Raw genomic sequence first — 72089 nt, 5'->3', positions numbered from 1 at the left:
CAGGACAGAAAGTGCTCCCCGACACCAAAAGCCTGCAGTGTGGCAAACAGGAATGAGCGATCAACACGATCAAACGCTTTTTCTTGGTCAATGGAAATAATGCCAATATTAATCTTATATGTTTTACATAAATCAAAAATGTCTCTCATTAAAAACAAATTGTCCTGCATTGACCTACCTGGTACACAATAAGATTGGTCAGCACCAATAAGCACTTCCATAAAATCCTTGAATCTATTTGCTAAAACCTTAGATAAAACCTTATAGTCACTACATAACAGAGAGACGGGTCTCCAGTTTTTCAGCAGGGTCAGATCCCCTTTCTTCGGCAGTAGTGATATTACCGCTCGTCTGCAGGAGGCTGGAAGAAGCCCCTTCCAAAACGACTCCTTCAAGACATCCAGCAGATCCTGTCCCATAATGTTCCAGAAATGTTTTAAAAAATCTGCCGGTAATCCATCCAAACCTGGTGACTTACCTGCAGCCATCTGCGAAACTGCAGTGGTCAGCTCCTCCAGCGTGATGTCCGAGCTCAGGATGTCTCTCTCACCTGGACTCAGCTGTGGGAGGTCCTGCAGCAGCTCGGCCACAGCTTCACCGTCACACTCCTCTGCCCCAAACAGGTCGGTATAGAACTCCACCGCGTGTCTCCTCATCTCGGCTGGTTCTGCTGTTATATTCCCATCCGGCAGCCGGAGACCCACCATCTGCTTCCCCTGGGCCACGGATCTCTCCAGATTAAAAAAGAAAGTGGTGGGTGCATCTATGTCTTTTAATTTCTGGAACTGTGCTCGAACCAGAGCTCCTTTGGCCTTCTCCTGGAGAAAGGAGTTCAGTTGTTGTTTTTTAGCTTTTAATGTCTCCGTGTTGGTAGGTACACTTTCCAGCTCCTTTATGTCGGCCTCTAGCTTCTCCATTGCTCTTTTAATGTTTCCTGAAGAGTAGGCAGTGTATTGCTGGCAGAACACCTTAATTTGGCCCTTGCCAACCTCCCACCACTGACTCAGAGAGGGAAACAATTCTTTCTTTGATTCCCAGTTGGCCCAGAACAGTTTAAAATTCCCACAGAAATTTAAGTCCTTTAAAAGTTTAACATTAAAATGCCAGAAAGATCCAGACTTTTTAGCAGGAGATAAAAGTAGATCTACTAGAACTAACTGATGGTCTGTGAAACCAACTGGGTGAATCTGACAGTTTGTCACACGTGTGATAAAAGGAGCGGATATGTAAAATCTGTCCAGCCGGGCACCATGGATCCTGCCGTCTGTTATCTTTATCCAGGTATACTGCCTGGCTGAAGGATGCTGCCTCCTCCAGGCGTCCACTAGATCTGCCTCCTTGACCGTCTGGCCCAGGAAAGAGGAGGACTGAGGATGGAGCACCTGTCCTGTTCGGTCCAGATTGACATCTGTGCAGCAGTTCCAATCCCCCCCCATTATTATACACTCCCCTTGACCAACACTACCCAACATGTTCTTTAATAATTTAAAAAGAGTAACCCGTTCAGTGCCTTGGTTGTGTGCATACACGTTGATTAAATTAAAAATAATACTGTGTATTTCCACTCTTATAGTCAGAAGCCTGCCTGCCACGCTCTCTGTGCTGGATAGAATTGTCATGTTTAATGAGGGAGAAAATAAAACAGCAACTCCTGCGCTCAGGTTAGAGCCATGGCTGAGTACGTGCTGCCCCCCCCACCATACTCCCCAGTCTGTCTCATTCAGGCGATCACTGTGAGTCTCCTGTAAAAAAAGGACATCCAGCTTTTTTTCTTTAAAAAGTTCTGATACTAAAAACCTTTTCTGAGCACTTCTACCCCCGTTTATGTTTAATGAGGCTACCCTTAATGCCATGATAGGATAAAAAATACAGTGTAAAAAGACAAACAGGTATATACAGCAGAAAGAAAACACCCAGTGATGAATGGTCATAGTTAATTTATTCTACAACTTTTTCCTTCTCTTGGATCGTGTATTACATGGTAGACCTTTTTTAGCTGCAGTGACATGCTCCTGGAAGCGTAGGAGATGTTCTCATGACCCACCTGCTCCCCCACGGCCAACAGCACCTGCTCCACCGTGGAGCTGAGCTGAGGCACCAGCCTGACGCCATGTCTCAGGGACATCGGCGGCGTCCCTGCGGACGCCATCCGCGCCACGAGACCCGGCAAACACACAGAAAAACTACACTAAACGTACAAAAACACTATACAACAGTACAACAATGAACACACAACAAACATACAGAAAACTGAATAAATTTTTTAACGCGCTTTCCTTCACCTCCTCTGTCTTCACAACTACACCTCCACCAACGAAGAAGAAGAAGAAGAAGAAGAAGAGGCAGGAGCAGAGAGACAAACTAGACAGAGAGAAGGAGGAGAAGCGGCAAAGGAAATGAAGAAAATATTTACATTTAGGGCATTTAGCAGATGCTTTTGTCCAAAGCAACTTACAATAAGTACATTTGTCACAAGAGAGAAACCATTCTTAAAAAAATAAAGACATTTGAAATTGAATCAATCATCTCTTGTTTCTTCCTCAATACACCCTGGTGTTCATTTTGTAAGTCATGGTTCCATATAGAGTCAAATATATGATGTGTATATGATGTGATTGAAAGCTAGTAATGTCCAATGGGTGCAGGTCGAGGAGGGCATGCAGTGTCCTCGAGCTCTCAGTCAGGCTCCACCCCTCGCTCCTACTAATGTGGTCACTTCTGATTTTAAAAAACGAGATGTATTTTCAGACTTTCATTCTTCACATTTTAGATTCACATCTAAAAAGAAATGATTGTAGGGCTCATATCATGGAAAACTGTTTGTTTAATATCACATTTAACTGACAGTGTCTGTGATGTCCCATGTGACAGCTTCTGTGATGTCACATGTGACAGTGTCTATGATGTCAAATGTGACAGTGTCTATGATGTCATATTTGACTTTGATCTTATGAGCACAACAGCTCCAAAACTAGACCACAGATCCACAAATCTTCGATACACGAGACCGTCAGAAGACAGTATATACTTCAGTACACATATATAATACCCCTATATTTGGCCAACATGCCAAAGAACAAGTTAGGAAGGGTAAGGTTTCTAAGCAGGACACATCGACGATTTTATTTTATTTTTCCAATGTTTGTCTCAAACTCAAAAATATTTTTTCTGTGAGGGGATGGACTTTAAATGAACCCATCACATTGGTGCTAATGCTAGAATGCTAGCAGTAGCATACTAGTGATTTTTTTTAATTTGTGTGTGCACTGCGTGGTGAAATCTCTCGCAAGTCACGTAATTAAACGTAAACGTAATTGTTGACAATAATAATAAATATTGTAGTTAATTAGTTATATCATTAGCTATATATTGTTTGTTTTTCATTTAATCAATAATCGTGTAAATCCTGAAAACGTGATATTTCCTCTGGCTCTGCGCCAAAATTTCATATCGTGACATCCATAGTATGTAGAGACTGTATTTAACAGAATTGAAGAAACTGTATTTAAATGTACTGGTGGTTAAATCAATGATTTGTTTGTCTGGTTCATCAACATTTAATTCAAAGTGAGTGTGGGACTGTGTTTTTAACTGTTATATGTTTGTTCCTGTCTTTCAGGTGCCAGACCACGAGAAATTGTTTGAGGACCTCCTTGAGGAAAAGCAGAATTTGGATTCTAAGAATATGCATCTGGCTCATGAAAATGCCAGTCTGAAGATCGCCATGTCCTGCAAAGAAGCTTCATGGAAAAAGGAACAGGAGAGCATGCAGAATGCAGATTATGAAAAACTCAAGGAAGAACTACAGCTCGACCTTAAGGATGCCAAGAAAGAGTTGAGGCTCCAAGACAAGGACTACAGGTCCTTGAGTACTCGTTGTCAAAGCCAGCAGGCAGAGATCCACAAGATCAGACGTGACCTCAAGCAAAGGTGCAACCACGTCAATGAGCTGGAGTACTCCATTAAACAGAGGGAACAGGTGATCGACAGGACAGTGCATGAGAAAATGGCACTGGAAGAGGAAATCAATGAGCTCACAACCAAGCTCAAAGCTATGGGGACAAAAGTTCTCCAGAACGAGCCTGACTGGCAGTCAGAAATCAAGGCTCTGAAGCACGAGCTCAGCCGTGAGCAGGCAGAGAAGGAGGCTGGCTCCAGTAGAATCAAGGAGCTGGAGAGACAGCTCAAGGTCACAGAAGAGAAGTGGGTGACCAAACATGAGGCCAGAATTGTCCAAACGGATCAGCTTCATCAACAGTCTCACCAGTCAAAATAAGGCACTGGAAGCCAGCAACAAGAAACTCCTGTCCATGCAGCAAGCCATGGAGGCAAGGATCCTCCAGAACAAGACTGAGTGGGAGACTAAAGTTAACACTCTGGAGGACCATCTCAGTAGTGAGCGGGTGGAGAAGGAGGCTGGCTACAATCGAATCAAGGAGCTGGAGAGACAGCTCAAGGTCACAGAAGAGAAGTGGGTGACCAAACATGAGGCCAGAATTGTCTATACGGATCAGGTGATCAACAGTCTCAGCAGTCAGAATATGGCACTGGAAGCCAGCAACCAGAGGCTCATCTCCGTGCAGCAAGCCATCGAGGCAAGGATCCTCCAGAACAAGACTGAGTGGGAGATGAAAGTTAACACTCTGGAGGACCATCTCAGTAGTGAGCAGGCTGAGAAGGAGGCTGGCTTCACAAAAATCAAGGAGCTGGAGAAACTGGTCAGCAATACTGAGCAGATGTGGGCGGCCAAGCATGAGGCAGACATACTAAAGCTGCTCATTCTGAAACAGATCAAGCTTCAGGTAAGTCACATCAGCTCTGTTTGATCTGAATAAGAACTTGTTGCACTTTAAGTTTGTTTCTTATTCAGACTTTTGAAAGAGAAAATATCTAAACACTTGTCGTCTCTGTCTTTTCAGGAACTGGCCTTGATGACCGATAAGGACAAGGCAAGGATTCAAAAGGAGCAAAAGAAAGCAGAGAAGAGGCAAAAGAAGGAGCTGCAAGAGAAGAAGAGGCAGGAGCAGAGAGACAAACTAGACAGAGAGAAGGAGGAGAAGCGGCAAAGGAAATGAAGAAAATATTTACATTTAGGGCATTTAGCAGATGCTTTTGTCCAAAGCAACTTACAATAAGTACATTTGTCACAAGAGAGAAACCATTCTTAAAAAAATAAAGACATTTGAAATTGAATCAATCATCTCTTGTTTCTTCCTCAATACACCCTGGTGTTCATTTTGTAAGTCATGGTTCCATATAGAGTCAAATATATGATGTGTATATGATGCGATTGAAAGCTAGTAATGTCCAATGGGTGCAGGTCGAGGAGGGCATGCAGTGTCCTCGAGCTCTCAGTCAGGCTCCACCCCTCGCTCCTACTAATGTGGTCACTTCTGATTTTAAAAAAACGAAATGTATTTTCAGACTTTCATTCTTCACATTTTAGATTCACATCTAAAAAGAAATGATTGTAGGGCTCATATCATGGAAAACTGTTTGTTTAATATCACATTTAACTGACAGTGTCTGTGATGTCCCATGTGACAGCTTCTGTGATGTCACATGTGACAGTGTCTATGATGTCAAATGTGACAGTGTCTATGATGTCATATTTGACTTTGATTGTTTAATGTAATTTATCTTTACTTCAAAGCCATCACTACCAGGTTCAGTGCCTATAAGAGTTATGGAGGAGACCTTATGAGCACAACAGCTCCAAAACTAGACCACAGATCCACAAATCTTCGATACACGAGACCGTCAGAAGACAGTATATACTTCAGTACACATATATAATACCCCTATATTTGGCCAACATGCCAAAGAACAAGTTAGGAAGGGTAAGGTTTCTAAGCAGGACACATCGACGATTTTATTTTATTTTTCCAATGTTTGTCTCAAACTCAAAAATATTTTTTCTGTGAGGGGATGGACTTTAAATGAACCCATCACATTGGTGCTAATGCTAGAATGCTAGCAGTAGCATACTAGTGATTTTTTTTAATTTGTGTGTGCACTGCGTGGTGAAATCTCTCGCAAGTCACGTAATTAAACGTAAACGTAATTGTTGACAATAATAATAAATATTGTAGTTAATTAGTTATATCATTAGCTATATATTGTTTGTTTTTCATTTAATCAATAATCGTGTAAATCCTGAAACCGTGATATTTCCTCTGGCTCTGCGCCAAAATTTCATATCGTGACATCCATAGTATGTAGAGACTGTATTTAACAGAATTGAAGAAACTGTATTTAAATGTACTGGTGGTTAAATCAATGATTTGTTGGTCTGGTTCATCAACATTTAATTCAAAGTGAGTGTGGGACTGTGTTTTTAACTGTTATATGTTTGTTCCTGTCTTTCAGGTGCCAGACCACGAGAAATTGTTTGAGGACCTCCTTGAGGAAAAGCAGAATTTGGATTCTAAGAATATGCATCTGGCTCATGAAAATGCCAGTCTGAAGATCGCCATGTCCTGCAAAGAAGCTTCATGGAAAAAGGAAAAGGAGAGCATGCAGAATGCAGATTATGAAAAACTCAAGGAAGAACTACAGCTCGACCTTAAGGATGCCAAGAAAGAGTTGAGGCTCCAAGAGAAGGACTACAGGTCCTTGAGTACTCGTTGTCAAAGCCAGCAGGCAGAGATCCACAAGATCAGACGTGACCTCAAGCAAAGGTGCAACCACGTCAATGAGCTGGAGTACTCCATTAAACAGAGGGAACAGGTGATCGACAGGACAGTGCATGAGAAAATGGCACTGGAAGAGGAAATCAATGAGCTCACAACCAAGCTCAAAGCTATGGGGACAAAAGTTCTCCAGAACGAGCCTGACTGGCAGTCAGAAATCAAGGCTCTGAAGCACGAGCTCAGCCGTGAGCAGGCAGAGAAGGAGGCTGGCTCCAGTAGAATCAAGGAGCTGGAGAGACAGCTCAAGGTCACAGAAGAGAAGTGGGTGACCAAACATGAGGCCAGAATTGTCCAAACGGATCAGCTTCATCAACAGTCTCACCAGTCAAAATAAGGCACTGGAAGCCAGCAACAAGAAACTCCTGTCCATGCAGCAAGCCATGGAGGCAAGGATCCTCCAGAACAAGACTGAGTGGGAGACTAAAGTTAACACTCTGGAGGACCATCTCAGTAGTGAGCGGGTGGAGAAGGAGGCTGGCTCCAATCGAATCAAGGAGCTGGAGAGACAGCTCAAGGTCACAGAAGAGAAGTGGGTGACCAAACATGAGGCCAGAATTGTCCAAACGGATCAGCTGATCAACAGTCTCACCAGTCAAAATAAGGCACTGGAAGCTAGCAACAAGAAACTCCTGTCCATGCAGCAAGCCATGGAGGCAAGGATCCTCCAGAACAAGACTGAGTGGGAGACTAAAGTTAACACTCTGGAGGACCATCTCAGTAGTGAGCGGGTGGAGAAGGAGGCTGGCTCCAATCGAATCAAGGAGCTGGAGAGACAGCTCAAGGTCACAGAAGAGAAGTGGGTGACCAAACATGAGGCCAGAATTGTCTATACGGATCAGGTGATCAACAGTCTCAGCAGTCAGAATATGGCACTGGAAGCCAGCAACCAGAGGCTCATCTCCGTGCAGCAAGCCATCGAGGCAAGGATCCTCCAGAACAAGACTGAGTGGGAGATGAAAGTTAACACTCTGGAGGACCATCTCAGTAGTGAGCAGGCTGAGAAGGAGGCTGGCTTCACAAAAATCAAGGAGCTGGAGAAACTGGTCAGCAATACTGAGCAGATGTGGGCGGCCAAGCATGAGGCAGACATACTAAAGCTGCTCATTCTGAAACAGATCAAGCTTCAGGTAAGTCACATCAGCTCTGTTTGATCTGAATAAGAACTTGTTGCACTTTAAGTTTGTTTCTTATTCAGACTTTTGAAAGAGAAAATATCTAAACACTTGTCGTCTCTGTCTTTTCAGGAACTGGCCTTGATGACCGATAAGGACAAGGCAAGGATTCAAAAGGAGCAAAAGCAAGCAAAGAAAGAGGCAGAGAAGAGGCAAAAGAAGGAGCTGCAAGAGAAGAAGAGGCAGGAGCAGAGAGACAAACTAGACAGAGAGAAGGAGGAGAAGCGGCAAAGGAAATGAAGAAAATATTTACATTTAGGGCATTTAGCAGATGCTTTTGTCCAAAGCAACTTACAATAAGTACATTTGTCACAAGAGAGAAACCATTCTTAAAAAAATAAAGACATTTGAAATTGAATCAATCATCTCTTGTTTCTTCCTCAATACACCCTGGTGTTCATTTTGTAAGTCATGGTTCCATATAGAGTCAAATATATGATGTGTATATGATGTGATTGAAAGCTAGTAATGTCCAATGGGTGCAGGTCGAGGAGGGCATGCAGTGTCCTCGAGCTCTCAGTCAGGCTCCACCCCTCGCTCCTACTAATGTGGTCACTTCTGATTTTAAAAAACGAGATGTATTTTCAGACTTTCATTCTTCACATTTTAGATTCACATCTAAAAAGAAATGATTGTAGGGCTCATATCATGGAAAACTGTTTGTTTAATATCACATTTAACTGACAGTGTCTGTGATGTCCCATGTGACAGCTTCTGTGATGTCACATGTGACAGTGTCTATGATGTCAAATGTGACAGTGTCTATGATGTCATATTTGACTTTGATTGTTTAATGTAATTTATCTTTACTTCAAAGCCATCACTACCAGGTTCAGTGCCTATAAGAGTTATGGAGGAGAACTTATGAGCACAACAGCTCCAAAACTAGACCACAGATCCACAAATCTTCGATACACGAGACCGTCAGAAGACAGTATATACTTCAGTACACATATATAATACCCCTATATTTAGCCAATATGCCAAAGAACAAGTCAGGAAGGGTAAGGTTTCTAAGCAGGACACATCGACGATTTTATTTTATTTTTCCAATGTTTGTCTCAAACTCAAAAATATTTTTTCTGTGAGGGGATGGACTTTAAATGAACCCATCACATTGGTGCTAATGCTAGAATGCTAGCAGTAGCATACTAGTGATTTTTTTAAATTTGTGTGTGCACTGCGTGGGGAAATCTCTCGCAAGTCACGTAATTAAACGTAAACATAATTGTTGACAATAATAATAAATATTGTAGTTAATTAGTTATATCATTAGCTATATATTGTTTGTTTTTCATTTAATCAATAATCGTGTAAATCCTGAAACCGTGATATTTCCTCTGGCTCTGCGCCAAAATTTCATATCGTGACATCCATAGTATGTAGAGACTGTATTTAACAGAATTGAAGAAACTGTATTTAAATGTACTGGTGGTTAAATCAATGATTTGTTGGTCTGGTTCATCAACATTTAATTCAAAGTGAGTGTGGGACTGTGTTTTTAACTGTTATATGTTTGTTCGTGTCTTTCAGGTGCCAGACCACGAGAAATTGTTTGAGGACCTCCTTGAGGAAAAGCAGAATTTGGATTCTAAGAATATGCATCTGGCTCATGAAAATGCCAGTCTGAAGATCGCCATGTCCTGCAAAGAAGCTTCATGGAAAAAGGAAAAGGAGAGCATGCAGAATGCAGATTATGAAAAACTCAAGGAAGAACTACAGCTCGACCTTAAGGATGCCAAGAAAGAGTTGAGGCTCCAAGAGAAGGACTACAGGTCCTTGAGTACTCGTTGTCAAAGCCAGCAGGCAGAGATCCACAAGATCAGACGTGACCTCAAGCAAAGGTGCAACCACGTCAATGAGCTGGAGTACTCCATTAAACAGAGGGAACAGGTGATCGACAGGACAGTGCATGAGAAAATGGCACTGGAAGAGGAAATCAATGAGCTCACAACCAAGCTCAAAGCTATGGGGACAAAAGTTCTCCAGAACGAGCCTGACTGGCAGTCAGAAATCAAGGCTCTGAAGCACGAGCTCAGCCGTGAGCAGGCAGAGAAGGAGGCTGGCTCCAGTAGAATCAAGGAGCTGGAGAGACAGCTCAAGGTCACAGAAGAGAAGTGGGTGACCAAACATGAGGCCAGAATTGTCCAAACGGATCAGCTGATCAACAGTCTCACCAGTCAAAATAAGGCACTGGAAGCCAGCAACAAGAAACTCCTGTCCATGCAGCAAGCCATGGAGGCAAGGATCCTCCAGAACAAGACTGAGTGGGAGACTAAAGTTAACACTCTGGAGGACCATCTCAGTAGTGAGCAGGCTGAGAAGGAGGCTGGCTTCACAAAAATCAAGGAGCTGGAGAAACTGGTCAGCAATACTGAGCAGATGTGGGCGGCCAAGCATGAGGCAGACAAACTAAAGCTGCTCATTCTGAAACAGATCAAGCTTCAGGTAAGTCACATCAGCTCTGTTTGATCTGAATAAGAACTTGTTGCACTTTAAGTTTGTTTCTTATTCAGACTTTTGAAAGAGAAAATATCTAAACACTTGTCGTCTCTGTCTTTTCAGGAACTGGCCTTGATGACCGATAAGGACAAGGCAAGGATTCAAAAGGAGCAAAAGCAAGCAAAGAAAGAGGCAGAGAAGAGGCAAAAGAAGGAGCTGCAAGAGAAGAAGAGGCAGGAGCAGAGAGACAAACTAGACAGAGAGAAGGAGGAGAAGCGGCAAAGGAAATGAAGAAAATATTTACATTTAGGGCATTTAGCAGATGCTTTTGTCCAAAGCAACTTACAATAAGTACATTTGTCACAAGAGAGAAACCATTCTTAAAAAAATAAAGACATTTGAAATTGAATCAATCATCTCTTGTTTCTTCCTCAATACACCCTGGTGTTCATTTTGTAAGTCATGGTTCCATATAGAGTCAAATATATGATGTGTATATGATGTGATTGAAAGCTAGTAATGTCCAATGGGTGCAGGTCGAGGAGGGCATGCAGTGTCCTCGAGCTCTCAGTCAGGCTCCACCCCTCGCTCCTACTAATGTGGTCACTTCTGATTTTAAAAAACGAGATGTATTTTCAGACTTTCATTCTTCACATTTTAGATTCACATCTAAAAAGAAATGATTGTAGGGCTCATATCATGGAAAACTGTTTGTTTAATATCACATTTAACTGACAGTGTCTGTGATGTCCCATGTGACAGCTTCTGTGATGTCACATGTGACAGTGTCTATGATGTCAAATGTGACAGTGTCTATGATGTCATATTTGACTTTGATTGTTTAATGTAATTTATCTTTACTTCAAAGCCATCACTACCAGGTTCAGTGCCTATAAGAGTTATGGAGGAGACCTTATGAGCACAACAGCTCCAAAACTAGACCACAGATCCACAAATCTTCGATACACGAGACCGTCAGAAGACAGTATATACTTCAGTACACATATATAATACCCCTATATTTAGCCAACATGCCAAAGAACAAGTCAGGAAGGGTAAGGTTTCTAAGCAGGACACATCGACGATTTTATTTTATCTTTCCAATGTTTGTCTCAAACTCAAAAATATTTTTTCTGTGAGGGGATGGACTTTAAATGAACCCATCACATTGGTGCTAATGCTAGAATGCTAGCAGTAGCATACTAGTGATTTTTTTAAATTTGTGTGTGCACTGCGTGGGGAAATCTCTCGCAAGTCACGTAATTAAACGTAAACATAATTGTTGACAATAATAATAAATATTGTAGTTAATTAGTTATATCATTAGCTATATATTGTTTGTTTTTCATTTAATCAATAATCGTGTAAATCCTGAAACCGTGATATTTCCTCTGGCTCTGCGCCAAAATTTCATATCGTGACATCCATAGTATGTAGAGACTGTATTTAACAGAATTGAAGAAACTGTATTTAAATGTACTGGTGGTTAAATCAATGATTTGTTGGTCTGGTTCATCAACATTTAATTCAAAGTGAGTGTGGGACTGTGTTTTTAACTGTTATATGTTTGTTCGTGTCTTTCAGGTGCCAGACCACGAGAAATTGTTTGAGGACCTCCTTGAGGAAAAGCAGAATTTGGATTCTAAGAATATGCATCTGGCTCATGAAAATGCCAGTCTGAAGATCGCCATGTCCTGCAAAGAAGCTTCATGGAAAAAGGAAAAGGAGAGCATGCAGAATGCAGATTATGAAAAACTCAAGGAAGAACTACAGCTCGACCTTAAGGATGCCAAGAAAGAGTTGAGGCTCCAAGAGAAGGACTACAGGTCCTTGAGTACTCGTTGTCAAAGCCAGCAGGCAGAGATCCACAAGATCAGACGTGACCTCAAGCAAAGGTGCAACCACGTCAATGAGCTGGAGTACTCCATTAAACAGAGGGAACAGGTGATCGACAGGACAGTGCATGAGAAAATGGCACTGGAAGAGGAAATCAATGAGCTCACAACCAAGCTCAAAGCTATGGGGACAAAAGTTCTCCAGAACGAGCCTGACTGGCAGTCAGAAATCAAGGCTCTGAAGCACGAGCTCAGCCGTGAGCAGGCAGAGAAGGGGGCTGGCTCCAGTAGAATCAAGGAGCTGGAGAGACAGCTCAAGGTCACAGAAGAGAAGTGGGTGACCAAACATGAGGCCAGAATTGTCCAAACGGATCAGCTGATCAACAGTCTCACCAGTCAAAATAAGGCACTGGAAGCCAGCAACAAGAAACTCCTGTCCATGCAGCAAGCCATGGAGGCAAGGATCCTCCAGAACAAGACTGAGTGGGAGACTAAAGTTAACACTCTGGAGGACCATCTCAGTAGTGAGCGGGTGGAGAAGGAGGCTGGCTCCAATCGAATCAAGGAGCTGGAGAGACAGCTCAAGGTCACAGAAGAGAAGTGGGTGACCAAACATGAGGCCAGAATTGTCTATACGGAGCAGGTGATCAACAGTCTCAGCAGTCAGAATATGGCACTGGAAGCCAGCAACCAGAGGCTCATCTCCGTGCAGCAAGCCATCGAGGCAAGGATCCTCCAGAACAAGACTGAGTGGGAGATGAAAGTTAACACTCTGGAGGACCATCTCAGTAGTGAGCAGGCTGAGAAGGAGGCTGGCTTCACAAAAATCAAGGAGCTGGAGAAACTGGTCAGCAATACTGAGCAGATGTGGGCGGCCAAGCATGAGGCAGACATACTAAAGCTGCTCATTCTGAAACAGATCAAGCTTCAGGTAAGTCACATCAGCTCTGTTTGATCTGAATAAGAACTTGCTGCACTTTAAGTTTGTTTCTTATTCAGACTTTTGAAAGAGAAAATATCTAAACACTTGTCGTCTCTGTCTTTTCAGGAACTGGCCTTGATGACCGATAAGGACAAGGCAAGGATTCAAAAGGAGCAAAAGAAAGCAGAGAAGAGGCAAAAGAAGGAGCTGCAAGAGAAGAAGAGGCAGGAGCAGAGAGACAAACTAGACAGAGAGAAGGAGGAGAAGCGGCAAAGGAAATGAAGAAAATATTTACATTTAGGGCATTTAGCAGATGCTTTTGTCCAAAGCAACTTACAATAAGTACATTTGTCACAAGAGAGAAACCATTCTTAAAAAAATAAAGACATTTGAAATTGAATCAATCATCTCTTGTTTCTTCCTCAATACACCCTGGTGTTCATTTTGTAAGTCATGGTTCCATATAGAGTCAAATATATGATGTGTATATGATGTGATTGAAAGCTAGTAATGTCCAATGGGTGCAGGTCGAGGAGGGCATGCAGTGTCCTCGAGCTCTCAGTCAGGCTCCACCCCTCGCTCCTACTAATGTGGTCACTTCTGATTTTAAAAAACGAGATGTATTTTCAGACTTTCATTCTTCACATTTTAGATTCACATCTAAAAAGAAATGATTGTAGGGCTCATATCATGGAAAACTGTTTGTTTAATATCACATTTAACTGACAGTGTCTGTGATGTCCCATGTGACAGCTTCTGTGATGTCACATGTGACAGTGTCTATGATGTCAAATGTGACAGTGTCTATGATGTCATATTTGACTTTGATTGTTTAATGTAATTTATCTTTACTTCAAAGCCATCACTACCAGGTTCAGTGCCTATAAGAGTTATGGAGGAGACCTTATGAGCACAACAGCTCCAAAACTAGACCACAGATCCACAAATCTTCGATACACGAGACCGTCAGAAGACAGTATATACTTCAGTACACATATATAATACCCCTATATTTAGCCAACATGCCAAAGAACAAGTCAGGAAGGGTAAGGTTTCTAAGCAGGACACATCGACGATTTTATTTTATCTTTCCAATGTTTGTCTCAAACTCAAAAATATTTTTTCTGTGAGGGGATGGACTTTAAATGAACCCATCACATTGGTGCTAATGCTAGAATGCTAGCAGTAGCATACTAGTGATTTTTTTAAATTTGTGTGTGCACTGCGTGGGGAAATCTCTCGCAAGTCACGTAATTAAACGTAAACATAATTGTTGACAATAATAATAAATATTGTAGTTAATTAGTTATATCATTAGCTATATATTGTTTGTTTTTCATTTAATCAATAATCGTGTAAATCCTGAAACCGTGATATTTCCTCTGGCTCTGCGCCAAAATTTCATATCGTGACATCCATAGTATGTAGAGACTGTATTTAACAGAATTGAAGAAACTGTATTTAAATGTACTGGTGGTTAAATCAATGATTTGTTGGTCTGGTTCATCAACATTTAATTCAAAGTGAGTGTGGGACTGTGTTTTTAACTGTTATATGTTTGTTCGTGTCTTTCAGGTGCCAGACCACGAGAAATTGTTTGAGGACCTCCTTGAGGAAAAGCAGAATTTGGATTCTAAGAATATGCATCTGGCTCATGAAAATGCCAGTCTGAAGATCGCCATGTCCTGCAAAGAAGCTTCATGGAAAAAGGAAAAGGCGAGCATGCAGAATGCAGATTATGAAAAACTCAAGGAAGAACTACAGCTCGACCTTAAGGATGCCAAGAAAGAGTTGAGGCTCCAAGAGAAGGACTACAGGTCCTTGAGTACTCGTTGTCAAAGCCAGCAGGCAGAGATCCACAAGATCAGACGTGACCTCAAGCAAAGGTGCAACCACGTCAATGAGCTGGAGTACTCCATTAAACAGAGGGAACAGGTGATCGACAGGACAGTGCATGAGAAAATGGCACTGGAAGAGGAAATCAATGAGCTCACAACCAAGCTCAAAGCTATGGGGACAAAAGTTCTCCAGAACGAGCCTGACTGGCAGTCAGAAATCAAGGCTCTGAAGCACGAGCTCAGCCGTGAGCAGGCAGAGAAGGGGGCTGGCTCCAGTAGAATCAAGGAGCTGGAGAGACAGCTCAAGGTCACAGAAGAGAAGTGGGTGACCAAACATGAGGCCAGAATTGTCCAAACGGATCAGCTGATCAACAGTCTCACCAGTCAAAATAAGGCACTGGAAGCCAGCAACAAGAAACTCCTGTCCATGCAGCAAGCCATGGAGGCAAGGATCCTCCAGAACAAGACTGAGTGGGAGACTAAAGTTAACACTCTGGAGGACCATCTCAGTAGTGAGCGGGTGGAGAAGGAGGCTGGCTCCAATCGAATCAAGGAGCTGGAGAGACAGCTCAAGGTCACAGAAGAGAAGTGGGTGACCAAACATGAGGCCAGAATTGTCTATACGGAGCAGGTGATCAACAGTCTCAGCAGTCAGAATATGGCACTGGAAGCCAGCAACCAGAGGCTCATCTCCGTGCAGCAAGCCATCGAGGCAAGGATCCTCCAGAACAAGACTGAGTGGGAGATGAAAGTTAACACTCTGGAGGACCATCTCAGTAGTGAGCAGGCTGAGAAGGAGGCTGGCTTCACAAAAATCAAGGAGCTGGAGAAACTGGTCAGCAATACTGAGCAGATGTGGGCGGCCAAGCATGAGGCAGACATACTAAAGCTGCTCATTCTGAAACAGATCAAGCTTCAGGTAAGTCACATCAGCTCTGTTTGATCTGAATAAGAACTTGCTGCACTTTAAGTTTGTTTCTTATTCAGACTTTTGAAAGAGAAAATATCTAAACACTTGTCGTCTCTGTCTTTTCAGGAACTGGCCTTGATGACCGATAAGGACAAGGCAAGGATTCAAAAGGAGCAAAAGAAAGCAGAGAAGAGGCAAAAGAAGGAGCTGCAAGAGAAGAAGAGGCAGGAGCAGAGAGACAAACTAGACAGAGAGAAGGAGGAGAAGCGGCAAAGGAAATGAAGAAAATATTTACATTTAGGGCATTTAGCAGATGCTTTTGTCCAAAGCAACTTACAATAAGTACATTTGTCACAAGAGAGAAACCATTCTTAAAAAAATAAAGACATTTGAAATTGAATCAATCATCTCTTGTTTCTTCCTCAATACACCCTGGTGTTCATTTTGTAAGTCATGGTTCCATATAGAGTCAAATATATGATGTGTATATGATGTGATTGAAAGCTAGTAATGTCCAATGGGTGCAGGTCGAGGAGGGCATGCAGTGTCCTCGAGCTCTCAGTCAGGCTCCACCCCTCGCTCCTACTAATGTGGTCACTTCTGATTTTAAAAAACGAGATGTATTTTCAGACTTTCATTCTTCACATTTTAGATTCACATCTAAAAAGAAATGATTGTAGGGCTCATATCATGGAAAACTGTTTGTTTAATATCACATTTAACTGACAGTGTCTGTGATGTCCCATGTGACAGCTTCTGTGATGTCACATGTGACAGTGTCTATGATGTCAAATGTGACAGTGTCTATGATGTCATATTTGACTTTGATTGTTTAATGTAATTTATCTTTACTTCAAAGCCATCACTACCAGGTTCAGTGCCTATAAGAGTTATGGAGGAGACCTTATGAGCACAACAGCTCCAAAACTAGACCACAGATCCACAAATCTTCGATACACGAGACCGTCAGAAGACAGTATATACTTCAGTACACATATATAATACCCCTATATTTAGCCAATATGCCAAAGAACAAGTCAGGAAGGGTAAGGTTTCTAAGCAGGACACATCGACGATTTTATTTTATTTTTCCAATGTTTGTCTCAAACTCAAAAATATTTTTTCTGTGAGGGGATGGACTTTAAATGAACCCATCACATTGGTGCTAATGCTAGAATGCTAGCAGTAGCATACTAGTGATTTTTTTAAATTTGTGTGTGCACTGCGTGGGGAAATCTCTCGCAAGTCACGTAATTAAACGTAAACGTTATTGTTGACAATAATAATAAATATTGTAGTTAATTAGTTATATCATTAGCTATATATTGTTTGTTTTTCATTTAATCAATAATCGTGTAAATCCTGAAACCGTGATATTTCCTCTGGCTCTGCGCCAAAATTTCATATCGTGACATCCATAGTATGTAGAGACTGTATTTAACAGAATTGAAGAAACTGTATTTAAATGTACTGGTGGTTAAATCAATGATTTGTTGGTCTGGTTCATCAACATTTAATTCAAAGTGAGTGTGGGACTGTGTTTTTAACTGTTATATGTTTGTTCGTGTCTTTCAGGTGCCAGACCACGAGAAATTGTTTGAGGACCTCCTTGAGGAAAAGCAGAATTTGGATTCTAAGAATATGCATCTGGCTCATGAAAATGCCAGTCTGAAGATCGCCATGTCCTGCAAAGAAGCTTCATGGAAAAAGGAAAAGGAGAGCATGCAGAATGCAGATTATGAAAAACTCAAGGAAGAACTACAGCTCGACCTTAAGGATGCCAAGAAAGAGTTGAGGCTCCAAGAGAAGGACTACAGGTCCTTGAGTACTCGTTGTCAAAGCCAGCAGGCAGAGATCCACAAGATCAGACGTGACCTCAAGCAAAGGTGCAACCACGTCAATGAGCTGGAGTACTCCATTAAACAGAGGGAACAGGTGATCGACAGGACAGTGCATGAGAAAATGGCACTGGAAGAGGAAATCAATGAGCTCACAACCAAGCTCAAAGCTATGGGGACAAAAGTTCTCCAGAACGAGCCTGACTGGCAGTCAGAAATCAAGGCTCTGAAGCACGAGCTCAGCCGTGAGCAGGCAGAGAAGGAGGCTGGCTCCAGTAGAATCAAGGAGCTGGAGAGACAGCTCAAGGTCACAGAAGAGAAGTGGGTGACCAAACATGAGGCCAGAATTGTCCAAACGGATCAGCTGATCAACAGTCTCACCAGTCAAAATAAGGCACTGGAAGCCAGCAACAAGAAACTCCTGTCCATGCAGCAAGCCATGGAGGCAAGGATCCTCCAGAACAAGACTGAGTGGGAGACTAAAGTTAACACTCTGGAGGACCATCTCAGTAGTGAGCAGGCTGAGAAGGAGGCTGGCTTCACAAAAATCAAGGAGCTGGAGAAACTGGTCAGCAATACTGAGCAGATGTGGGCGGCCAAGCATGAGGCAGACAAACTAAAGCTGCTCATTCTGAAACAGATCAAGCTTCAGGTAAGTCACATCAGCTCTGTTTGATCTGAATAAGAACTTGTTGCACTTTAAGTTTGTTTCTTATTCAGACTTTTGAAAGAGAAAATATCTAAACACTTGTCGTCTCTGTCTTTTCAGGAACTGGCCTTGATGACCGATAAGGACAAGGCAAGGATTCAAAAGGAGCAAAAGCAAGCAAAGAAAGAGGCAGAGAAGAGGCAAAAGAAGGAGCTGCAAGAGAAGAAGAGGCAGGAGCAGAGAGACAAACTAGACAGAGAGAAGGAGGAGAAGCGGCAAAGGAAATGAAGAAAATATTTACATTTAGGGCATTTAGCAGATGCTTTTGTCCAAAGCAACTTACAATAAGTACATTTGTCACAAGAGAGAAACCATTCTTAAAAAAATAAAGACATTTGAAATTGAATCAATCATCTCTTGTTTCTTCCTCAATACACCCTGGTGTTCATTTTGTAAGTCATGGTTCCATATAGAGTCAAATATATGATGTGTATATGATGTGATTGAAAGCTAGTAATGTCCAATGGGTGCAGGTCGAGGAGGGCATGCAGTGTCCTCGAGCTCTCAGTCAGGCTCCACCCCTCGCTCCTACTAATGTGGTCACTTCTGATTTTAAAAAACGAGATGTATTTTCAGACTTTCATTCTTCACATTTTAGATTCACATCTAAAAAGAAATGATTGTAGGGCTCATATCATGGAAAACTGTTTGTTTAATATCACATTTAACTGACAGTGTCTGTGATGTCCCATGTGACAGCTTCTGTGATGTCACATGTGACAGTGTCTATGATGTCAAATGTGACAGTGTCTATGATGTCATATTTGACTTTGATTGTTTAATGTAATTTATCTTTACTTCAAAGCCATCACTACCAGGTTCAGTGCCTATAAGAGTTATGGAGGAGACCTTATGAGCACAACAGCTCCAAAACTAGACCACAGATCCACAAATCTTCGATACACGAGACCGTCAGAAGACAGTATATACTTCAGTACACATATATAATACCCCTATATTTAGCCAATATGCCAAAGAACAAGTCAGGAAGGGTAAGGTTTCTAAGCAGGACACATCGACGATTTTATTTTATTTTTCCAATGTTTGTCTCAAACTCAAAAATATTTTTTCTGTGAGGGGATGGACTTTAAATGAACCCATCACATTGGTGCTAATGCTAGAATGCTAGCAGTAGCATACTAGTGATTTTTTTTAATTTGTGTGTGCACTGCGTGGGGAAATCTCTCGCAAGTCACGTAATTAAACGTAAACGTTATTGTTGACAATAATAATAAATATTGTAGTTAATTAGTTATATCATTAGCTATATATTGTTTGTTTTTCATTTAATCAATAATCGTGTAAATCCTGAAACCGTGATATTTCCTCTGGCTCTGCGCCAAAATTTCATATCGTGACATCCATAGTATGTAGAGACTGTATTTAACAGAATTGAAGAAACTGTATTTAAATGTACTGGTGGTTAAATCAATGATTTGTTGGTCTGGTTCATCAACATTTAATTCAAAGTGAGTGTGGGACTGTGTTTTTAACTGTTATATGTTTGTTCGTGTCTTTCAGGTGCCAGACCACGAGAAATTGTTTGAGGACCTCCTTGAGGAAAAGCAGAATTTGGATTCTAAGAATATGCATCTGGCTCATGAAAATGCCAGTCTGAAGATCGCCATGTCCTGCAAAGAAGCTTCATGGAAAAAGGAAAAGGAGAGCATGCAGAATGCAGATTATGAAAAACTCAAGGAAGAACTACAGCTCGACCTTAAGGATGCCAAGAAAGAGTTGAGGCTCCAAGAGAAGGACTACAGGTCCTTGAGTACTCGTTGTCAAAGCCAGCAGGCAGAGATCCACAAGATCAGACGTGACCTCAAGCAAAGGTGCAACCACGTCAATGAGCTGGAGTACTCCATTAAACAGAGGGAACAGGTGATCGACAGGACAGTGCATGAGAAAATGGCACTGGAAGAGGAAATCAATGAGCTCACAACCAAGCTCAAAGCTATGGGGACAAAAGTTCTCCAGAACGAGCCTGACTGGCAGTCAGAAATCAAGGCTCTGAAGCACGAGCTCAGCCGTGAGCAGGCAGAGAAGGAGGCTGGCTCCAGTAGAATCAAGGAGCTGGAGAGACAGCTCAAGGTCACAGAAGAGAAGTGGGTGACCAAACATGAGGCCAGAATTGTCCAAACGGATCAGCTGATCAACAGTCTCACCAGTCAAAATAAGGCACTGGAAGCCAGCAACAAGAAACTCCTGTCCATGCAGCAAGCCATGGAGGCAAGGATCCTCCAGAACAAGACTGAGTGGGAGACTAAAGTTAACACTCTGGAGGACCATCTCAGTAGTGAGCAGGCTGAGAAGGAGGCTGGCTTCACAAAAATCAAGGAGCTGGAGAAACTGGTCAGCAATACTGAGCAGATGTGGGCGGCCAAGCATGAGGCAGACAAACTAAAGCTGCTCATTCTGAAACAGATCAAGCTTCAGGTAAGTCACATCAGCTCTGTTTGATCTGAATAAGAACTTGTTGCACTTTAAGTTTGTTTCTTATTCAGACTTTTGAAAGAGAAAATATCTAAACACTTGTCGTCTCTGTCTTTTCAGGAACTGGCCTTGATGACCGATAAGGACAAGGCAAGGATTCAAAAGGAGCAAAAGCAAGCAAAGAAAGAGGCAGAGAAGAGGCAAAAGAAGGAGCTGCAAGAGAAGAAGAGGCAGGAGCAGAGAGACAAACTAGACAGAGAGAAGGAGGAGAAGCGGCAAAGGAAATGAAGAAAATATTTACATTTAGGGCATTTAGCAGATGCTTTTGTCCAAAGCAACTTACAATAAGTACATTTGTCACAAGAGAGAAACCATTCTTAAAAAAATAAAGACATTTGAAATTGAATCAATCATCTCTTGTTTCTTCCTCAATACACCCTGGTGTTCATTTTGTAAGTCATGGTTCCATATAGAGTCAAATATATGATGTGTATATGATGTGATTGAAAGCTAGTAATGTCCAATGGGTGCAGGTCGAGGAGGGCATGCAGTGTCCTCGAGCTCTCAGTCAGGCTCCACCCCTCGCTCCTACTAATGTGGTCACTTCTGATTTTAAAAAACGAGATGTATTTTCAGACTTTCATTCTTCACATTTTAGATTCACATCTAAAAAGAAATGATTGTAGGGCTCATATCATGGAAAACTGTTTGTTTAATATCACATTTAACTGACAGTGTCTGTGATGTCCCATGTGACAGCTTCTGTGATGTCACATGTGACAGTGTCTATGATGTCAAATGTGACAGTGTCTATGATGTCATATTTGACTTTGATTGTTTAATGTAATTTATCTTTACTTCAAAGCCATCACTACCAGGTTCAGTGCCTATAAGAGTTATGGAGGAGACCTTATGAGCACAACAGCTCCAAAACTAGACCACAGATCCACAAATCTTCGATACACGAGACCGTCAGAAGACAGTATATACTTCAGTACACATATATAATACCCCTATATTTAGCCAATATGCCAAAGAACAAGTCAGGAAGGGTAAGGTTTCTAAGCAGGACACATCGACGATTTTATTTTATTTTTCCAATGTTTGTCTCAAACTCAAAAATATTTTTTCTGTGAGGGGATGGACTTTAAATGAACCCATCACATTGGTGCTAATGCTAGAATGCTAGCAGTAGCATACTAGTGATTTTTTTAAATTTGTGTGTGCACTGCGTGGGGAAATCTCTCGCAAGTCACGTAATTAAACGTAAACGTTATTGTTGACAATAATAATAAATATTGTAGTTAATTAGTTATATCATTAGCTATATATTGTTTGTTTTTCATTTAATCAATAATCGTGTAAATCCTGAAACCGTGATATTTCCTCTGGCTCTGCGCCAAAATTTCATATCGTGACATCCATAGTATGTAGAGACTGTATTTAACAGAATTGAAGAAACTGTATTTAAATGTACTGGTGGTTAAATCAATGATTTGTTGGTCTGGTTCATCAACATTTAATTCAAAGTGAGTGTGGGACTGTGTTTTTAACTGTTATATGTTTGTTCGTGTCTTTCAGGTGCCAGACCACGAGAAATTGTTTGAGGACCTCCTTGAGGAAAAGCAGAATTTGGATTCTAAGAATATGCATCTGGCTCATGAAAATGCCAGTCTGAAGATCGCCATGTCCTGCAAAGAAGCTTCATGGAAAAAGGAAAAGGAGAGCATGCAGAATGCAGATTATGAAAAACTCAAGGAAGAACTACAGCTCGACCTTAAGGATGCCAAGAAAGAGTTGAGGCTCCAAGAGAAGGACTACAGGTCCTTGAGTACTCGTTGTCAAAGCCAGCAGGCAGAGATCCACAAGATCAGACGTGACCTCAAGCAAAGGTGCAACCACGTCAATGAGCTGGAGTACTCCATTAAACAGAGGGAACAGGTGATCGACAGGACAGTGCATGAGAAAATGGCACTGGAAGAGGAAATCAATGAGCTCACAACCAAGCTCAAAGCTATGGGGACAAAAGTTCTCCAGAACGAGCCTGACTGGCAGTCAGAAATCAAGGCTCTGAAGCACGAGCTCAGCCGTGAGCAGGCAGAGAAGGAGGCTGGCTCCAGTAGAATCAAGGAGCTGGAGAGACAGCTCAAGGTCACAGAAGAGAAGTGGGTGACCAAACATGAGGCCAGAATTGTCCAAACGGATCAGCTGATCAACAGTCTCACCAGTCAAAATAAGGCACTGGAAGCCAGCAACAAGAAACTCCTGTCCATGCAGCAAGCCATGGAGGCAAGGATCCTCCAGAACAAGACTGAGTGGGAGACTAAAGTTAACACTCTGGAGGACCATCTCAGTAGTGAGCAGGCTGAGAAGGAGGCTGGCTTCACAAAAATCAAGGAGCTGGAGAAACTGGTCAGCAATACTGAGCAGATGTGGGCGGCCAAGCATGAGGCAGACAAACTAAAGCTGCTCATTCTGAAACAGATCAAGCTTCAGGTAAGTCACATCAGCTCTGTTTGATCTGAATAAGAACTTGTTGCACTTTAAGTTTGTTTCTTATTCAGACTTTTGAAAGAGAAAATATCTAAACACTTGTCGTCTCTGTCTTTTCAGGAACTGGCCTTGATGACCGATAAGGACAAGGCAAGGATTCAAAAGGAGCAAAAGCAAGCAAAGAAAGAGGCAGAGAAGAGGCAAAAGAAGGAGCTGCAAGAGAAGAAGAGGCAGGAGCAGAGAGACAAACTAGACAGAGAGAAGGAGGAGAAGCGGCAAAGGAAATGAAGAAAATATTTACATTTAGGGCATTTAGCAGATGCTTTTGTCCAAAGCAACTTACAATAAGTACATTTGTCACAAGAGAGAAACCATTCTTAAAAAAATAAAGACATTTGAAATTGAATCAATCATCTCTTGTTTCTTCCTCAATACACCCTGGTGTTCATTTTGTAAGTCATGGTTCCATATAGAGTCAAATATATGATGTGTATATGATGTGATTGAAAGCTAGTAATGTCCAATGGGTGCAGGTCGAGGAGGGCATGCAGTGTCCTCGAGCTCTCAGTCAGGCTCCACCCCTCGCTCCTACTAATGTGGTCACTTCTGATTTTAAAAAACGAGATGTATTTTCAGACTTTCATTCTTCACATTTTAGATTCACATCTAAAAAGAAATGATTGTAGGGCTCATATCATGGAAAACTGTTTGTTTAATATCACATTTAACTGACAGTGTCTGTGATGTCCCATGTGACAGCTTCTGTGATGTCACATGTGACAGTGTCTATGATGTCAAATGTGACAGTGTCTATGATGTCATATTTGACTTTGATTGTTTAATGTAATTTATCTTTACTTCAAAGCCATCACTACCAGGTTCAGTGCCTATAAGAGTTATGGAGGAGACCTTATGAGCACAACAGCTCCAAAACTAGACCACAGATCCACAAATCTTCGATACACGAGACCGTCAGAAGACAGTATATACTTCAGTACACATATATAATACCCCTATATTTAGCCAATATGCCAAAGAACAAGTCAGGAAGGGTAAGGTTTCTAAGCAGGACACATCGACGATTTTATTTTATTTTTCCAATGTTTGTCTCAAACTCAAAAATATTTTTTCTGTGAGGGGATGGACTTTAAATGAACCCATCACATTGGTGCTAATGCTAGAATGCTAGCAGTAGCATACTAGTGATTTTTTTTAATTTGTGTGTGCACTGCGTGGGGAAATCTCTCGCAAGTCACGTAATTAAACGTAAACGTTATTGTTGACAATAATAATAAATATTGTAGTTAATTAGTTATATCATTAGCTATATATTGTTTGTTTTTCATTTAATCAATAATCGTGTAAATCCTGAAACCGTGATATTTCCTCTGGCTCTGCGCCAAAATTTCATATCGTGACATCCATAGTATGTAGAGACTGTATTTAACAGAATTGAAGAAACTGTATTTAAATGTACTGGTGGTTAAATCAATGATTTGTTGGTCTGGTTCATCAACATTTAATTCAAAGTGAGTGTGGGACTGTGTTTTTAACTGTTATATGTTTGTTCGTGTCTTTCAGGTGCCAGACCACGAGAAATTGTTTGAGGACCTCCTTGAGGAAAAGCAGAATTTGGATTCTAAGAATATGCATCTGGCTCATGAAAATGCCAGTCTGAAGATCGCCATGTCCTGCAAAGAAGCTTCATGGAAAAAGGAAAAGGAGAGCATGCAGAATGCAGATTATGAAAAACTCAAGGAAGAACTACAGCTCGACCTTAAGGATGCCAAGAAAGAGTTGAGGCTCCAAGAGAAGGACTACAGGTCCTTGAGTACTCGTTGTCAAAGCCAGCAGGCAGAGATCCACAAGATCAGACGTGACCTCAAGCAAAGGTGCAACCACGTCAATGAGCTGGAGTACTCCATTAAACAGAGGGAACAGGTGATCGACAGGACAGTGCATGAGAAAATGGCACTGGAAGAGGAAATCAATGAGCTCACAACCAAGCTCAAAGCTATGGGGACAAAAGTTCTCCAGAACGAGCCTGACTGGCAGTCAGAAATCAAGGCTCTGAAGCACGAGCTCAGCCGTGAGCAGGCAGAGAAGGAGGCTGGCTCCAGTAGAATCAAGGAGCTGGAGAGACAGCTCAAGGTCACAGAAGAGAAGTGGGTGACCAAACATGAGGCCAGAATTGTCCAAACGGATCAGCTGATCAACAGTCTCACCAGTCAAAATAAGGCACTGGAAGCCAGCAACAAGAAACTCCTGTCCATGCAGCAAGCCATGGAGGCAAGGATCCTCCAGAACAAGACTGAGTGGGAGACTAAAGTTAACACTCTGGAGGACCATCTCAGTAGTGAGCAGGCTGAGAAGGAGGCTGGCTTCACAAAAATCAAGGAGCTGGAGAAACTGGTCAGCAATACTGAGCAGATGTGGGCGGCCAAGCATGAGGCAGACAAACTAAAGCTGCTCATTCTGAAACAGATCAAGCTTCAGGTAAGTCACATCAGCTCTGTTTGATCTGAATAAGAACTTGTTGCACTTTAAGTTTGTTTCTTATTCAGACTTTTGAAAGAGAAAATATCTAAACACTTGTCGTCTCTGTCTTTTCAGGAACTGGCCTTGATGACCGATAAGGACAAGGCAAGGATTCAAAAGGAGCAAAAGCAAGCAAAGAAAGAGGCAGAGAAGAGGCAAAAGAAGGAGCTGCAAGAGAAGAAGAGGCAGGAGCAGAGAGACAAACTAGACAGAGAGAAGGAGGAGAAGCGGCAAAGGAAATGAAGAAAATATTTACATTTAGGGCATTTAGCAGATGCTTTTGTCCAAAGCAACTTACAATAAGTACATTTGTCACAAGAGAGAAACCATTCTTAAAAAAATAAAGACATTTGAAATTGAATCAATCATCTCTTGTTTCTTCCTCAATACACCCTGGTGTTCATTTTGTAAGTCATGGTTCCATATAGAGTCAAATATATGATGTGTATATGATGTGATTGAAAGCTAGTAATGTCCAATGGGTGCAGGTCGAGGAGGGCATGCAGTGTCCTCGAGCTCTCAGTCAGGCTCCACCCCTCGCTCCTACTAATGTGGTCACTTCTGATTTTAAAAAACGAGATGTATTTTCAGACTTTCATTCTTCACATTTTAGATTCACATCTAAAAAGAAATGATTGTAGGGCTCATATCATGGAAAACTGTTTGTTTAATATCACATTTAACTGACAGTGTCTGTGATGTCCCATGTGACAGCTTCTGTGATGTCACATGTGACAGTGTCTATGATGTCAAATGTGACAGTGTCTATGATGTCATATTTGACTTTGATTGTTTAATGTAATTTATCTTTACTTCAAAGCCATCACTACCAGGTTCAGTGCCTATAAGAGTTATGGAGGAGACCTTATGAGCACAACAGCTCCAAAACTAGACCACAGATCCACAAATCTTCGATACACGAGACCGTCAGAAGACAGTATATACTTCAGTACACATATATAATACCCCTATATTTAGCCAATATGCCAAAGAACAAGTCAGGAAGGGTAAGGTTTCTAAGCAGGACACATCGACGATTTTATTTTATTTTTCCAATGTTTGTCTCAAACTCAAAAATATTTTTTCTGTGAGGGGATGGACTTTAAATGAACCCATCACATTGGTGCTAATGCTAGAATGCTAGCAGTAGCATACTAGTGATTTTTTTTAATTTGTGTGTGCACTGCGTGGGGAAATCTCTCGCAAGTCACGTAATTAAACGTAAACGTTATTGTTGACAATAATAATAAATATTGTAGTTAATTAGTTATATCATTAGCTATATATTGTTTGTTTTTCATTTAATCAATAATCGTGTAAATCCTGAAACCGTGATATTTCCTCTGGCTCTGCGCCAAAATTTCATATCGTGACATCCATAGTATGTAGAGACTGTATTTAACAGAATTGAAGAAACTGTATTTAAATGTACTGGTGGTTAAATCAATGATTTGTTGGTCTGGTTCATCAACATTTAATTCAAAGTGAGTGTGGGACTGTGTTTTTAACTGTTATATGTTTGTTCGTGTCTTTCAGGTGCCAGACCACGAGAAATTGTTTGAGGACCTCCTTGAGGAAAAGCAGAATTTGGATTCTAAGAATATGCATCTGGCTCATGAAAATGCCAGTCTGAAGATCGCCATGTCCTGCAAAGAAGCTTCATGGAAAAAGGAAAAGGAGAGCATGCAGAATGCAGATTATGAAAAACTCAAGGAAGAACTACAGCTCGACCTTAAGGATGCCAAGAAAGAGTTGAGGCTCCAAGAGAAGGACTACAGGTCCTTGAGTACTCGTTGTCAAAGCCAGCAGGCAGAGATCCACAAGATCAGACGTGACCTCAAGCAAAGGTGCAACCACGTCAATGAGCTGGAGTACTCCATTAAACAGAGGGAACAGGTGATCGACAGGACAGTGCATGAGAAAATGGCACTGGAAGAGGAAATCAATGAGCTCACAACCAAGCTCAAAGCTATGGGGACAAAAGTTCTCCAGAACGAGCCTGACTGGCAGTCAGAAATCAAGGCTCTGAAGCACGAGCTCAGCCGTGAGCAGGCAGAGAAGGAGGCTGGCTCCAGTAGAATCAAGGAGCTGGAGAGACAGCTCAAGGTCACAGAAGAGAAGTGGGTGACCAAACATGAGGCCAGAATTGTCCAAACGGATCAGCTGATCAACAGTCTCACCAGTCAAAATAAGGCACTGGAAGCCAGCAACAAGAAACTCCTGTCCATGCAGCAAGCCATGGAGGCAAGGATCCTCCAGAACAAGACTGAGTGGGAGACTAAAGTTAACACTCTGGAGGACCATCTCAGTAGTGAGCAGGCTGAGAAGGAGGCTGGCTTCACAAAAATCAAGGAGCTGGAGAAACTGGTCAGCAATACTGAGCAGATGTGGGCGGCCAAGCATGAGGCAGACAAACTAAAGCTGCTCATTCTGAAACAGATCAAGCTTCAGGTAAGTCACATCAGCTCTGTTTGATCTGAATAAGAACTTGTTGCACTTTAAGTTTGTTTCTTATTCAGACTTTTGAAAGAGAAAATATCTAAACACTTGTCGTCTCTGTCTTTTCAGGAACTGGCCTTGATGACCGATAAGGACAAGGCAAGGATTCAAAAGGAGCAAAAGCAAGCAAAGAAAGAGGCAGAGAAGAGGCAAAAGAAGGAGCTGCAAGAGAAGAAGAGGCAGGAGCAGAGAGACAAACTAGACAGAGAGAAGGAGGAGAAGCGGCAAAGGAAATGAAGAAAATATTTACATTTAGGGCATTTAGCAGATGCTTTTGTCCAAAGCAACTTACAATAAGTACATTTGTCACAAGAGAGAAACCATTCTTAAAAAAATAAAGACATTTGAAATTGAATCAATCATCTCTTGTTTCTTCCTCAATACACCCTGGTGTTCATTTTGTAAGTCATGGTTCCATATAGAGTCAAATATATGATGTGTATATGATGTGATTGAAAGCTAGTAATGTCCAATGGGTGCAGGTCGAGGAGGGCATGCAGTGTCCTCGAGCTCTCAGTCAGGCTCCACCCCTCGCTCCTACTAATGTGGTCACTTCTGATTTTAAAAAACGAGATGTATTTTCAGACTTTCATTCTTCACATTTTAGATTCACATCTAAAAAGAAATGATTGTAGGGCTCATATCATGGAAAACTGTTTGTTTAATATCACATTTAACTGACAGTGTCTGTGATGTCCCATGTGACAGCTTCTGTGATGTCACATGTGACAGTGTCTATGATGTCAAATGTGACAGTGTCTATGATGTCATATTTGACTTTGATTGTTTAATGTAATTTATCTTTACTTCAAAGCCATCACTACCAGGTTCAGTGCCTATAAGAGTTATGGAGGAGACCTTATGAGCACAACAGCTCCAAAACTAGACCACAGATCCACAAATCTTCGATACACGAGACCGTCAGAAGACAGTATATACTTCAGTACACATATATAATACCCCTATATTTAGCCAACATGCCAAAGAACAAGTCAGGAAGGGTAAGGTTTCTAAGCAGGACACATCGACGATTTTATTTTATCTTTCCAATGTTTGTCTCAAACTCAAAAATATTTTTTCTGTGAGGGGATGGACTTTAAATGAACCCATCACATTGGTGCTAATGCTAGAATGCTAGCAGTAGCATACTAGTGATTTTTTTAAATTTGTGTGTGCACTGCGTGGGGAAATCTCTCGCAAGTCACGTAATTAAACGTAAACATAATTGTTGACAATAATAATAAATATTGTAGTTAATTAGTTATATCATTAGCTATATATTGTTTGTTTTTCATTTAATCAATAATCGTGTAAATCCTGAAACCGTGATATTTCCTCTGGCTCTGCGCCAAAATTTCATATCGTGACATCCATAGTATGTAGAGACTGTATTTAACAGAATTGAAGAAACTGTATTTAAATGTACTGGTGGTTAAATCAATGATTTGTTGGTCTGGTTCATCAACATTTAATTCAAAGTGAGTGTGGGACTGTGTTTTTAACTGTTATATGTTTGTTCGTGTCTTTCAGGTGCCAGACCACGAGAAATTGTTTGAGGACCTCCTTGAGGAAAAGCAGAATTTGGATTCTAAGAATATGCATCTGGCTCATGAAAATGCCAGTCTGAAGATCGCCATGTCCTGCAAAGAAGCTTCATGGAAAAAGGAAAAGGAGAGCATGCAGAATGCAGATTATGAAAAACTCAAGGAAGAACTACAGCTCGACCTTAAGGATGCCAAGAAAGAGTTGAGGCTCCAAGAGAAGGACTACAGGTCCTTGAGTACTCGTTGTCAAAGCCAGCAGGCAGAGATCCACAAGATCAGACGTGACCTCAAGCAAAGGTGCAACCACGTCAATGAGCTGGAGTACTCCATTAAACAGAGGGAACAGGTGATCGACAGGACAGTGCATGAGAAAATGGCACTGGAAGAGGAAATCAATGAGCTCACAACCAAGCTCAAAGCTATGGGGACAAAAGTTCTCCAGAACGAGCCTGACTGGCAGTCAGAAATCAAGGCTCTGAAGCACGAGCTCAGCCGTGAGCAGGCAGAGAAGGGGGCTGGCTCCAGTAGAATCAAGGAGCTGGAGAGACAGCTCAAGGTCACAGAAGAGAAGTGGGTGACCAAACATGAGGCCAGAATTGTCCAAACGGATCAGCTGATCAACAGTCTCACCAGTCAAAATAAGGCACTGGAAGCCAGCAACAAGAAACTCCTGTCCATGCAGCAAGCCATGGAGGCAAGGATCCTCCAGAACAAGACTGAGTGGGAGACTAAAGTTAACACTCTGGAGGACCATCTCAGTAGTGAGCGGGTGGAGAAGGAGGCTGGCTTCACAAAAATCAAGGAGCTGGAGAAACTGGTCAGCAATACTGAGCAGATGTGGGCGGCCAAGCATGAGGCAGACAAACTAAAGCTGCTCATTCTGAAACAGATCAAGCTTCAGGTAAGTCACATCAGCTCTGTTTGATCTGAATAAGAACTTGTTGCACTTTAAGTTTGTTTCTTATTCAGACTTTTGAAAGAGAAAATATCTAAACACTTGTCGTCTCTGTCTTTTCAGGAACTGGCCTTGATGACCGATAAGGACAAGGCAAGGATTCAAAAGGAGCAAAAGCAAGCAAAGAAAGAGGCAGAGAAGAGGCAAAAGAAGGAGCTGCAAGAGAAGAAGAGGCAGGAGCAGAGAGACAAACTAGACAGAGAGAAGGAGGAGAAGCGGCAAAGGAAATGAAGAAAATATTTACATTTAGGGCATTTAGCAGATGCTTTTGTCCAAAGCAACTTACAATAAGTACATTTGTCACAAGAGAGAAACCATTCTTAAAAAAATAAAGACATTTGAAATTGAATCAATCATCTCTTGTTTCTTCCTCAATACACCCTGGTGTTCATTTTGTAAGTCATGGTTCCATATAGAGTCAAATATATGATGTGTATATGATGTGATTGAAAGCTAGTAATGTCCAATGGGTGCAGGTCGAGGAGGGCATGCAGTGTCCTCGAGCTCTCAGTCAGGCTCCACCCCTCGCTCCTACTAATGTGGTCACTTCTGATTTTAAAAAACGAGATGTATTTTCAGACTTTCATTCTTCACATTTTAGATTCACATCTAAAAAGAAATGATTGTAGGGCTCATATCATGGAAAACTGTTTGTTTAATATCACATTTAACTGACAGTGTCTGTGATGTCCCATGTGACAGCTTCTGTGATGTCACATGTGACAGTGTCTATGATGTCAAATGTGACAGTGTCTATGATGTCATATTTGACTTTGATTGTTTAATGTAATTTATCTTTACTTCAAAGCCATCACTACCAGGTTCAGTGCCTATAAGAGTTATGGAGGAGACCTTATGAGCACAACAGCTCCAAAACTAGACCACAGATCCACAAATCTTCGATACACGAGACCGTCAGAAGACAGTATATACTTCAGTACACATATATAATACCCCTATATTTAGCCAATATGCCAAAGAACAAGTCAGGAAGGGTAAGGTTTCTAAGCAGGACACATCGACGATTTTATTTTATTTTTCCAATGTTTGTCTCAAACTCAAAAATATTTTTTCTGTGAGGGGATGGACTTTAAATGAACCCATCACATTGGTGCTAATGCTAGAATGCTAGCAGTAGCATACTAGTGATTTTTTTTAATTTGTGTGTGCACTGCGTGGGGAAATCTCTCGCAAGTCACGTAATTAAACGTAAACGTTATTGTTGACAATAATAATAAATATTGTAGTTAATTAGTTATATCATTAGCTATATATTGTTTGTTTTTCATTTAATCAATAATCGTGTAAATCCTGAAACCGTGATATTTCCTCTGGCTCTGCGCCAAAATTTCATATCGTGACATCCATAGTATGTAGAGACTGTATTTAACAGAATTGAAGAAACTGTATTTAAATGTACTGGTGGTTAAATCAATGATTTGTTGGTCTGGTTCATCAACATTTAATTCAAAGTGAGTGTGGGACTGTGTTTTTAACTGTTATATGTTTGTTCGTGTCTTTCAGGTGCCAGACCACGAGAAATTGTTTGAGGACCTCCTTGAGGAAAAGCAGAATTTGGATTCTAAGAATATGCATCTGGCTCATGAAAATGCCAGTCTGAAGATCGCCATGTCCTGCAAAGAAGCTTCATGGAAAAAGGAAAAGGAGAGCATGCAGAATGCAGATTATGAAAAACTCAAGGAAGAACTACAGCTCGACCTTAAGGATGCCAAGAAAGAGTTGAGGCTCCAAGAGAAGGACTACAGGTCCTTGAGTACTCGTTGTCAAAGCCAGCAGGCAGAGATCCACAAGATCAGACGTGACCTCAAGCAAAGGTGCAACCACGTCAATGAGCTGGAGTACTCCATTAAACAGAGGGAACAGGTGATCGACAGGACAGTGCATGAGAAAATGGCACTGGAAGAGGAAATCAATGAGCTCACAACCAAGCTCAAAGCTATGGGGACAAAAGTTCTCCAGAACGAGCCTGACTGGCAGTCAGAAATCAAGGCTCTGAAGCACGAGCTCAGCCGTGAGCAGGCAGAGAAGGAGGCTGGCTCCAGTAGAATCAAGGAGCTGGAGAGACAGCTCAAGGTCACAGAAGAGAAGTGGGTGACCAAACATGAGGCCAGAATTGTCCAAACGGATCAGCTGATCAACAGTCTCACCAGTCAAAATAAGGCACTGGAAGCCAGCAACAAGAAACTCCTGTCCATGCAGCAAGCCATGGAGGCAAGGATCCTCCAGAACAAGACTGAGTGGGAGACTAAAGTTAACACTCTGGAGGACCATCTCAGTAGTGAGCAGGCTGAGAAGGAGGCTGGCTTCACAAAAATCAAGGAGCTGGAGAAACTGGTCAGCAATACTGAGCAGATGTGGGCGGCCAAGCATGAGGCAGACAAACTAAAGCTGCTCATTCTGAAACAGATCAAGCTTCAGGTAAGTCACATCAGCTCTGTTTGATCTGAATAAGAACTTGTTGCACTTTAAGTTTGTTTCTTATTCAGACTTTTGAAAGAGAAAATATCTAAACACTTGTCGTCTCTGTCTTTTCAGGAACTGGCCTTGATGACCGATAAGGACAAGGCAAGGATTCAAAAGGAGCAAAAGCAAGCAAAGAAAGAGGCAGAGAAGAGGCAAAAGAAGGAGCTGCAAGAGAAGAAGAGGCAGGAGCAGAGAGACAAACTAGACAGAGAGAAGGAGGAGAAGCGGCAAAGGAAATGAAGAAAATATTTACATTTAGGGCATTTAGCAGATGCTTTTGTCCAAAGCAACTTACAATAAGTACATTTGTCACAAGAGAGAAACCATTCTTAAAAAAATAAAGACATTTGAAATTGAATCAATCATCTCTTGTTTCTTCCTCAATACACCCTGGTGTTCATTTTGTAAGTCATGGTTCCATATAGAGTCAAATATATGATGTGTATATGATGTGATTGAAAGCTAGTAATGTCCAATGGGTGCAGGTCGAGGAGGGCATGCAGTGTCCTCGAGCTCTCAGTCAGGCTCCACCCCTCGCTCCTACTAATGTGGTCACTTCTGATTTTAAAAAACGAGATGTATTTTCAGACTTTCATTCTTCACATTTTAGATTCACATCTAAAAAGAAATGATTGTAGGGCTCATATCATGGAAAACTGTTTGTTTAATATCACATTTAACTGACAGTGTCTGTGATGTCCCATGTGACAGCTTCTGTGATGTCACATGTGACAGTGTCTATGATGTCAAATGTGACAGTGTCTATGATGTCATATTTGACTTTGATTGTTTAATGTAATTTATCTTTACTTCAAAGCCATCACTACCAGGTTCAGTGCCTATAAGAGTTATGGAGGAGACCTTATGAGCACAACAGCTCCAAAACTAGACCACAGATCCACAAATCTTCGATACACGAGACCGTCAGAAGACAGTATATACTTCAGTACACATATATAATACCCCTATATTTAGCCAATATGCCAAAGAACAAGTCAGGAAGGGTAAGGTTTCTAAGCAGGACACATCGACGATTTTATTTTATTTTTCCAATGTTTGTCTCAAACTCAAAAATATTTTTTCTGTGAGGGGATGGACTTTAAATGAACCCATCACATTGGTGCTAATGCTAGAATGCTAGCAGTAGCATACTAGTGATTTTTTTTAATTTGTGTGTGCACTGCGTGGTGAAATCTCTCGCAAGTCACGTAATTAAACGTAAACGTAATTGTTGACAATAATAATAAATATTGTAGTTAATTAGTTATATCATTAGCTATATATTGTTTGTTTTTCATTTAATCAATAATCGTGTAAATCCTGAAACCGTGATATTTCCTCTGGCTCTGCGCCAAAATTTCATATCGTGACATCCATAGTATGTAGAGACTGTATTTAACAGAATTGAAGAAACTGTATTTAAATGTACTGGTGGTTAAATCAATGATTTGTTGGTCTGGTTCATCAACATTTAATTCAAAGTGAGTGTGGGACTGTGTTTTTAACTGTTATATGTTTGTTCGTGTCTTTCAGGTGCCAGACCACGAGAAATTGTTTGAGGACCTCCTTGAGGAAAAGCAGAATTTGGATTCTAAGAATATGCATCTGGCTCATGAAAATGCCAGTCTGAAGATCGCCATGTCCTGCAAAGAAGCTTCATGGAAAAAGGAAAAGGAGAGCATGCAGAATGCAGATTATGAAAAACTCAAGGAAGAACTACAGCTCGACCTTAAGGATGCCAAGAAAGAGTTGAGGCTCCAAGAGAAGGACTACAGGTCCTTGAGTACTCGTTGTCAAAGCCAGCAGGCAGAGATCCACAAGATCAGACGTGACCTCAAGCAAAGGTGCAACCACGTCAATGAGCTGGAGTACTCCATTAAACAGAGGGAACAGGTGATCGACAGGACAGTGCATGAGAAAATGGCACTGGAAGAGGAAATCAATGAGCTCACAACCAAGCTCAAAGCTATGGGGACAAAAGTTCTCCAGAACGAGCCTGACTGGCAGTCAGAAATCAAGGCTCTGAAGCACGAGCTCAGCCGTGAGCAGGCAGAGAAGGAGGCTGGCTCCAGTAGAATCAAGGAGCTGGAGAGACAGCTCAAGGTCACAGAAGAGAAGTGGGTGACCAAACATGAGGCCAGAATTGTCCAAACGGATCAGCTGATCAACAGTCTCACCAGTCAAAATAAGGCACTGGAAGCCAGCAACAAGAAACTCCTGTCCATGCAGCAAGCCATGGAGGCAAGGATCCTCCAGAACAAGACTGAGTGGGAGACTAAAGTTAACACTCTGGAGGACCATCTCAGTAGTGAGCAGGCTGAGAAGGAGGCTGGCTTCACAAAAATCAAGGAGCTGGAGAAACTGGTCAGCAATACTGAGCAGATGTGGGCGGCCAAGCATGAGGCAGACAAACTAAAGCTGCTCATTCTGAAACAGATCAAGCTTCAGGTAAGTCACATCAGCTCTGTTTGATCTGAATAAGAACTTGTTGCACTTTAAGTTTGTTTCTTATTCAGACTTTTGAAAGAGAAAATATCTAAACACTTGTCGTCTCTGTCTTTTCAGGAACTGGCCTTGATGACCGATAAGGACAAGGCAAGGATTCAAAAGGAGCAAAAGCAAGCAAAGAAAGAGGCAGAGAAGAGGCAAAAGAAGGAGCTGCAAGAGAAGAAGAGGCAGGAGCAGAGAGACAAACTAGACAGAGAGAAGGAGGAGAAGCGGCAAAGGAAATGAAGAAAATATTTACATTTAGGGCATTTAGCAGATGCTTTTGTCCAAAGCAACTTACAATAAGTACATTTGTCACAAGAGAGAAACCATTCTTAAAAAAATAAAGACATTTGAAATTGAATCAATCATCTCTTGTTTCTTCCTCAATACACCCTGGTGTTCATTTTGTAAGTCATGGTTCCATATAGAGTCAAATATATGATGTGTATATGATGTGATTGAAAGCTAGTAATGTCCAATGGGTGCAGGTCGAGGAGGGCATGCAGTGTCCTCGAGCTCTCAGTCAGGCTCCACCCCTCGCTCCTACTAATGTGGTCACTTCTGATTTTAAAAAACGAGATGTATTTTCAGACTTTCATTCTTCACATTTTAGATTCACATCTAAAAAGAAATGATTGTAGGGCTCATATCATGGAAAACTGTTTGTTTAATATCACATTTAACTGACAGTGTCTGTGATGTCCCATGTGACAGCTTCTGTGATGTCACATGTGACAGTGTCTATGATGTCAAATGTGACAGTGTCTATGATGTCATATTTGACTTTGATTGTTTAATGTAATTTATCTTTACTTCAAAGCCATCACTACCAGGTTCAGTGCCTATAAGAGTTATGGAGGAGACCTTATGAGCACAACAGCTCCAAAACTAGACCACAGATCCACAAATCTTCGATACACGAGACCGTCAGAAGACAGTATATACTTCAGTACACATATATAATACCCCTATATTTAGCCAATATGCCAAAGAACAAGTCAGGAAGGGTAAGGTTTCTAAGCAGGACACATCGACGATTTTATTTTATTTTTCCAATGTTTGTCTCAAACTCAAAAATATTTTTTCTGTGAGGGGATGGACTTTAAATGAACCCATCACATTGGTGCTAATGCTAGAATGCTAGCAGTAGCATACTAGTGATTTTTTTTAATTTGTGTGTGCACTGCGTGGTGAAATCTCTCGCAAGTCACGTAATTAAACGTAAACGTAATTGTTGACAATAATAATAAATATTGTAGTTAATTAGTTATATCATTAGCTATATATTGTTTGTTTTTCATTTAATCAATAATCGTGTAAATCCTGAAACCGTGATATTTCCTCTGGCTCCGTGCCAAAATTTCATATCGTGACATCCATAGTATGTAGAGACTGTATTTAACAGAATTGAAGAAACTGTATTTAAATGTACTGGTGGTTAAATCAATGATTTGTTGGTCTGGTTCATCAACATTTAATTCAAAGTGAGTGTGGGACTGTGTTTTTAACTGTTATATGTTTGTTCGTGTCTTTCAGGTGCCAGACCACGAGAAATTGTTTGAGGACCTCCTTGAGGAAAAGCAGAATTTGGATTCTAAGAATATGCATCTGGCTCATGAAAATGCCAGTTTGAAGATCGCCATGTCCTGCAAAGAAGCTTCATGGAAAAAGGAAAAGGAGAGCATGCAGAATGCAGATTATGAAAAACTCAAGGAAGAACTACAGCTCGACCTTAAGGATGCCAAGAAAGAGTTGAGGCTCCAAGAGAAGGACTACAGGTCCTTGAGTACTCGTTGTCAAAGCCAGCAGGCAGAGATCCACAAGATCAGACGTGACCTCAAGCAAAGGTGCAACCACGTCAATGAGCTGGAGTACTCCATTAAACAGAGGGAACAGGTGATCGACAGGACAGTGCATGACAAAATGGCACTGGAAGAGGAAATCAATGAGCTCACAACCAAGCTCAAAGCTATGGGGACAAAAGTTCTCCAGAACGAGCCTGACTGGCAGTCAGAAATCAAGGCTCTGAAGCACGAGCTCAGCCGTGAGCAGGCAGAGAAGGGGGCTGGCTCCAGTAGAATCAAGGAGCTGGAGAGACAGCTCAAGGTCACAGAAGAGAAGTGGGTGACCAAACATGAGGCCAGAATTGTCCAAACGGATCAGCTGATCAACAGTCTCACCAGTCAAAATAAGGCACTGGAAGCCAGCAACAAGAAACTCCTGTCCATGCAGCAAGCCATGGAGGCAAGGATCCTCCAGAACAAGACTGAGTGGGAGACTAAAGTTAACACTCTGGAGGACCATCTCAGTAGTGAGCGGGTGGAGAAGGAGGCTGGCTCCAATCGAATCAAGGAGCTGGAGAGACAGCTCAAGGTCACAGAAGAGAAGTGGGTGACCAAACGTGAGGCCAGAATTGTCTATACGGATCAGGTGATCAACAGTCTCAGCAGTCAGAATATGGCACTGGAAGCCAGCAACCAGAGGCTCATCTCCGTGCAGCAAGCCATCGAGGCAAGGATCCTCCAGAACAAGACTGAGTGGGAGACGAAAGTTAACACTCTGGAGGACCATCTCAGTAGTGAGCAGGCTGAGAAGGAGGCTGGCTTCACAAAAATCAAGGAGCTGGAGAAACTGGTCAGCAATACTGAGCAGATGTGGGCGGCCAAGCATGAGGCAGACATACTAAAGCTGCTCATTCTGAAACAGATCAAGCTTCAGGTAAGTCACATCAGCTCTGTTTGATCTAAATAAGAACTTGTTGCACTTTAAGTTTGTTTCTTATTCAGACTTTTGAAAGAGAAAATATCTAAACACTTGTCGTCTCTGTCTTTTCAGGAACTGGCCTTGATGACCGATAAGGACAAGGCAAGGATTCAAAAGGAGCAAAAGAAAGCAAAGAAAGAGGCAGAGAAGAGGCAAAAGAAGGAGCTGCAAGAGAAGAAGAGGCAGGAGCAGAGAGACAAACTAGACAGAGAGAAGGAGGAGAAGCGGCAAAGGAAATGAAGAAAATATTTACATTTAGGGCATTTAGCAGATGCTTTTGTCCAAAGCAACTTACAATAAGTACATTTGTCACAAGAGAGAAACCATTCTTAAAAAAATAAAGACATTTGAAATTGAATCAATCATCTCTTGTTTCTTCCTCAATACACCCTGGTGTTCACTTTGTAAGTCATGGTTCCATATAGAGTCAAATATATGATGTGTATATGATGTGATTGAAAGCTAGTAATGTCCAATGGGTGCAGGTCGAGGAGGGCATGCAGTGTCCTCGAGCTCTCAGTCAGGCTCCACCCCTCGCTCCTACTAATGTGGTCACTTCTGATTTTAAAAAACGAGATGTATTTTTAGACTTTCATTCTTCACATTTTAGATTCACATCTAAAAAGAAATGATTGTAGGGCTCATATCATGGAAAACTGTTTGTTTAATATCACATTTAACTGACAGTGTCTGTGATGTCAAATGTGACAGTGTCTATGATGTCATATTTGACTTTGATTGTTTAATGTAATTTATCTTTACTTCAAAGCCATCACTACCAGGTTCAGTGCCTATAAGAGTTATGGAGGAGACCTTATGAGCACAACAGCTCCAAAACTAGACCACAGATCCACAAATCTTCGATACACGAGACCGTCAGAAGACAGTATATACTTCAGTACACATATATAATACCCCTATATTTAGCCAACATGCCAAAGAACAAGTCAGGAAGGGTAAGGTTTCTAAGCAGGACACATCGACGATTTTATTTTATTTTTCCAATGTTTGTCTCAAACTCAAAAATATTTTTTCTGTGAGGGGATGGACTTTAAATGAACCCATCACATTGGTGCTAATGCTAGAATGCTAGCAGTAGCATACTAGTGATTTTTTTTAATTTGTGTGTGCACTGCGTGGGGAAATCTCTCGCAAGTCACGTAATTAAACGTAAACGTAATTGTTGACAATAATAATAAATATTGTAGTTAATTAGTTATATCATTAGCTATATATTGTTTGTTTTTCATTTAATCAATAATCGTGTAAATCCTGAAACCGTGATATTTCCTCTGGCTCTGCGCCAAAATTTCATATCGTGACATCCATAGTATGTAGAGACTGTATTTAACAGAATTGAAGAAACTGTATTTAAATGTACTGGTGGTTAAATCAATGATTTGTTGGTCTGGTTCATCAACATTTAATTCAAAGTGAGTGTGGGACTGTGTTTTTAACTGTTATATGTTTGTTCGTGTCTTTCAGGTGCCAGACCACGAGAAATTGTTTGAGGACCTCCTTGAGGAAAAGCAGAATTTGGATTCTAAGAATATGCATCTGGCTCATGAAAATGCCAGTCTGAAGATCGCCATGTCCTGCAAAGAAGCTTCATGGAAAAAGGAAAAGGAGAGCATGCAGAATGCAGATTATGAAAAACTCAAGGAAGAACTACAGCTCGACCTTAAGGATGCCAAGAAAGAGTTGAGGCTCCAAGAGAAGGACTACAGGTCCTTGAGTACTCGTTGTCAAAGCCAGCAGGCAGAGATCCACAAGATCAGACGTGACCTCAAGCAAAGGTGCAACCACGTCAATGAGCTGGAGTACTCCATTAAACAGAGGGAACAGGTGATCGACAGGACAGTGCATGAGAAAATGGCACTGGAAGAGGAAATCAATGAGCTCACAACCAAGCTCAAAGCTATGGGGACAAAAGTTCTCCAGAACGAGCCTGACTGGCAGTCAGAAATCAAGGCTCTGAAGCACGAGCTCAGCCGTGAGCAGGCAGAGAAGGGGGCTGGCTCCAGTAGAATCAAGGAGCTGGAGAGACAGCTCAAGGTCACAGAAGAGAAGTGGGTGACCAAACATGAGGCCAGAATTGTCCAAACGGATCAGCTGATCAACAGTCTCACCAGTCAAAATAAGGCACTGGAAGCCAGCAACAAGAAACTCCTGTCCATGCAGCAAGCCATGGAGGCAAGGATCCTCCAGAACAAGACTGAGTGGGAGACTAAAGTTAACACTCTGGAGGACCATCTCAGTAGTGAGCGGGTGGAGAAGGAGGCTGGCTCCAATCGAATCAAGGAGCTGGAGAGACAGCTCAAGGTCACAGAAGAGAAGTGGGTGACCAAACATGAGGCCAGAATTGTCTATAAGGAGCAGGTGATCAACAGTCTCAGCAGTCAGAATATGGCACTGGAAGCCAGCAACCAGAGGCTCATCTCCGTGCAGCAAGCCATGGAGGCAAGGATCCTCCAGAACAAGACTGAGTGGGAGACGAAAGTTAACACTCTGGAGGACCATCTCAGTAGTGAGCAGGCTGAGAAGGAGGCTGGCTTCACAAAAATCAAGGAGCTGGAGAAACTGGTCAGCAATACTGAGCAGATGTGGGCGGCCAAGCATGAGGCAGACATACTAAAGCTGCTCATTCTGAAACAGATCAAGCTTCAGGTAAGTCACATCAGCTCTGTTTGATCTGAATAAGAACTTGTTGCACTTTAAGTTTGTTTCTTATTCAGACTTTTGAAAGAGAAAATATCTAAACACTTGTCGTCTCTGTCTTTTCAGGAACTGGCCTTGATGACCGATAAGGACAAGGCAAGGATTCAAAAGGAGCAAAAGAAAGCAGAGAAGAGGCAAAAGAAGGAGCTGCAAGAGAAGAAGAGGCAGGAGCAGAGAGACAAACTAGACAGAGAGAAGGAGGAGAAGCGGCAAAGGAAATGAAGAAAATATTTACATTTAGGGCATTTAGCAGATGCTTTTGTCCAAAGCAACTTACAATAAGTACATTTGTCACAAGAGAGAAACCATTCTTAAAAAAATAAAGACATTTGAAATTGAATCAATCATCTCTTGTTTCTTCCTCAATACACCCTGGTGTTCATTTTGTAAGTCATGGTTCCATATAGAGTCAAATATATGATGTGTATATGATGTGATTGAAAGCTAGTAATGTCCAATGGGTGCAGGTCGAGGAGGGCATGCAGTGTCCTCGAGCTCTCAGTCAGGCTCCACCCCTCGCTCCTACTAATGTGGTCACTTCTGATTTTAAAAAACGAGATGTATTTTCAGACTTTCATTCTTCACATTTTAGATTCACATCTAAAAAGAAATGATTGTAGGGCTCATATCATGGAAAACTGTTTGTTTAACATCACATTTAACTGACAGTGTCTGTGATGTCCCATGTGACAGCTTCTGTGATGTCACATGTGACAGTGTCTATGATGTCAAATGTGACAGTGTCTATGATGTCATATTTGACTTTGATTGTTTAATGTAATTTATCTTTACTTCAAAGCCATCACTACCAGGTTCAGTGCCTATAAGAGTTATGGAGGAGACCTTATGAGCACAACAGCTCCAAAACTAGACCACAGATCCACAAATCTTCGATACACGAGACCGTCAGAAGACAGTATATACTTCAGTACACATATATAATACCCCTATATTTAGCCAATATGCCAAAGAACAAGTCAGGAAGGGTAAGGTTTCTAAGCAGGACACATCGACGATTTTATTTTATTTTTCCAATGTTTGTCTCAAACTCAAAAATATTTTTTCTGTGAGGGGATGGACTTTAAATGAACCCATCACATTGGTGCTAATGCTAGAATGCTAGCAGTAGCATACTAGTGATTTTTTTAAATTTGTGTGTGCACTGCGTGGTGAAATCTCTCGCAAGTCACGTAATTAAACGTAAACGTAATTGTTGACAATAATAATAAATATTGTAGTTAATTAGTTATATCATTAGCTATATATTGTTTGTTTTTCATTTAATCAATAATCGTGTAAATCCTGAAACCGTGATATTTCCTCTGGCTCTGCGCCAAAATTTCATATCGTGACATCCATAGTATGTAGAGACTGTATTTAACAGAATTGAAGAAACTGTATTTAAATGTACTGGTGGTTAAATCAATGATTTGTTGGTCTGGTTCATCAACATTTAATTCAAAGTGAGTGTGGGACTGTGTTTTTAACTGTTATATGTTTGTTCGTGTCTTTCAGGTGCCAGACCACGAGAAATTGTTTGAGGACCTCCTTGAGGAAAAGCAGAATTTGGATTCTAAGAATATGCATCTGGCTCATGAAAATGCCAGTCTGAAGATCGCCATGTCCTGCAAAGAAGCTTCATGGAAAAAGGAAAAGGAGAGCATGCAGAATGCAGATTATGAAAAACTCAAGGAAGAACTACAGCTCGACCTTAAGGATGCCAAGAAAGAGTTGAGGCTCCAAGAGAAGGACTACAGGTCCTTGAGTACTCGTTGTCAAAGCCAGCAGGCAGAGATCCACAAGATCAGACGTGACCTCAAGCAAAGGTGCAACCACGTCAATGAGCTGGAGTACTCCATTAAACAGAGGGAACAGGTGATCGACAGGACAGTGCATGAGAAAATGGCACTGGAAGAGGAAATCAATGAGCTCACAACCAAGCTCAAAGCTATGGGGACAAAAGTTCTCCAGAACGAGCCTGACTGGCAGTCAGAAATCAAGGCTCTGAAGCACGAGCTCAGCCGTGAGCAGGCAGAGAAGGGGGCTGGCTCCAGTAGAATCAAGGAGCTGGAGAGACAGCTCAAGGTCACAGAAGAGAAGTGGGTGACCAAACATGAGGCCAGAATTGTCCAAACGGATCAGCTGATCAACAGTCTCACCAGTCAAAATAAGGCACTGGAAGCCAGCAACAAGAAACTCCTGTCCATGCAGCAAGCCATGGAGGCAAGGATCCTCCAGAACAAGACTGAGTGGGAGACTAAAGTTAACACTCTGGAGGACCATCTCAGTAGTGAGCGGGTGGAGAAGGAGGCTGGCTCCAATCGAATCAAGGAGCTGGAGAGACAGCTCAAGGTCACAGAAGAGAAGTGGGTGACCAAACATGAGGCCAGAATTGTCTATACGGAGCAGGTGATCAACAGTCTCAGCAGTCAGAATATGGCACTGGAAGCCAGCAACCAGAGGCTCATCTCCGTGCAGCAAGCCATCGAGGCAAGGATCCTCCAGAACAAGACTGAGTGGGAGACGAAAGTTAACACTCTGGAGGACCATCTCAGTAGTGAGCAGGCTGAGAAGGAGGCTGGCTTCACAAAAATCAAGGAGCTGGAGAAACTGGTCAGCAATACTGAGCAGATGTGGGCGGCCAAGCATGAGGCAGACATACTAAAGCTGCTCATTCTGAAACAGATCAAGCTTCAGGTAAGTCACATCAGCTCTGTTTGATCTGAATAAGAACTTGTTGCACTTTAAGTTTGTTTCTTATTCAGACTTTTGAAAGAGAAAATATCTAAACACTGTCTTTTCAGGAACTGGCCTTGATGACCGATAAGGACAAGGCAAGGATTCAAAAGGAGCAAAAGAAAGCAGAGAAGAGGCAAAAGAAGGAGCTGCAAGAGAAGAAGAGGCAGGAGCAGAGAGACAAACTAGACAGAGAGAAGGAGGAGAAGCGGCAAAGGAAATGAAGAAAATATTTACATTTAGGGCATTTAGCAGATGCTTTTGTCCAAAGCAACTTACAATAAGTACATTTGTCACAAGAGAGAAACCATTCTTAAAAAAATAAAGACATTTGAAATTGAATCAATCATCTCTTGTTTCTTCCTCAATACACCCTGGTGTTCATTTTGTAAGTCATGGTTCCATATAGAGTCAAATATATGATGTGTATATGATGTGATTGAAAGCTAGTAATGTCCAATGGGTGCAGGTCGAGGAGGGCATGCAGTGTCCTCGAGCTCTCAGTCAGGCTCCACCCCTCGCTCCTACTAATGTGGTCACTTCTGATTTTAAAAAACGAGATGTATTTTCAGACTTTCATTCTTCACATTTTAGATTCACATCTAAAAAGAAATGATTGTAGGGCTCATATCATGGAAAACTGTTTGTTTAACATCACATTTAACTGACAGTGTCTGTGATGTCCCATGTGACAGCTTCTGTGATGTCACATGTGACAGTGTCTATGATGTCAAATGTGACAGTGTCTATGATGTCATATTTGACTTTGATTGTTTAATGTAATTTATCTTTACTTCAAAGCCATCACTACCAGGTTCAGTGCCTATAAGAGTTATGGAGGAGACCTTATGAGCACAACAGCTCCAAAACTAGACCACAGATCCACAAATCTTCGATACACGAGACCGTCAGAAGACAGTATATACTTCAGTACACATATATAATACCCCTATATTTAGCCAATATGCCAAAGAACAAGTCAGGAAGGGTAAGGTTTCTAAGCAGGACACATCGACGATTTTATTTTATTTTTCCAATGTTTGTCTCAAACTCAAAAATATTTTTTCTGTGAGGGGATGGACTTTAAATGAACCCATCACATTGGTGCTAATGCTAGAATGCTAGCAGTAGCATACTAGTGATTTTTTTTAATTTGTGTGTGCACTGCGTGGTGAAATCTCTCGCAAGTCACGTAATTAAACGTAAACGTAATTGTTGACAATAATAATAAATATTGTAGTTAATTAGTTATATCATTAGCTATATATTGTTTGTTTTTCATTTAATCAATAATCGTGTAAATCCTGAAACCGTGATATTTCCTCTGGCTCTGCGCCAAAATTTCATATCGTGACATCCATAGTATGTAGAGACTGTATTTAACAGAATTGAAGAAACTGTATTTAAATGTACTGGTGGTTAAATCAATGATTTGTTGGTCTGGTTCATCAACATTTAATTCAAAGTGAGTGTGGGACTGTGTTTTTAACTGTTATATGTTTGTTCGTGTCTTTCAGGTGCCAGACCACGAGAAATTGTTTGAGGACCTCCTTGAGGAAAAGCAGAATTTGGATTCTAAGAATATGCATCTGGCTCATGAAAATGCCAGTCTGAAGATCGCCATGTCCTGCAAAGAAGCTTCATGGAAAAAGGAAAAGGAGAGCATGCAGAATGCAGATTATGAAAAACTCAAGGAAGAACTACAGCTCGACCTTAAGGATGCCAAGAAAGAGTTGAGGCTCCAAGAGAAGGACTACAGGTCCTTGAGTACTCGTTGTCAAAGCCAGCAGGCAGAGATCCACAAGATCAGACGTGACCTCAAGCAAAGGTGCAACCACGTCAATGAGCTGGAGTACTCCATTAAACAGAGGGAACAGGTGATCGACAGGACAGTGCATGAGAAAATGGCACTGGAAGAGGAAATCAATGAGCTCACAACCAAGCTCAAAGCTATGGGGACAAAAGTTCTCCAGAACGAGCCTGACTGGCAGTCAGAAATCAAGGCTCTGAAGCACGAGCTCAGCCGTGAGCAGGCAGAGAAGGGGGCTGGCTCCAGTAGAATCAAGGAGCTGGAGAGACAGCTCAAGGTCACAGAAGAGAAGTGGGTGACCAAACATGAGGCCAGAATTGTCCAAACGGATCAGCTGATCAACAGTCTCACCAGTCAAAATAAGGCACTGGAAGCCAGCAACAAGAAACTCCTGTCCATGCAGCAAGCCATGGAGGCAAGGATCCTCCAGAACAAGACTGAGTGGGAGACTAAAGTTAACACTCTGGAGGACCATCTCAGTAGTGAGCGGGTGGAGAAGGAGGCTGGCTCCAATCGAATCAAGGAGCTGGAGAGACAGCTCAAGGTCACAGAAGAGAAGTGGGTGACCAAACATGAGGCCAGAATTGTCTATACGGAGCAGGTGATCAACAGTCTCAGCAGTCAGAATATGGCACTGGAAGCCAGCAACCAGAGGCTCATCTCCGTGCAGCAAGCCATCGAGGCAAGGATCCTCCAGAACAAGACTGAGTGGGAGACGAAAGTTAACACTCTGGAGGACCATCTCAGTAGTGAGCAGGCTGAGAAGGAGGCTGGCTTCACAAAAATCAAGGAGCTGGAGAAACTGGTCAGCAATACTGAGCAGATGTGGGCGGCCAAGCATGAGGCAGACATACTAAAGCTGCTCATTCTGAAACAGATCAAGCTTCAGGTAAGTCACATCAGCTCTGTTTGATCTGAATAAGAACTTGTTGCACTTTAAGTTTGTTTCTTATTCAGACTTTTGAAAGAGAAAATATCTAAACACTGTCTTTTCAGGAACTGGTCTTGATGACCGATAAGGACAAGGCAAGGATTCAAAAGGAGCAAAAGAAAGCAGAGAAGAGGCAAAAGAAGGAGCTGCAAGAGAAGAAGAGGCAGGAGCAGAGAGACAAACTAGACAGAGAGAAGGAGGAGAAGCGGCAAAGGAAATGAAGAAAATATTTACATTTAGGGCATTTAGCAGATGCTTTTGTCCAAAGCAACTTACAATAAGTACATTTGTCACAAGAGAGAAACCATTCTTAAAAAAATAAAGACATTTGAAATTGAATCAATCATCTCTTGTTTCTTCCTCAATACACCCTGGTGTTCATTTTGTAAGTCATGGTTCCATATAGAGTCAAATATATGATGTGTATATGATGTGATTGAAAGCTAGTAATGTCCAATGGGTGCAGGTCGAGGAGGGCATGCAGTGTCCTCGAGCTCTCAGTCAGGCTCCACCCCTCGCTCCTACTAATGTGGTCACTTCTGATTTTAAAAAACGAGATGTATTTTCAGACTTTCATTCTTCACATTTTAGATTCACATCTAAAAAGAAATGATTGTAGGGCTCATATCATGGAAAACTGTTTGTTTAATATCACATTTAACTGACAGTGTCTGTGATGTCCCATGTGACAGCTTCTGTGATGTCACATGTGACAGTGTCTATGATGTCAAATGTGACAGTGTCTATGATGTCATATTTGACTTTGATTGTTTAATGTAATTTATCTTTACTTCAAAGCCATCACTACCAGGTTCAGTGCCTATAAGAGTTATGGAGGAGACCTTATGAGCACAACAGCTCCAAAACTAGACCACAGATCCACAAATCTTCGATACACGAGACCGTTAGAAGACAGTATATACTTCAGTACACATATATAATACCCCTATATTTAGCCAATATGCCAAAGAACAAGTCAGGAAGGGTAAGGTTTCTAAGCAGGACACATCGACGATTTTATTTTATTTTTCCAATGTTTGTCTCAAACTCAAAAATATTTTTTCTGTGAGGGGATGGACTTTAAATGAACCCATCACATTGGTGCTAATGCTAGAATGCTAGCAGTAGCATACTAGTGATTTTTTTTAATTTGTGTGTGCACTGCGTGGTGAAATCTCTCGCAAGTCACGTAATTAAACGTAAACGTAATTGTTGACAATAATAATAAATATTGTAGTTAATTAGTTATATCATTAGCTATATATTGTTTGTTTTTCATTTAATCAATAATCGTGTAAATCCTGAAACCGTGATATTTCCTCTGGCTCCGTGCCAAAATTTCATATCGTGACATCCATAGTATGTAGAGACTGTATTTAACAGAATTGAAGAAACTGTATTTAAATGTACTGGTGGTTAAATCAATGATTTGTTGGTCTGGTTCATCAACATTTAATTCAAAGTGAGTGTGGGACTGTGTTTTTAACTGTTATATGTTTGTTCGTGTCTTTCAGGTGCCAGACCATGAGAAATTGTTTGAGGACCTCCTTGAGGAAAAGCAGAATTTGGATTCTAAGAATATGCATCTGGCTCATGAAAATGCCAGTCTGAAGATCGCCATGTCCTGCAAAGAAGCTTCATGGAAAAAGGAAAAGGAGAGCATGCAGAATGCAGATTATGAAAAACTCAAGGAAGAACTACAGCTCGACCTTAAGGATGCCAAGAAAGAGTTGAGGCTCCAAGAGAAGGACTACAGGTCCTTGAGTACTCGTTGTCAAAGCCAGCAGGCAGAGATCCACAAGATCAGACGTGACCTCAAGCAAAGGTGCAACCACGTCAATGAGCTGGAGTACTCCATTAAACAGAGGGAACAGGTGATCGACAGGACAGTGCATGAGAAAATGGCACTGGAAGAGGAAATCAATGAGCTCACAACCAAGCTCAAAGCTATGGGGACAAAAGTTCTCCAGAACGAGCCTGACTGGCAGTCAGAAATCAAGGCTCTGAAGCACGAGCTCAGCCGTGAGCAGGCAGAGAAGGGGGCTGGCTCCAGTAGAATCAAGGAGCTGGAGAGACAGCTCAAGGTCACAGAAGAGAAGTGGGTGACCAAACATGAGGCCAGAATTGTCCAAACGGATCAGCTGATCAACAGTCTCACCAGTCAAAATAAGGCACTGGAAGCCAGCAACAAGAAACTCCTGTCCATGCAGCAAGCCATGGAGGCAAGGATCCTCCAGAACAAGACTGAGTGGGAGACTAAAGTTAACACTCTGGAGGACCATCTCAGTAGTGAGCGGGTGGAGAAGGAGGCTGGCTCCAATCGAATCAAGGAGCTGGAGAGACAGCTCAAGGTCACAGAAGAGAAGTGGGTGACCAAACATGAGGCCAGAATTGTCTATACGGAGCAGGTGATCAACAGTCTCAGCAGTCAGAATATGGCACTGGAAGCCAGCAACCAGAGGCTCATCTCCGTGCAGCAAGCCATCGAGGCAAGGATCCTCCAGAACAAGACTGAGTGGGAGACGAAAGTTAACACTCTGGAGGACCATCTCAGTAGTGAGCAGGCTGAGAAGGAGGCTGGCTTCACAAAAATCAAGGAGCTGGAGAAACTGGTCAGCAATACTGAGCAGATGTGGGCGGCCAAGCATGAGGCAGACATACTAAAGCTGCTCATTCTGAAACAGATCAAGCTTCAGGTAAGTCACATCAGCTCTGTTTGATCTGAATAAGAACTTGTTGCACTTTAAGTTTGTTTCTTATTCAGACTTTTGAAAGAGAAAATATCTAAACACTGTCTTTTCAGGAACTGGTCTTGATGACCGATAAGGACAAGGCAAGGATTCAAAAGGAGCAAAAGAAAGCAGAGAAGAGGCAAAAGAAGGAGCTGCAAGAGAAGAAGAGGCAGGAGCAGAGAGACAAACTAGACAGAGAGAAGGAGGAGAAGCGGCAAAGGAAATGAAGAAAATATTTACATTTAGGGCATTTAGCAGATGCTTTTGTCCAAAGCAACTTACAATAAGTACATTTGTCACAAGAGAGAAACCATTCTTAAAAAAATAAAGACATTTGAAATTGAATCAATCATCTCTTGTTTCTTCCTCAATACACCCTGGTGTTCATTTTGTAAGTCATGGTTCCATATAGAGTCAAATATATGATGTGTATATGATGTGATTGAAAGCTAGTAATGTCCAATGGGTGCAGGTCGAGGAGGGCATGCAGTGTCCTCGAGCTCTCAGTCAGGCTCCACCCCTCGCTCCTACTAATGTGGTCACTTCTGATTTTAAAAAACGAGATGTATTTTCAGACTTTCATTCTTCACATTTTAGATTCACATCTAAAAAGAAATGATTGTAGGGCTCATATCATGGAAAACTGTTTGTTTAATATCACATTTAACTGACAGTGTCTGTGATGTCCCATGTGACAGCTTCTGTGATGTCACATGTGACAGTGTCTATGATGTCAAATGTGACAGTGTCTATGATGTCATATTTGACTTTGATTGTTTAATGTAATTTATCTTTACTTCAAAGCCATCACTACCAGGTTCAGTGCCTATAAGAGTTATGGAGGAGACCTTATGAGCACAACAGCTCCAAAACTAGACCACAGATCCACAAATCTTCGATACACGAGACCGTTAGAAGACAGTATATACTTCAGTACACATATATAATACCCCTATATTTAGCCAATATGCCAAAGAACAAGTCAGGAAGGGTAAGGTTTCTAAGCAGGACACATCGACGATTTTATTTTATTTTTCCAATGTTTGTCTCAAACTCAAAAATATTTTTTCTGTGAGGGGATGGACTTTAAATGAACCCATCACATTGGTGCTAATGCTAGAATGCTAGCAGTAGCATACTAGTGATTTTTTTTAATTTGTGTGTGCACTGCGTGGTGAAATCTCTCGCAAGTCACGTAATTAAACGTAAACGTAATTGTTGACAATAATAATAAATATTGTAGTTAATTAGTTATATCATTAGCTATATATTGTTTGTTTTTCATTTAATCAATAATCGTGTAAATCCTGAAACCGTGATATTTCCTCTGGCTCCGTGCCAAAATTTCATATCGTGACATCCATAGTATGTAGAGACTGTATTTAACAGAATTGAAGAAACTGTATTTAAATGTACTGGTGGTTAAATCAATGATTTGTTGGTCTGGTTCATCAACATTTAATTCAAAGTGAGTGTGGGACTGTGTTTTTAACTGTTATATGTTTGTTCGTGTCTTTCAGGTGCCAGACCATGAGAAATTGTTTGAGGACCTCCTTGAGGAAAAGCAGAATTTGGATTCTAAGAATATGCATCTGGCTCATGAAAATGCCAGTCTGAAGATCGCCATGTCCTGCAAAGAAGCTTCATGGAAAAAGGAAAAGGAGAGCATGCAGAATGCAGATTATGAAAAACTCAAGGAAGAACTACAGCTCGACCTTAAGGATGCCAAGAAAGAGTTGAGGCTCCAAGAGAAGGACTACAGGTCCTTGAGTACTCGTTGTCAAAGCCAGCAGGCAGAGATCCACAAGATCAGACGTGACCTCAAGCAAAGGTGCAACCACGTCAATGAGCTGGAGTACTCCATTAAACAGAGGGAACAGGTGATCGACAGGACAGTGCATGAGAAAATGGCACTGGAAGAGGAAATCAATGAGCTCACAACCAAGCTCAAAGCTATGGGGACAAAAGTTCTCCAGAACGAGCCTGACTGGCAGTCAGAAATCAAGGCTCTGAAGCACGAGCTCAGCCGTGAGCAGGCAGAGAAGGGGGCTGGCTCCAGTAGAATCAAGGAGCTGGAGAGACAGCTCAAGGTCACAGAAGAGAAGTGGGTGACCAAACATGAGGCCAGAATTGTCCAAACGGATCAGCTGATCAACAGTCTCACCAGTCAAAATAAGGCACTGGAAGCCAGCAACAAGAAACTCCTGTCCATGCAGCAAGCCATGGAGGCAAGGATCCTCCAGAACAAGACTGAGTGGGAGACTAAAGTTAACACTCTGGAGGACCATCTCAGTAGTGAGCGGGTGGAGAAGGAGGCTGGCTCCAATCGAATCAAGGAGCTGGAGAGACAGCTCAAGGTCACAGAAGAGAAGTGGGTGACCAAACATGAGGCCAGAATTGTCTATACGGAGCAGGTGATCAACAGTCTCAGCAGTCAGAATATGGCACTGGAAGCCAGCAACCAGAGGCTCATCTCCGTGCAGCAAGCCATCGAGGCAAGGATCCTCCAGAACAAGACTGAGTGGGAGACGAAAGTTAACACTCTGGAGGACCATCTCAGTAGTGAGCAGGCTGAGAAGGAGGCTGGCTTCACAAAAATCAAGGAGCTGGAGAAACTGGTCAGCAATACTGAGCAGATGTGGGCGGCCAAGCATGAGGCAGCCATACTAAAGCTGCTCATTCTGAAACAGATCAAGCTTCAGGTAAGTCACATCAGCTCTGTTTGATCTGAATAAGAACTTGTTGCACTTTAAGTTTGTTTCTTATTCAGACTTTTGAAAGAGAAAATATCTAAACACTTGTCGTCTCTGTCTTTTCAGGAACTGGCCTTGATGACCGATAAGGACAAGGCAAGGATTCAAAAGGAGCAAAAGAAAGCAGAGAAGAGGCAAAAGAAGGAGCTGCAAGAGAAGAAGAGGCAGGAGCAGAGAGACAAACTAGACAGAGAGAAGGAGGAGAAGCGGCAAAGGAAATGAAGAAAATATTTACATTTAGGGCATTTAGCAGATGCTTTTGTCCAAAGCAACTTACAATAAGTACATTTGTCACAAGAGAGAAACCATTCTTAAAAAAATAAAGACATTTGAAATTGAATCAATCATCTCTTGTTTCTTCCTCAATACACCCTGGTGTTCATTTTGTAAGTCATGGTTCCATATAGAGTCAAATATATGATGTGTATATGATGTGATTGAAAGCTAGTAATGTCCAATGGGTGCAGGTCGAGGAGGGCATGCAGTGTCCTCGAGCTCTCAGTCAGGCTCCACCCCTCGCTCCTACTAATGTGGTCACTTCTGATTTTAAAAAACGAGATGTATTTTCAGACTTTCATTCTTCACATTTTAGATTCACATCTAAAAAGAAATGATTGTAGGGCTCATATCATGGAAAACTGTTTGTTTAATATCACATTTAACTGACAGTGTCTGTGATGTCCCATGTGACAGCTTCTGTGATGTCACATGTGACAGTGTCTATGATGTCAAATGTGACAGTGTCTATGATGTCATATTTGACTTTGATTGTTTAATGTAATTTATCTTTACTTCAAAGCCATCACTACCAGGTTCAGTGCCTATAAGAGTTATGGAGGAGACCTTATGAGCACAACAGCTCCAAAACTAGACCACAGATCCACAAATCTTCGATACACGAGACCGTCAGAAGACAGTATATACTTCAGTACACATATATAATACCCCTATATTTAGCCAACATGCCAAAGAACAAGTTAGGAAGGGTTAGGTTTCTAAGCAGGACACATCGACGATTTTATTTTATTTTTCCAATGTTTGTCTCAAACTCAAAAATATTTTTTCTGTGATGGGATGGACTTTAAATGAACCCATCACATTGGTGCTAATGCTAGAATGCTAGCAGTAGCATACTAGTGATTTTTTTTAATTTGTGTGTGCACTGCGTGGTGAAATCTCTCGCAAGTCACGTAATTAAACGTAAACGTAATTGTTGACAATAATAATAAATATTGTAGTTAATTAGTTATATCATTAGCTATATATTGTTTGTTTTTCATTTAATCAATAATCGTGTAAATCCTGAAACCGTGATATTTCCTCTGGCTCTGCGCCAAAATTTCATATCGTGACATCCATAGTATGTAGAGACTGTATTTAACAGAATTGAAGAAACTGTATTTAAATGTACTGGTGGTTAAATCAATGATTTGTTGGTCTGGTTCATCAACATTTAATTCAAAGTGAGTGTGGGACTGTGTTTTTAACTGTTATATGTTTGTTCCTGTCTTTCAGGTGCCAGACCACGAGAAATTGTTTGAGGACCTCCTTGAGGAAAAGCAGAATTTGGATTCTAAGAATATGCATCTGGCTCATGAAAATGCCAGTCTGAAGACCGCCATGTCCTGCAAAGAAGCTTCATGGAAAAAGGAAAAGGCGAGCATGCAGAATGCAGATTATGAAAAACTCAAGGAAGAACTACAGCTCGACCTTAAGGATGCCAAGAAAGAGTTGAGGCTCCAAGAGAAGGACTACAGGTCCTTGAGTACTCGTTGTCAAAGCCAGCAGGCAGAGATCCACAAGATCAGACGTGACCTCAAGCAAAGGTGCAACCACGTCAATGAGCTGGAGTACTCCATTAAACAGAGGGAACAGGTGATCGATAGGACAGTGCATGAGAAAATGGCACTGGAAGAGGAAATCAATGAGCTCACAACCAAGCTCAAAGCTATGGGGACAAAAGTTCTCCAGAACGAGCCTGACTGGCAGTCAGAAATCAAGGCTCTGAAGCACGAGCTCAGCCGTGAGCAGGCAGAGAAGGGGGCTGGCTCCAGTAGAATCAAGGAGCTGGAGAGACAGCTCAAGGTCACAGAAGAGAAGTGGGTGACCAAACATGAGGCCAGAATTGTCCAAACGGATCAGCTGATCAACAGTCTCACCAGTCAAAATAAGGCACTGGAAGCCAGCAACAAGAAACTCCTGTCCATGCAGCAAGCCATGGAGGCAAGGATCCTCCAGAACAAGACTGAGTGGGAGACTAAAGTTAACACTCTGGAGGACCATCTCAGTAGTGAGCGGGTGGAGAAGGAGGCTGGCTCCAATCGAATCAAGGAGCTGGAGAGACAGCTCAAGGTCACAGAAGAGAAGTGGGTGACCAAACATGAGGCCAGAATTGTCTATACGGAGCAGGTGATCAACAGTCTCAGCAGTCAGAATATGGCACTGGAAGCCAGCAACCAGAGGCTCATCTCCGTGCAGCAAGCCATCGAGGCAAGGATCCTCCAGAACAAGACTGAGTGGGAGACGAAAGTTAACACTCTGGAGGACCATCTCAGTAGTGAGCAGGCTGAGAAGGAGGCTGGCTTCACAAAAATCAAGGAGCTGGAGAAACTGGTCAGCAATACTGAGCAGATGTGGGCGGCCAAGCATGAGGCAGACATACTAAAGCTGCTCATTCTGAAACAGATCAAGCTTCAGGTAAGTCACATCAGCTCTGTTTGATCTGAATAAGAACTTGTTGCACTTTAAGTTTGTTTCTTATTCAGACTTTTGAAAGAGAAAATATCTAAACACTGTCTTTTCAGGAACTGGTCTTGATGACCGATAAGGACAAGGCAAGGATTCAAAAGGAGCAAAAGAAAGCAGAGAAGAGGCAAAAGAAGGAGCTGCAAGAGAAGAAGAGGCAGGAGCAGAGAGACAAACTAGACAGAGAGAAGGAGGAGAAGCGGCAAAGGAAATGAAGAAAATATTTACATTTAGGGCATTTAGCAGATGCTTTTGTCCAAAGCAACTTACAATAAGTACATTTGTCACAAGAGAGAAACCATTCTTAAAAAAATAAAGACATTTGAAATTGAATCAATCATCTCTTGTTTCTTCCTCAATACACCCTGGTGTTCATTTTGTAAGTCATGGTTCCATATAGAGTCAAATATATGATGTGTATATGATGTGATTGAAAGCTAGTAATGTCCAATGGGTGCAGGTCGAGGAGGGCATGCAGTGTCCTCGAGCTCTCAGTCAGGCTCCACCCCTCGCTCCTACTAATGTGGTCACTTCTGATTTTAAAAAACGAGATGTATTTTCAGACTTTCATTCTTCACATTTTAGATTCACATCTAAAAAGAAATGATTGTAGGGCTCATATCATGGAAAACTGTTTGTTTAATATCACATTTAACTGACAGTGTCTGTGATGTCCCATGTGACAGCTTCTGTGATGTCACATGTGACAGTGTCTATGATGTCAAATGTGACAGTGTCTATGATGTCATATTTGACTTTGATTGTTTAATGTAATTTATCTTTACTTCAAAGCCATCACTACCAGGTTCAGTGCCTATAAGAGTTATGGAGGAGACCTTATGAGCACAACAGCTCCAAAACTAGACCACAGATCCACAAATCTTCGATACACGAGACCGTTAGAAGACAGTATATACTTCAGTACACATATATAATACCCCTATATTTAGCCAATATGCCAAAGAACAAGTCAGGAAGGGTAAGGTTTCTAAGCAGGACACATCGACGATTTTATTTTATTTTTCCAATGTTTGTCTCAAACTCAAAAATATTTTTTCTGTGAGGGGATGGACTTTAAATGAACCCATCACATTGGTGCTAATGCTAGAATGCTAGCAGTAGCATACTAGTGATTTTTTTTAATTTGTGTGTGCACTGCGTGGTGAAATCTCTCGCAAGTCACGTAATTAAACGTAAACGTAATTGTTGACAATAATAATAAATATTGTAGTTAATTAGTTATATCATTAGCTATATATTGTTTGTTTTTCATTTAATCAATAATCGTGTAAATCCTGAAACCGTGATATTTCCTCTGGCTCCGTGCCAAAATTTCATATCGTGACATCCATAGTATGTAGAGACTGTATTTAACAGAATTGAAGAAACTGTATTTAAATGTACTGGTGGTTAAATCAATGATTTGTTGGTCTGGTTCATCAACATTTAATTCAAAGTGAGTGTGGGACTGTGTTTTTAACTGTTATATGTTTGTTCGTGTCTTTCAGGTGCCAGACCATGAGAAATTGTTTGAGGACCTCCTTGAGGAAAAGCAGAATTTGGATTCTAAGAATATGCATCTGGCTCATGAAAATGCCAGTCTGAAGATCGCCATGTCCTGCAAAGAAGCTTCATGGAAAAAGGAAAAGGAGAGCATGCAGAATGCAGATTATGAAAAACTCAAGGAAGAACTACAGCTCGACCTTAAGGATGCCAAGAAAGAGTTGAGGCTCCAAGAGAAGGACTACAGGTCCTTGAGTACTCGTTGTCAAAGCCAGCAGGCAGAGATCCACAAGATCAGACGTGACCTCAAGCAAAGGTGCAACCACGTCAATGAGCTGGAGTACTCCATTAAACAGAGGGAACAGGTGATCGACAGGACAGTGCATGAGAAAATGGCACTGGAAGAGGAAATCAATGAGCTCACAACCAAGCTCAAAGCTATGGGGACAAAAGTTCTCCAGAACGAGCCTGACTGGCAGTCAGAAATCAAGGCTCTGAAGCACGAGCTCAGCCGTGAGCAGGCAGAGAAGGGGGCTGGCTCCAGTAGAATCAAGGAGCTGGAGAGACAGCTCAAGGTCACAGAAGAGAAGTGGGTGACCAAACATGAGGCCAGAATTGTCCAAACGGATCAGCTGATCAACAGTCTCACCAGTCAAAATAAGGCACTGGAAGCCAGCAACAAGAAACTCCTGTCCATGCAGCAAGCCATGGAGGCAAGGATCCTCCAGAACAAGACTGAGTGGGAGACTAAAGTTAACACTCTGGAGGACCATCTCAGTAGTGAGCGGGTGGAGAAGGAGGCTGGCTCCAATCGAATCAAGGAGCTGGAGAGACAGCTCAAGGTCACAGAAGAGAAGTGGGTGACCAAACATGAGGCCAGAATTGTCTATACGGAGCAGGTGATCAACAGTCTCAGCAGTCAGAATATGGCACTGGAAGCCAGCAACCAGAGGCTCATCTCCGTGCAGCAAGCCATCGAGGCAAGGATCCTCCAGAACAAGACTGAGTGGGAGACGAAAGTTAACACTCTGGAGGACCATCTCAGTAGTGAGCAGGCTGAGAAGGAGGCTGGCTTCACAAAAATCAAGGAGCTGGAGAAACTGGTCAGCAATACTGAGCAGATGTGGGCGGCCAAGCATGAGGCAGACATACTAAAGCTGCTCATTCTGAAACAGATCAAGCTTCAGGTAAGTCACATCAGCTCTGTTTGATCTGAATAAGAACTTGTTGCACTTTAAGTTTGTTTCTTATTCAGACTTTTGAAAGAGAAAATATCTAAACACTGTCTTTTCAGGAACTGGTCTTGATGACCGATAAGGACAAGGCAAGGATTCAAAAGGAGCAAAAGAAAGCAGAGAAGAGGCAAAAGAAGGAGCTGCAAGAGAAGAAGAGGCAGGAGCAGAGAGACAAACTAGACAGAGAGAAGGAGGAGAAGCGGCAAAGGAAATGAAGAAAATATTTACATTTAGGGCATTTAGCAGATGCTTTTGTCCAAAGCAACTTACAATAAGTACATTTGTCACAAGAGAGAAACCATTCTTAAAAAAATAAAGACATTTGAAATTGAATCAATCATCTCTTGTTTCTTCCTCAATACACCCTGGTGTTCATTTTGTAAGTCATGGTTCCATATAGAGTCAAATATATGATGTGTATATGATGTGATTGAAAGCTAGTAATGTCCAATGGGTGCAGGTCGAGGAGGGCATGCAGTGTCCTCGAGCTCTCAGTCAGGCTCCACCCCTCGCTCCTACTAATGTGGTCACTTCTGATTTTAAAAAACGAGATGTATTTTCAGACTTTCATTCTTCACATTTTAGATTCACATCTAAAAAGAAATGATTGTAGGGCTCATATCATGGAAAACTGTTTGTTTAATATCACATTTAACTGACAGTGTCTGTGATGTCCCATGTGACAGCTTCTGTGATGTCACATGTGACAGTGTCTATGATGTCAAATGTGACAGTGTCTATGATGTCATATTTGACTTTGATTGTTTAATGTAATTTATCTTTACTTCAAAGCCATCACTACCAGGTTCAGTGCCTATAAGAGTTATGGAGGAGACCTTATGAGCACAACAGCTCCAAAACTAGACCACAGATCCACAAATCTTCGATACACGAGACCGTTAGAAGACAGTATATACTTCAGTACACATATATAATACCCCTATATTTAGCCAATATGCCAAAGAACAAGTCAGGAAGGGTAAGGTTTCTAAGCAGGACACATCGACGATTTTATTTTATTTTTCCAATGTTTGTCTCAAACTCAAAAATATTTTTTCTGTGAGGGGATGGACTTTAAATGAACCCATCACATTGGTGCTAATGCTAGAATGCTAGCAGTAGCATACTAGTGATTTTTTTTAATTTGTGTGTGCACTGCGTGGTGAAATCTCTCGCAAGTCACGTAATTAAACGTAAACGTAATTGTTGACAATAATAATAAATATTGTAGTTAATTAGTTATATCATTAGCTATATATTGTTTGTTTTTCATTTAATCAATAATCGTGTAAATCCTGAAACCGTGATATTTCCTCTGGCTCCGTGCCAAAATTTCATATCGTGACATCCATAGTATGTAGAGACTGTATTTAACAGAATTGAAGAAACTGTATTTAAATGTACTGGTGGTTAAATCAATGATTTGTTGGTCTGGTTCATCAACATTTAATTCAAAGTGAGTGTGGGACTGTGTTTTTAACTGTTATATGTTTGTTCGTGTCTTTCAGGTGCCAGACCATGAGAAATTGTTTGAGGACCTCCTTGAGGAAAAGCAGAATTTGGATTCTAAGAATATGCATCTGGCTCATGAAAATGCCAGTCTGAAGATCGCCATGTCCTGCAAAGAAGCTTCATGGAAAAAGGAAAAGGAGAGCATGCAGAATGCAGATTATGAAAAACTCAAGGAAGAACTACAGCTCGACCTTAAGGATGCCAAGAAAGAGTTGAGGCTCCAAGAGAAGGACTACAGGTCCTTGAGTACTCGTTGTCAAAGCCAGCAGGCAGAGATCCACAAGATCAGACGTGACCTCAAGCAAAGGTGCAACCACGTCAATGAGCTGGAGTACTCCATTAAACAGAGGGAACAGGTGATCGACAGGACAGTGCATGAGAAAATGGCACTGGAAGAGGAAATCAATGAGCTCACAACCAAGCTCAAAGCTATGGGGACAAAAGTTCTCCAGAACGAGCCTGACTGGCAGTCAGAAATCAAGGCTCTGAAGCACGAGCTCAGCCGTGAGCAGGCAGAGAAGGGGGCTGGCTCCAGTAGAATCAAGGAGCTGGAGAGACAGCTCAAGGTCACAGAAGAGAAGTGGGTGACCAAACATGAGGCCAGAATTGTCCAAACGGATCAGCTGATCAACAGTCTCACCAGTCAAAATAAGGCACTGGAAGCCAGCAACAAGAAACTCCTGTCCATGCAGCAAGCCATGGAGGCAAGGATCCTCCAGAACAAGACTGAGTGGGAGACTAAAGTTAACACTCTGGAGGACCATCTCAGTAGTGAGCGGGTGGAGAAGGAGGCTGGCTCCAATCGAATCAAGGAGCTGGAGAGACAGCTCAAGGTCACAGAAGAGAAGTGGGTGACCAAACATGAGGCCAGAATTGTCTATACGGAGCAGGTGATCAACAGTCTCAGCAGTCAGAATATGGCACTGGAAGCCAGCAACCAGAGGCTCATCTCCGTGCAGCAAGCCATCGAGGCAAGGATCCTCCAGAACAAGACTGAGTGGGAGACGAAAGTTAACACTCTGGAGGACCATCTCAGTAGTGAGCAGGCTGAGAAGGAGGCTGGCTTCACAAAAATCAAGGAGCTGGAGAAACTGGTCAGCAATACTGAGCAGATGTGGGCGGCCAAGCATGAGGCAGACATACTAAAGCTGCTCATTCTGAAACAGATCAAGCTTCAGGTAAGTCACATCAGCTCTGTTTGATCTGAATAAGAACTTGTTGCACTTTAAGTTTGTTTCTTATTCAGACTTTTGAAAGAGAAAATATCTAAACACTGTCTTTTCAGGAACTGGTCTTGATGACCGATAAGGACAAGGCAAGGATTCAAAAGGAGCAAAAGAAAGCAGAGAAGAGGCAAAAGAAGGAGCTGCAAGAGAAGAAGAGGCAGGAGCAGAGAGACAAACTAGACAGAGAGAAGGAGGAGAAGCGGCAAAGGAAATGAAGAAAATATTTACATTTAGGGCATTTAGCAGATGCTTTTGTCCAAAGCAACTTACAATAAGTACATTTGTCACAAGAGAGAAACCATTCTTAAAAAAATAAAGACATTTGAAATTGAATCAATCATCTCTTGTTTCTTCCTCAATACACCCTGGTGTTCATTTTGTAAGTCATGGTTCCATATAGAGTCAAATATATGATGTGTATATGATGTGATTGAAAGCTAGTAATGTCCAATGGGTGCAGGTCGAGGAGGGCATGCAGTGTCCTCGAGCTCTCAGTCAGGCTCCACCCCTCGCTCCTACTAATGTGGTCACTTCTGATTTTAAAAAACGAGATGTATTTTCAGACTTTCATTCTTCACATTTTAGATTCACATCTAAAAAGAAATGATTGTAGGGCTCATATCATGGAAAACTGTTTGTTTAATATCACATTTAACTGACAGTGTCTGTGATGTCCCATGTGACAGCTTCTGTGATGTCACATGTGACAGTGTCTATGATGTCAAATGTGACAGTGTCTATGATGTCATATTTGACTTTGATTGTTTAATGTAATTTATCTTTACTTCAAAGCCATCACTACCAGGTTCAGTGCCTATAAGAGTTATGGAGGAGACCTTATGAGCACAACAGCTCCAAAACTAGACCACAGATCCACAAATCTTCGATACACGAGACCGTTAGAAGACAGTATATACTTCAGTACACATATATAATACCCCTATATTTAGCCAATATGCCAAAGAACAAGTCAGGAAGGGTAAGGTTTCTAAGCAGGACACATCGACGATTTTATTTTATTTTTCCAATGTTTGTCTCAAACTCAAAAATATTTTTTCTGTGAGGGGATGGACTTTAAATGAACCCATCACATTGGTGCTAATGCTAGAATGCTAGCAGTAGCATACTAGTGATTTTTTTTAATTTGTGTGTGCACTGCGTGGTGAAATCTCTCGCAAGTCACGTAATTAAACGTAAACGTAATTGTTGACAATAATAATAAATATTGTAGTTAATTAGTTATATCATTAGCTATATATTGTTTGTTTTTCATTTAATCAATAATCGTGTAAATCCTGAAACCGTGATATTTCCTCTGGCTCCGTGCCAAAATTTCATATCGTGACATCCATAGTATGTAGAGACTGTATTTAACAGAATTGAAGAAACTGTATTTAAATGTACTGGTGGTTAAATCAATGATTTGTTGGTCTGGTTCATCAACATTTAATTCAAAGTGAGTGTGGGACTGTGTTTTTAACTGTTATATGTTTGTTCGTGTCTTTCAGGTGCCAGACCATGAGAAATTGTTTGAGGACCTCCTTGAGGAAAAGCAGAATTTGGATTCTAAGAATATGCATCTGGCTCATGAAAATGCCAGTCTGAAGATCGCCATGTCCTGCAAAGAAGCTTCATGGAAAAAGGAAAAGGAGAGCATGCAGAATGCAGATTATGAAAAACTCAAGGAAGAACTACAGCTCGACCTTAAGGATGCCAAGAAAGAGTTGAGGCTCCAAGAGAAGGACTACAGGTCCTTGAGTACTCGTTGTCAAAGCCAGCAGGCAGAGATCCACAAGATCAGACGTGACCTCAAGCAAAGGTGCAACCACGTCAATGAGCTGGAGTACTCCATTAAACAGAGGGAACAGGTGATCGACAGGACAGTGCATGAGAAAATGGCACTGGAAGAGGAAATCAATGAGCTCACAACCAAGCTCAAAGCTATGGGGACAAAAGTTCTCCAGAACGAGCCTGACTGGCAGTCAGAAATCAAGGCTCTGAAGCACGAGCTCAGCCGTGAGCAGGCAGAGAAGGGGGCTGGCTCCAGTAGAATCAAGGAGCTGGAGAGACAGCTCAAGGTCACAGAAGAGAAGTGGGTGACCAAACATGAGGCCAGAATTGTCCAAACGGATCAGCTGATCAACAGTCTCACCAGTCAAAATAAGGCACTGGAAGCCAGCAACAAGAAACTCCTGTCCATGCAGCAAGCCATGGAGGCAAGGATCCTCCAGAACAAGACTGAGTGGGAGACTAAAGTTAACACTCTGGAGGACCATCTCAGTAGTGAGCGGGTGGAGAAGGAGGCTGGCTCCAATCGAATCAAGGAGCTGGAGAGACAGCTCAAGGTCACAGAAGAGAAGTGGGTGACCAAACATGAGGCCAGAATTGTCTATACGGAGCAGGTGATCAACAGTCTCAGCAGTCAGAATATGGCACTGGAAGCCAGCAACCAGAGGCTCATCTCCGTGCAGCAAGCCATCGAGGCAAGGATCCTCCAGAACAAGACTGAGTGGGAGACGAAAGTTAACACTCTGGAGGACCATCTCAGTAGTGAGCAGGCTGAGAAGGAGGCTGGCTTCACAAAAATCAAGGAGCTGGAGAAACTGGTCAGCAATACTGAGCAGATGTGGGCGGCCAAGCATGAGGCAGACATACTAAAGCTGCTCATTCTGAAACAGATCAAGCTTCAGGTAAGTCACATCAGCTCTGTTTGATCTGAATAAGAACTTGTTGCACTTTAAGTTTGTTTCTTATTCAGACTTTTGAAAGAGAAAATATCTAAACACTGTCTTTTCAGGAACTGGTCTTGATGACCGATAAGGACAAGGCAAGGATTCAAAAGGAGCAAAAGAAAGCAGAGAAGAGGCAAAAGAAGGAGCTGCAAGAGAAGAAGAGGCAGGAGCAGAGAGACAAACTAGACAGAGAGAAGGAGGAGAAGCGGCAAAGGAAATGAAGAAAATATTTACATTTAGGGCATTTAGCAGATGCTTTTGTCCAAAGCAACTTACAATAAGTACATTTGTCACAAGAGAGAAACCATTCTTAAAAAAATAAAGACATTTGAAATTGAATCAATCATCTCTTGTTTCTTCCTCAATACACCCTGGTGTTCATTTTGTAAGTCATGGTTCCATATAGAGTCAAATATATGATGTGTATATGATGTGATTGAAAGCTAGTAATGTCCAATGGGTGCAGGTCGAGGAGGGCATGCAGTGTCCTCGAGCTCTCAGTCAGGCTCCACCCCTCGCTCCTACTAATGTGGTCACTTCTGATTTTAAAAAACGAGATGTATTTTCAGACTTTCATTCTTCACATTTTAGATTCACATCTAAAAAGAAATGATTGTAGGGCTCATATCATGGAAAACTGTTTGTTTAATATCACATTTAACTGACAGTGTCTGTGATGTCCCATGTGACAGCTTCTGTGATGTCACATGTGACAGTGTCTATGATGTCAAATGTGACAGTGTCTATGATGTCATATTTGACTTTGATTGTTTAATGTAATTTATCTTTACTTCAAAGCCATCACTACCAGGTTCAGTGCCTATAAGAGTTATGGAGGAGACCTTATGAGCACAACAGCTCCAAAACTAGACCACAGATCCACAAATCTTCGATACACGAGACCGTTAGAAGACAGTATATACTTCAGTACACATATATAATACCCCTATATTTAGCCAATATGCCAAAGAACAAGTCAGGAAGGGTAAGGTTTCTAAGCAGGACACATCGACGATTTTATTTTATTTTTCCAATGTTTGTCTCAAACTCAAAAATATTTTTTCTGTGAGGGGATGGACTTTAAATGAACCCATCACATTGGTGCTAATGCTAGAATGCTAGCAGTAGCATACTAGTGATTTTTTTTAATTTGTGTGTGCACTGCGTGGTGAAATCTCTCGCAAGTCACGTAATTAAACGTAAACGTAATTGTTGACAATAATAATAAATATTGTAGTTAATTAGTTATATCATTAGCTATATATTGTTTGTTTTTCATTTAATCAATAATCGTGTAAATCCTGAAACCGTGATATTTCCTCTGGCTCCGTGCCAAAATTTCATATCGTGACATCCATAGTATGTAGAGACTGTATTTAACAGAATTGAAGAAACTGTATTTAAATGTACTGGTGGTTAAATCAATGATTTGTTGGTCTGGTTCATCAACATTTAATTCAAAGTGAGTGTGGGACTGTGTTTTTAACTGTTATATGTTTGTTCGTGTCTTTCAGGTGCCAGACCATGAGAAATTGTTTGAGGACCTCCTTGAGGAAAAGCAGAATTTGGATTCTAAGAATATGCATCTGGCTCATGAAAATGCCAGTCTGAAGATCGCCATGTCCTGCAAAGAAGCTTCATGGAAAAAGGAAAAGGAGAGCATGCAGAATGCAGATTATGAAAAACTCAAGGAAGAACTACAGCTCGACCTTAAGGATGCCAAGAAAGAGTTGAGGCTCCAAGAGAAGGACTACAGGTCCTTGAGTACTCGTTGTCAAAGCCAGCAGGCAGAGATCCACAAGATCAGACGTGACCTCAAGCAAAGGTGCAACCACGTCAATGAGCTGGAGTACTCCATTAAACAGAGGGAACAGGTGATCGACAGGACAGTGCATGAGAAAATGGCACTGGAAGAGGAAATCAATGAGCTCACAACCAAGCTCAAAGCTATGGGGACAAAAGTTCTCCAGAACGAGCCTGACTGGCAGTCAGAAATCAAGGCTCTGAAGCACGAGCTCAGCCGTGAGCAGGCAGAGAAGGGGGCTGGCTCCAGTAGAATCAAGGAGCTGGAGAGACAGCTCAAGGTCACAGAAGAGAAGTGGGTGACCAAACATGAGGCCAGAATTGTCCAAACGGATCAGCTGATCAACAGTCTCACCAGTCAAAATAAGGCACTGGAAGCCAGCAACAAGAAACTCCTGTCCATGCAGCAAGCCATGGAGGCAAGGATCCTCCAGAACAAGACTGAGTGGGAGACTAAAGTTAACACTCTGGAGGACCATCTCAGTAGTGAGCGGGTGGAGAAGGAGGCTGGCTCCAATCGAATCAAGGAGCTGGAGAGACAGCTCAAGGTCACAGAAGAGAAGTGGGTGACCAAACATGAGGCCAGAATTGTCTATACGGAGCAGGTGATCAACAGTCTCAGCAGTCAGAATATGGCACTGGAAGCCAGCAACCAGAGGCTCATCTCCGTGCAGCAAGCCATCGAGGCAAGGATCCTCCAGAACAAGACTGAGTGGGAGACGAAAGTTAACACTCTGGAGGACCATCTCAGTAGTGAGCAGGCTGAGAAGGAGGCTGGCTTCACAAAAATCAAGGAGCTGGAGAAACTGGTCAGCAATACTGAGCAGATGTGGGCGGCCAAGCATGAGGCAGACATACTAAAGCTGCTCATTCTGAAACAGATCAAGCTTCAGGTAAGTCACATCAGCTCTGTTTGATCTGAATAAGAACTTGTTGCACTTTAAGTTTGTTTCTTATTCAGACTTTTGAAAGAGAAAATATCTAAACACTTGTCGTCTCTGTCTTTTCAGGAACTGGCCTTGATGACCGATAAGGACAAGGCAAGGATTCAAAAGGAGCAAAAGAAAGCAGAGAAGAGGCAAAAGAAGGAGCTGCAAGAGAAGAAGAGGCAGGAGCAGAGAGACAAACTAGACAGAGAGAAGGAGGAGAAGCGGCAAAGGAAATGAAGAAAATATTTACATTTAGGGCATTTAGCAGATGCTTTTGTCCAAAGCAACTTACAATAAGTACATTTGTCACAAGAGAGAAACCATTCTTAAAAAAATAAAGACATTTGAAATTGAATCAATCATCTCTTGTTTCTTCCTCAATACACCCTGGTGTTCATTTTGTAAGTCATGGTTCCATATAGAGTCAAATATATGATGTGTATATGATGTGATTGAAAGCTAGTAATGTCCAATGGGTGCAGGTCGAGGAGGGCATGCAGTGTCCTCGAGCTCTCAGTCAGGCTCCACCCCTCGCTCCTACTAATGTGGTCACTTCTGATTTTAAAAAACGAGATGTATTTTCAGACTTTCATTCTTCACATTTTAGATTCACATCTAAAAAGAAATGATTGTAGGGCTCATATCATGGAAAACTGTTTGTTTAATATCACATTTAACTGACAGTGTCTGTGATGTCCCATGTGACAGCTTCTGTGATGTCACATGTGACAGTGTCTATGATGTCAAATGTGACAGTGTCTATGATGTCATATTTGACTTTGATTGTTTAATGTAATTTATCTTTACTTCAAAGCCATCACTACCAGGTTCAGTGCCTATAAGAGTTATGGAGGAGACCTTATGAGCACAACAGCTCCAAAACTAGACCACAGATCCACAAATCTTCGATACACGAGACCGTCAGAAGACAGTATATACTTCAGTACACATATATAATACCCCTATATTTAGCCAACATGCCAAAGAACAAGTTAGGAAGGGTTAGGTTTCTAAGCAGGACACATCGACGATTTTATTTTATTTTTCCAATGTTTGTCTCAAACTCAAAAATATTTTTTCTGTGATGGGATGGACTTTAAATGAACCCATCACATTGGTGCTAATGCTAGAATGCTAGCAGTAGCATACTAGTGATTTTTTTTAATTTGTGTGTGCACTGCGTGGTGAAATCTCTCGCAAGTCACGTAATTAAACGTAAACGTAATTGTTGACAATAATAATAAATATTGTAGTTAATTAGTTATATCATTAGCTATATATTGTTTGTTTTTCATTTAATCAATAATCGTGTAAATCCTGAAACCGTGATATTTCCTCTGGCTCTGCGCCAAAATTTCATATCGTGACATCCATAGTATGTAGAGACTGTATTTAACAGAATTGAAGAAACTGTATTTAAATGTACTGGTGGTTAAATCAATGATTTGTTGGTCTGGTTCATCAACATTTAATTCAAAGTGAGTGTGGGACTGTGTTTTTAACTGTTATATGTTTGTTCCTGTCTTTCAGGTGCCAGACCACGAGAAATTGTTTGAGGACCTCCTTGAGGAAAAGCAGAATTTGGATTCTAAGAATATGCATCTGGCTCATGAAAATGCCAGTCTGAAGACCGCCATGTCCTGCAAAGAAGCTTCATGGAAAAAGGAAAAGGCGAGCATGCAGAATGCAGATTATGAAAAACTCAAGGAAGAACTACAGCTCGACCTTAAGGATGCCAAGAAAGAGTTGAGGCTCCAAGAGAAGGACTACAGGTCCTTGAGTACTCGTTGTCAAAGCCAGCAGGCAGAGATCCACAAGATCAGACGTGACCTCAAGCAAAGGTGCAACCACGTCAATGAGCTGGAGTACTCCATTAAACAGAGGGAACAGGTGATCGACAGGACAGTGCATGAGAAAATGGCACTGGAAGAGGAAATCAATGAGCTCACAACCAAGCTCAAAGCTATGGGGACAAAAGTTCTCCAGAACGAGCCTGACTGGCAGTCAGAAATCAAGGCTCTGAAGCACGAGCTCAGCCGTGAGCAGGCAGAGAAGGGGGCTGGCTCCAGTAGAATCAAGGAGCTGGAGAGACAGCTCAAGGTCACAGAAGAGAAGTGGGTGACCAAACATGAGGCCAGAATTGTCCAAACGGATCAGCTGATCAACAGTCTCACCAGTCAAAATAAGGCACTGGAAGCCAGCAACAAGAAACTCCTGTCCATGCAGCAAGCCATGGAGGCAAGGATCCTCCAGAACAAGACTGAGTGGGAGACTAAAGTTAACACTCTGGAGGACCATCTCAGTAGTGAGCGGGTGGAGAAGGAGGCTGGCTCCAATCGAATCAAGGAGCTGGAGAGACAGCTCAAGGTCACAGAAGAGAAGTGGGTGACCAAACATGAGGCCAGAATTGTCTATACGGAGCAGGTGATCAACAGTCTCAGCAGTCAGAATATGGCACTGGAAGCCAGCAACCAGAGGCTCATCTCCGTGCAGCAAGCCATCGAGGCAAGGATCCTCCAGAACAAGACTGAGTGGGAGACGAAAGTTAACACTCTGGAGGACCATCTCAGTAGTGAGCAGGCTGAGAAGGAGGCTGGCTTCACAAAAATCAAGGAGCTGGAGAAACTGGTCAGCAATACTGAGCAGATGTGGGCGGCCAAGCATGAGGCAGACATACTAAAGCTGCTCATTCTGAAACAGATCAAGCTTCAGGTAAGTCACATCAGCTCTGTTTGATCTGAATAAGAACTTGTTGCACTTTAAGTTTGTTTCTTATTCAGACTTTTGAAAGAGAAAATATCTAAACACTTGTCGTCTCTGTCTTTTCAGGAACTGGCCTTGATGACCGATAAGGACAAGGCAAGGATTCAAAAGGAGCAAAAGAAAGCAGAGAAGAGGCAAAAGAAGGAGCTGCAAGAGAAGAAGAGGCAGGAGCAGAGAGACAAACTAGACAGAGAGAAGGAGGAGAAGCGGCAAAGGAAATGAAGAAAATATTTACATTTAGGGCATTTAGCAGATGCTTTTGTCCAAAGCAACTTACAATAAGTACATTTGTCACAAGAGAGAAACCATTCTTAAAAAAATAAAGACATTTGAAATTGAATCAATCATCTCTTGTTTCTTCCTCAATACACCCTGGTGTTCATTTTGTAAGTCATGGTTCCATATAGAGTCAAATATATGATGTGTATATGATGTGATTGAAAGCTAGTAATGTCCAATGGGTGCAGGTCGAGGAGGGCATGCAGTGTCCTCGAGCTCTCAGTCAGGCTCCACCCCTCGCTCCTACTAATGTGGTCACTTCTGATTTTAAAAAACGAGATGTATTTTCAGACTTTCATTCTTCACATTTTAGATTCACATCTAAAAAGAAATGATTGTAGGGCTCATATCATGGAAAACTGTTTGTTTAATATCACATTTAACTGACAGTGTCTGTGATGTCCCATGTGACAGCTTCTGTGATGTCACATGTGACAGTGTCTATGATGTCAAATGTGACAGTGTCTATGATGTCATATTTGACTTTGATTGTTTAATGTAATTTATCTTTACTTCAAAGCCATCACTACCAGGTTCAGTGCCTATAAGAGTTATGGAGGAGACCTTATGAGCACAACAGCTCCAAAACTAGACCACAGATCCACAAATCTTCGATACACGAGACCGTCAGAAGACAGTATATACTTCAGTACACATATATAATACCCCTATATTTAGCCAATATGCCAAAGAACAAGTCAGGAAGGGTAAGGTTTCTAAGCAGGACACATCAACGATTTTATTTTATTTTTCCAATGTTTGTCTCAAACTCAAAAATATTTTTTCTGTGAGGGGATGGACTTTAAATGAACCCATCACATTGGTGCTAATGCTAGAATGCTAGCAGTAGCATACTAGTGATTTTTTTTAATTTGTGTGTGCACTGCGTGGGGAAATCTCTCGCAAGTCACGTAATTAAACGTAAACGTTATTGTTGACAATAATAATAAATATTGTAGTTAATTAGTTATATCATTAGCTATATATTGTTTGTTTTTCATTTAATCAATAATCGTGTAAATCCTGAAACCGTGATATTTCCTCTGGCTCTGCGCCAAAATTTCATATCGTGACATCCATAGTATGTAGAGACTGTATTTAACAGAATTGAAGAAACTGTATTTAAATGTACTGGTGGTTAAATCAATGATTTGTTGGTCTGGTTCATCAACATTTAATTCAAAGTGAGTGTGGGACTGTGTTTTTAACTGTTATATGTTTGTTCGTGTCTTTCAGGTGCCAGACCACGAGAAATTGTTTGAGGACCTCCTTGAGGAAAAGCAGAATTTGGATTCTAAGAATATGCATCTGGCTCATGAAAATGCCAGTCTGAAGATCGCCATGTCCTGCAAAGAAGCTTCATGGAAAAAGGAACAGGAGAGCATGCAGAATGCAGATTATGAAAAACTCAAGGAAGAACTACAGCTCGACCTTAAGGATGCCAAGAAAGAGTTGAGGCTCCAAGAGAAGGACTACAGGTCCTTGAGTACTCGTTGTCAAAGCCAGCAGGCAGAGATCCACAAGATCAGACGTGACCTCAAGCAAAGGTGCAACCACGTCAATGAGCTGGAGTACTCCATTAAACAGAGGGAACAGGTGATCGACAGGACAGTGCATGAGAAAATGGCACTGGAAGAGGAAATCAATGAGCTCACAACCAAGCTCAAAGCTATGGGGACAAAAGTTCTCCAGAACGAGCCTGACTGGCAGTCAGAAATCAAGGCTCTGAAGCACGAGCTCAGCCGTGAGCAGGCAGAGAAGGAGGCTGGCTCCAGTAGAATCAAGGAGCTGGAGAGACAGCTCAAGGTCACAGAGGAGAAGTGGGTGACCAAACATGAGGCCAGAATTGTCCAAACGGATCAGCTGATCAACAGTCTCACCAGTCAAAATAAGGCACTGGAAGCCAGCAACAAGAAACTCCTGTCCATGCAGCAAGCCATGGAGGCAAGGATCCTCCAGAACAAGACTGAGTGGGAGACTAAAGTTAACACTCTGGAGGACCATCTCAGTAGTGAGCGGGTGGAGAAGGAGGCTGGCTCCAATCGAATCAAGGAGCTGGAGAGACAGCTCAAGGTCACAGAAGAGAAGTGGGTGACCAAACATGAGGCCAGAATTGTCTATACGGATCAGGTGATCAACAGTCTCAGCAGTCAGAATATGGCACTGGAAGCCAGCAACCAGAGGCTCATCTCCGTGCAGCAAGCCATCGAGGCAAGGATCCTCCAGAACAAGACTGAGTGGGAGACGAAAGTTAACACTCTGGAGGACCATCTCAGTAGTGAGCAGGCTGAGAAGGAGGCTGGCTTCACAAAAATCAAGGAGCTGGAGAAACTGGTCAGCAATACTGAGCAGATGTGGGCGGCCAAGCATGAGGCAGACATACTAAAGCTGCTCATTCTGAAACAGATCAAGCTTCAGGTAAGTCACATCAGCTCTGTTTGATCTGAATAAGAACTTGTTGCACTTTAAGTTTGTTTCTTATTCAGACTTTTGAAAGAGAAAATATCTAAACACTGTCTTTTCAGGAACTGGTCTTGATGACCGATAAGGACAAGGCAAGGATTCAAAAGGAGCAAAAGAAAGCAGAGAAGAGGCAAAAGAAGGAGCTGCAAGAGAAGAAGAGGCAGGAGCAGAGAGACAAACTAGACAGAGAGAAGGAGGAGAAGCGGCAAAGGAAATGAAGAAAATATTTACATTTAGGGCATTTAGCAGATGCTTTTGTCCAAAGCAACTTACAATAAGTACATTTGTCACAAGAGAGAAACCATTCTTAAAAAAATAAAGACATTTGAAATTGAATCAATCATCTCTTGTTTCTTCCTCAATACACCCTGGTGTTCATTTTGTAAGTCATGGTTCCATATAGAGTCAAATATATGATGTGTATATGATGTGATTGAAAGCTAGTAATGTCCAATGGGTGCAGGTCGAGGAGGGCATGCAGTGTCCTCGAGCTCTCAGTCAGGCTCCACCCCTCGCTCCTACTAATGTGGTCACTTCTGATTTAAAAAAAACGAGATGTATTTTCAGACTTTCATTCTTCACATTTTAGATTCACATCTAAAAAGAAATGATTGTAGGGCTCATATCATGGAAAACTGTTTGTTTAATATCACATTTAACTG

The sequence above is a fragment of the Paralichthys olivaceus genome, chromosome 7 (assembly GCF_024713975.1).
Source record: "Paralichthys olivaceus isolate ysfri-2021 chromosome 7, ASM2471397v2, whole genome shotgun sequence".
NCBI lineage: Eukaryota > Metazoa > Chordata > Actinopteri > Pleuronectiformes > Paralichthyidae > Paralichthys > Paralichthys olivaceus.
The sequence above is the reverse complement of the archived record's forward strand: the minus strand, read 5'-3'. Positions refer to the sequence as shown.